The sequence below is a fragment of the Pyrus communis genome, chromosome 5 (genome assembly GCF_041283825.1).
Source record: "Pyrus communis isolate YQ-2024b chromosome 5, ASM4128382v1, whole genome shotgun sequence".
In the NCBI taxonomy this organism is placed as follows: Eukaryota; Viridiplantae; Streptophyta; class Magnoliopsida; order Rosales; family Rosaceae; genus Pyrus; species Pyrus communis.
In genome coordinates, this window is record NC_142569.1 from 18,645,882 (window position 1) to 18,716,761 (window position 70,880).

General features: G+C 35.2%; 2 protein-coding genes, 2 long non-coding RNA genes and 2 pseudogenes across 6 annotated transcripts; 4 read left to right on the forward strand and 2 right to left on the reverse strand.

Annotated features, from left to right (window-relative positions):
* Nucleotides 1-9,986: 9,986 nt before the first annotated feature.
* Nucleotides 9,987-11,153, forward strand: LOC148696928 (beta-glucosidase 13-like). The gene is made up of 5 exons (XM_088693286.1): nt 9,987-10,204; nt 10,341-10,372; nt 10,466-10,568; nt 10,714-10,822; nt 10,939-11,153. The coding sequence occupies exons 1-5, from the start codon at nt 10,027-10,029 to the stop codon at nt 11,108-11,110; spliced, it is 594 nt and encodes a 197-aa protein (XP_088549412.1). The 5' UTR covers nt 9,987-10,026; the 3' UTR covers nt 11,111-11,153.
* A 10,166-nt stretch (nt 11,154-21,319) lies between these two features.
* Nucleotides 21,320-24,719, forward strand: LOC148696929 (beta-glucosidase 12-like; annotated as a pseudogene). The gene is made up of 13 exons (XR_015962149.1): nt 21,320-21,514; nt 21,723-21,792; nt 22,050-22,108; nt 22,258-22,333; nt 22,505-22,582; nt 22,676-22,763; nt 22,845-23,100; nt 23,290-23,405; nt 23,545-23,762; nt 23,899-23,930; nt 24,024-24,126; nt 24,275-24,383; nt 24,500-24,719. The product of XR_015962149.1 is annotated as a beta-glucosidase 12-like (transcript).
* Nucleotides 24,720-30,229: 5,510 nt separating this feature from the next.
* LOC148696930 (uncharacterized) lies at nt 30,230-31,349 on the reverse strand. The gene is made up of 2 exons (XR_015962897.1): nt 31,126-31,349; nt 30,230-30,362 (listed from the first exon to the last, which is right to left on the reverse strand). It is a non-coding gene; the product is annotated as an uncharacterized LOC148696930 (long non-coding RNA).
* Nucleotides 31,350-41,363: 10,014 nt separating this feature from the next.
* Nucleotides 41,364-47,310, forward strand: LOC137726203 (beta-glucosidase 12-like; annotated as a pseudogene). The gene is made up of 14 exons (XR_015962150.1): nt 41,364-41,503; nt 43,837-44,009; nt 44,190-44,259; nt 44,517-44,575; nt 44,725-44,800; nt 44,972-45,049; nt 45,143-45,230; nt 45,312-45,567; nt 45,758-45,879; nt 46,013-46,230; nt 46,367-46,398; nt 46,492-46,594; nt 46,742-46,850; nt 46,967-47,310. The product of XR_015962150.1 is annotated as a beta-glucosidase 12-like (transcript).
* Nucleotides 47,311-52,671: 5,361 nt separating this feature from the next.
* LOC148696931 (uncharacterized) lies at nt 52,672-53,791 on the reverse strand. Its single transcript, XR_015962898.1, has 2 exons — nt 53,568-53,791; nt 52,672-52,804 (listed from the first exon to the last, which is right to left on the reverse strand). It is a non-coding gene; the product is annotated as an uncharacterized LOC148696931 (long non-coding RNA).
* A 12,755-nt stretch (nt 53,792-66,546) lies between these two features.
* Nucleotides 66,547-70,038, forward strand: LOC137726424 (beta-glucosidase 12-like). The gene is made up of 13 exons (XM_068465351.2): nt 66,547-66,735; nt 66,918-66,987; nt 67,245-67,303; nt 67,453-67,528; nt 67,700-67,777; nt 67,871-67,958; nt 68,040-68,295; nt 68,485-68,600; nt 68,740-68,957; nt 69,094-69,125; nt 69,219-69,321; nt 69,470-69,578; nt 69,695-70,038. Exons 1-13 carry the CDS (start codon nt 66,565-66,567, stop codon nt 69,864-69,866), a joined length of 1,548 nt encoding a protein of 515 aa, XP_068321452.2. The 5' UTR covers nt 66,547-66,564; the 3' UTR covers nt 69,867-70,038.
* The last annotated feature ends 842 nt before the right edge of the window (nt 70,039-70,880 follow it).

Consider the following 70,880-nt stretch of genomic DNA (forward strand, 5'->3'; position numbering starts at 1 on the left):
ACCGTTTGATTGATAACTTATTTATGAATGTTTATTAAGAATGCGCGCTTAATTTTCATGCATAAATATGACGCTAGAATATAAGTGAATTTCACCTAATCGTTATGAACTTATATTCACAAGTAGTGGAGGTTGCTTATAAACAATCGCGTTAAACGAATTCTTGGCATAAGTTTCATGCGTATTCCATAGTAACGAATGCCTCGTCAACACTTATAGTTTTCATAATGCTTAATGATCTTTGATTGTATCTTTATTGTGCTTTTCACGTAAAGGACTTTTGGAGAATGTGGTGAATTGCGTTGCGCTAACCCATCCAATTCATTAACTTAAGGAGAACTTGACGGTTAATTTAAGCGGACCTAATTAACCCGGGGCGTTGAGTTTCATAATTTATCGAAAGACCAACTGAGAATCAATCTTGTATGCAAGTGTAACATGTATGGAGATGAACCCCTTAGCTAGCATTCATCCATAAATTTCATATTTACATTCTGTCTAGTTTATTAACTTGTTTCGTTATTTCAATTTTCGTAAAAACCTCAATCCCCCTTTTGCTTTAATGTTCATTTTAGTTAGAATTCAATTTAGTTTGTGTTTTCAAAGCATTTTGAGTTTTTGGTTTGTCTTAGTGTTTTAAACTTTAATTTTGCATTCTTTGAGTCTAGTTTAGTGTTTTAAACTTTATTTTACATTTTTGAGTCAGTTTCCAAGAGATTTGCAATCCCTCCTAATCCCCGGTCCAGAACGATCCCTACTTATACTCATACTACAATTGTCAAAAAGAGGGTTTAATTTGTGCGCATATAATTCTCGCATCAGGTGAGAATAATGACGAGTTGTCGAGGCATATTGTAAGACATGTCGAAGGGAAAAAGTGTATGTTGACACCTATTGTGAAGGCCGTAAGTGCTGTTTTATAATCTACCACATCATAAAAAGAATACTCGTGGCTGAAGCTACGGGCATATTCACGCAATAACTAGTTTGACTTCTGATGAATGGTGTATAAATCTTCAACGGAGTGTAAGTAATCAACCTAGAAGATGTGTTGCACCACAAAAAGTCTCTTAAGCTTAGTGCAAGAATCTATTGTATCAGGTTGAAGACGACAATACTAATTGAGAGCTCCCACAGATAGAATGAAGGGGAAAATGAGACATCATTCTTCATTACTATGCCTCAGTATACCATGGTGGATTCAAAGAGATAGATATGCTCAATTGGATTTTCCCTCCCAATTTACGATAGCAACCCAAGCTAACGTTTTGTTTCTCCTTGTAGAGGAGTGCCAAAGATCCTTCTTGTCAAAGGCCCTGGCCTCGGCTGATTCCAATTAGGTAGTTTGGCATGACATTTGGCCTTTAGTTTGTTCACTTCCTCGAAAAGCTACAAGATAAGGGGTCCTGAGTGTAGTCAGGCACTATTGGAACCCTCCTTTGTAAGTTTCCATCATTTCTTAGAAGTGGAGATGTTTAGTCAAGACTATGTGACATTTTTTTTTTGGATTCACCATACTAGCTTTAAGGAAATTCCTGTTGGAAGTTCTCTGAGTCTCAAACACCTTCTTGTCCCTCTAAATCTTGTCGTTTTATCCTTAGGTTTATAGTTAACCTTGGTTGTGGTAAGTGATTGATTTCTTCGATGACCTTTGAGTCAATGATCCTTGAGTCTATGTGGATAGGTTTTTCTCGATAATGCCTCAAGGGTCTTGATAGTCGCGATAACCAGCTTTTGATCATTCCATTCTTTTTGCAAGAAGATGTCTTCTTCCACTTATCTTGCTTCGGTTTGAAGCTGCTGGTTTAAGAGAAGTCTCTTGTTGATCAATATCTTGGGTTGAATGCTGCTCCTTATTAGGAATGCCCATGTTGAAGACATGTGAAACTTCGCGTTGGTGGGTACCTATGTGTTGATCCACAGTCAAGAGGGCGATGGCTCTTGAGACTGAGTTTGTATAGCCTCATGAAGCATCTCAAAGAGTTTCTCATACTGTTTTTGGAGGATCTCATTCGTTATTGCCATTTTTTTATTTTATTCTGAGTTCTAACCTCTTCGACTTTAGTTTGAAGAATAGGATTGTTCCTTTCCCTCATTCACTGCCCCATGCTAGGCATGCAAGGGGTGTTTTTCTGCATGTTGTGCCTTCCTTCACACCCCATGTTGAAGAGGTATGCCTTATCAAATGAGAGTGTACACACTATAGAAACCAGTTTGACAAAGCTGGTGAGTGTAGGAATCAGTGTCGTTCCCACAAAACAGTGCCAAATGTTGATACACAAATCAGTTAGACTTTGGAACAACCTAAATTGACAAGTTTGTGACCTTCGCAAGGTTGCTACGGTTACCTAGTGAGGATAATATGTAAAAACATAGAGGTAGGGAAGCAAACACAAGATGTACGTCGTTCGATCTAAGTTAGGTTACGTCCACGAAGGTATATGAGTTCTTATTAATAGTGAAGAGTTTACACAATACATAGTTTTAAGCATAATCATTATTAGTGAATTCTAATGACGAGTTTAAGTACAATAATGGCATTAGAAATTAATTGTAGAAGAATGATCTCTTTTTATAGATGAGGAAAGTCTTTGGATCTTGTCCACCATTGATCTGGTACTCTAGGAGCATTATTTTGATGTTGACATGTGTCATTTTGTGATTAGTTTCTTGATTGGAGAGGAACTCATGTGCTTCGGCAAGGGTGCCTCCACATGAACTTTTCAATGGGTCATTGAAGGTACAGAGTTGACCGGTGCTTGGTAGTTTCGAGAGTGACGAAGTATGTGCAAACAACAAATATCAAATTTTCCTAAAGCTCTTAAATCTATATTTTATCTATTTAGACATGATTACTTAGCAAAATCCCCATGTGCTCATTTAGTTTTGTAAATCTCGTTGTTCCCTTCGAATCCATACATTATGAGCCAAAACTGACAAGATCATAGCTACGTAAACTCGAACAATTTAAACAGTCCAAAACATAAACTTTGGGGAAAATGACAATGATAAATAACCTATTAACCTATAAAATAACAATTCTTCAATCATTTTTCTTAATTCAACGTCCTTCCCTTCTTTAATTTTATTGCATCACCTAATTTTAACTTATATTAGTTATAACACAAGAGTGGTCCTTGTGGCTAGTGTTAACTGTAACACGCAACTGTGAAAACATTAAAGCCCCTTCCTCGAGGATGGGGTTATCCTATAAAAAGATCCACTTGTCATATAACTATTGTATTGAAAGATATATCTTTCGATGAAGAGGAAGAAATAGATAAAAGGAAATTCTATAAATTAGAGTTGAGGAATGCTTAAAGGAAGAATATTTTATATTATTAAAAATACAAATATGCTATATTACGTTATACTTAAAAAAAATCAAATGAATTAAAAAAAAAAAATACAAACAGATGTCATGTTTCATGATATATATAGTAGTGGGGGATTATGGGACAAAAATAAATCCATTTGGCATGGAGCTAGAACCTTGTTTCGAGATGTTTTTACTGGTATTGATCTAGACTTAGATGCTCAACTGGAATTTGGAGAATTCCAAAAATTTGGAGATCCAACTACAAGAAGACAAGTAGTCTGATACAATATGCTTTGTTACTTGTTAATTTTCATTTTCATTTTCTTTTTGTGATTTTTAGATGGGGTACTAGATAAATCTTGATTTGAATCACTGCGTTTTCTTTGACTCTTGTTCTTTATTTATCCAGGAGACGATCCCAAATAAACAGGTATGGAAGCTATAATTGTAAACCACGATCGAATCTATGGAAGCATTGGTTTATACATTCCTTTTAGTCTCAACTCTAGGAATAATTTTTTTCGCTATCTTTTTTCGAGAACCGCCTAAAGTTCCACTAAAAAGGTGAAATGATTTGTCATCGTCTCAATTGAAGTACGGATCCTCCCAATATTGGGAGGATCCGTACTTCAACTAGTCCCCTTGTTCCTCGAATGGATCTCTTAGTTGTTGAGAGGGTTGCCCAAAAGTAGTATATAAGGCGTACAATTTTTTGGTTAATAAAGGGATCAAATGGTATAACTCTTTTGTTGGTAGATTGGATGACACACCCCGACTTGGAATGTCCACTAGGACCCCAAATCGAGCTGTGTTGGCCGACACCTGGAAGGTGACGAATCCATAAAATGTGATAGTGTATAAAAAGTGAATAAATTTGAATCTAAAAGTGTCTAAATACTGGAGTGCGCTACGAGTGGGAGCGATCCCATTTCATACGCGATGTCAGAGCATAAGTAAGGTACAGTATGTGGGTAAGAATCATACCCTTAAAAGTAGTCACCAATACTAAGATTAGCTATATATCCTCGTCGATACGAACTCAACAGTTAAAACATGAAGGGGTACAAAACAGAAAGTGTGAGTAAGTAGTAAAACCAAGCTTCCCAAAACTATTACCTTTCTAACAGTAATAACCCCTCACTGTAATTCCCTTCTCGTTTTCTATAGGATAGTACAACATATATACATATATCCAAACCATACTCAGAAATGACCAAAACCACGGTTTGCCATCAACTCCACCATATATTAATAAGTAGGCCAAATGAACTTAATCAATACAAAATGATATATCAGTCAGAGTCATCTAAAATAACATGTACAACTTATCCATATCTCATCAATCATGGTCAGCATATAAGTCAGAGTCACCTATAGACTTATCCATATCTCATCAATCATGGCTAGCATATAAGTCGGAGTCACCTATAGTGACCTGTACGACTTATCCATATCTTATCAATCATGGCTAGCCAATAGCTCAATAAGTATACCTGCACACGAGTCGGAACCACCTAAAGTGATCTGTATGACAGGACTGGGTGTAAATAAATACGCTCAAGTGCTACGATCACGTGAAGACTGTGCGAATAATCGCAGGTCACCTACGAGTCGGAACCACCTAAAGTGGTCTGTACGACAAGATTGTGCACCTACCTTGGATCCTAGGTGAGCGTAAGGTGCGGGAGATGAACATCACGTGAAGGACTGTGCCCTGGCCACGGGCGGGAACACTAACACCGGGGTGCAGGTTTATGAGCTATACTATATCTCAACACAATCGTACTCACTACCATCACTAACATTAACATGTACTCACCTGAAGCTTACCTGGGCGTCTGTGGCGTCATATAGCACTTCAAAGCATTCATAATAGTTAGGCTCAGGTAATATCCATATGAATATGCCATGATGTAATCTATACCCAAACATTTCATGATATTCCCAAAGTATATAATACGGCGTAACATGTATAATCAATAACACCCTACTCCCAAACTATTTACTTTTGAGAGTAATCATCAGTGTTAAGCCCAATTAGACCCTAGTTACATTAACTATTATTACTTACCTTTCCTTACTTCAATTTCTTGATTCTTCACGCATTGATTCATGATCAACATTAATCGCCAAATCATAAAGCTAAATGTCACACTTCCCACTAATGTCCTTCACATTGCTCAATTCACTAAACAAGGCTATTGTCTCAATTATTTAATCTCATTTATTATATGGCTGCATCTAACGTCTTATTAGACTGCCTACGTACCCTAAATAGGGATCAAGCCATTCGTAGTTCGAAATGATTAATTGTAGGTAACAAGCATAGATCACTATAGAAGTGCTTGTGGAACCATCAATTATATGCCTATGAAAGAAAAAGGCCCACTCACCTGGAGTCCACGCTAAGATTATCTTGCACGCACATCGAGACATCACGATCTATTGTCGCCTGTGACCAATTATCAAATCACGTCTCAAAGTTTTTACCGATAGAATACATAATTTACATAAAACATATCCTCAAGGACCTTCAAGAATAATTTGAGACCCATTGACCAAAAGTCAACCGTCGATCTTTGATCGACGGTAGGGTCTACAACCCTGTATAGCTTGATTTGGAAGATCCGCATATCAGATTTCCAATCCGCAACTCCCAACGATCCACAATATGTTTCTAGAATAACATATTAAAATTTCATTACGATCCAACGGTTAGATCTCCGCCATTTGCCCAAAACCAAGTGGACGTGAATATTTATTTTACTAACTTACAAATTCAATTCGGGAAGATCTGTACATTGGATTCCCGATCCATAAATTCCTATGATCTTTAAATATTACGTATTATAATGTATCCAAGTTTGGTGACGATCCAACGGTCGGATCGTCGATTCACATTTTCATCAAGTAACGTATCGTAAGGAATTTAGGTTCAAACGATCAACCTATGTCATTCAAATAAAAAAACTGAATTCAAGACATTCGACATAGCCTAAAAATAGCATTGGCTGCCCACTGGCCACGTGCCGCCGCACGCACCGCCGTGGGTGGCGGTCGGCCGCCCCGACTCGCCGGAAAATCCAACTATTTCCAAAAATTCTCAAACTTCACAGAAATGAAGATCTCAGTGAGTGGAGCAACTTTCATACCTGCCACGAAGTCCAAAAGTGGATGGAAGATGGTCAAATTTTCCCACAAAGCCGGCGGGTGCCTAAAACTTCCCGATGTCGATTCGTCTTCCACAGTGGTCCAACGGGGTCAAGGTTGGTTGGGTTTTTCTCTTGGGATGATGGGCTACAAAGCCCAAGTGGTGGCATCGGCCATCACCTTGCCGATTTGCCGGAAAATAAAAAAGAGTGGCCGGAGCACCGTTGATTTTCGTCGACTTTCGTGGCCTCAAACCGCCACATACCATGGTTAATCAAGGTGGTTCTTGGGTCGGTTTTGTAGAGGGGAATGAGAGCTTCAAGATGGTGGTGGCGGCGTCGAAAAACTCCACCGGAGTTGGCCGGAATGGGCCTTGGAAAATGGGAACTTGTGGTGGGTGCGGGTGGACGGGAAAGCCACTTCCCTTTTTTTTTTTTTTTTTTTTTTCTTTCCTCATTTCTGATTTGGCTTCACCCCACAAAGTGGGGATTTAATTTAATTAACACTAAACCTTGAATAACCAATTTCGAACATTCGTAACTATACCGTTATAATCCGGACTCGCAAACGGTTTTCGCCTATACGTTCGTACCAACAAGTACTACGAGGATATGCTAAAAGAATAAGTCCCACATCTCTCAAGTCGATGGTCAACGGAAGTCAAAGTCCATGCCTCGAGCAATTTCGTAAATTCACGCTTTTAAAATAAAATAAAAACGTAAAATTTGGAATGGGTTGTCACATTGGAGGATTAGAAACATGAATATTGCTTTGCTATTGCTTGTTTTTGCGTTAATTGCTACATCTTTAATCTAACTGATTGGTGTACCTATTGCATTTGCTTCTCTTGAGGGTTGGTCGGGTAACAAAAACGTTCTATTTTCCGGCACATCATTATGGTTTGCATTAGTCTTTCTAGTGGGTCTCCTTAATCTCTCATACCCTGAACCTATTCGTTCTATATCCAAAAATGAAATGACCCCCTTCCCAACTATTCACTTTAACGAAAAACTACATTTTTATACTAAAAAGTCAATCCTGGTACTATCCATTTTACTTTTTATTTTGTCTTTATCGTTAAAAATCAAAGTTTTCAAGCCCTTTTCATTAGTTTTCCTAAAATTGAATATAAGTCCCCAAAATTCAAATAAAGAAAAAAAATTAGAAAAATTAGAGAGGGGGTCAAACTTTTGTGTTTCTGAATTGTAAAAATATATATAAATGAAAAATATTAAATCAAAATAAATAGATGTAAGCTAATAAAAACCAGTCTCTTGAAACAGCTAATCAATTTCTTGTACTACCAAGAAGAAGCCACCCCAATGGTATCCTTTCACAATCTTTAGGAGCGAAATAGCCAATTTGAGAACCTAGCTATTTCGATGCCTTCTTAATTAGTGTGGAAAGACAATTTCACAAAACCATTGGGTTTACGGATTCAATATTAAAACTCTAACAAGAAGAAAAAGATCAAGATTAATTAATTCTTCATCCTTATCGATTATGTACTTACGTAAAGAATTCTGGTCATAAATTTCTGCTTTTTTGTTGGGTCAAATAATTTTCTATTGTTTGAATATGTCTCTGTAGCTAATTGCCCATATTCAACTTCAAAAGTTTTGCCCATCAATAGTTGGACAGGCATAATATAAACATGCAGATAAATGACTCTTTGTTTACGAATCCAGAAAACATTTTCTTTCGCTGGAAAACTCAAGAGTAATTCAAGGATTGATCATTTCAAATTAAGATGAGATCGATCGAACTGTTGTGTACATTATCTTACTTTTCAACTCAAGGAATAATTTTTTTATAAATAATGTAATTTTTGTAGTATAAGTTATTAATTTCTTAATCTTAATTTGAATATCATATATACAAAAAACTATCCAAATTGAAGACTGTTTAGTCATCCAAATGTATCAATAAAATGAATAGTTTGTTATAAATCTTTTATTCAAATAATTCTTTTTGTCTAGATGATGTTCAAATAAAAATTAAGAAACTAAACGATCACAATATAAAATTTGTAGAATATGTGCATTCCTCATAGGTGGAACGCAAGGATTATCCATTCTTTTACGTACGTAGACAACTATTGGGTACATGAAACGTGCTTTCTTTTAAATTACAGACCATGACTCGGACTTTAAACTAGGACTTTCAAAGCCAATTTTGTTCACAAATTTTAACCCTTTACTATTCTCATTCTTGTACTAGCAAGAAGAATGTGTAACTACTATACTTTGAAGGGTGTCCAAACCTTCGAAAAAACCACCCCAATGGAATCCTTTCACACTCTTTAGGAGCAAAATAACCAACTTGAGAACCTAGCTATTTCGATGCCTTCTTAATTAGAGTGGAAAGACAATTTCAAAAAACCACTGGGTTCACCGATTCAATACTAAAACTCTAACAAGAAGAAAAAGATCAAGATTAAATTCTTCATCTTTATCTCTTACGTACTTACGTAAAGAATTCTGGTCATAAATTTCTGTTTTTTTTGTTGGGTCAAGTAATTTTCTACTCCTTGTACAAGTCTCTATTGCTAATCTTCCATATTCAACTTCAAAAGTTATGCCTTCAACATTTGGACATACATCATATAAACATGCAGATAAATGACTCTTTGTTTCCTAATGCAGTTAACATTTTCTTTTGCTGGAAAACTCAAGGGTAACTCAAGGATTGATCATTGCAAATTAAAATGAGATTGATCGTACAGTTGTTTACATTATATTACTTTTCAACTCAAGGAATAATTTGTTTTTATAAATAATGTATTTTCATATATATAGTATAAGTTATTGATTTTTTAATCTTAATTTGAATTTCATATATACAAAAACCTGTTCAAATTGAAGAGTGTGTTGTTATCCAAATATGTCAATAAAATGAATAGTTCATTATAAATCTTTTACTTAGTATCAACACTATCGATTGGGTTCATATATTTAAATGACTAAACGATCTCAAATTCAAATAATTATGTTTGTTTAGATGATCTTCAAATAAAGATTAAGGAACTGAAGGATCACAATATAAAATTTGAAGAGTATGTGCATTCCTCATAGGTGTAACGCAAGGATTATCCATTCTTTTATTGGGTCAGCATATTGGCTCCTAATTGAGAATTCTATATGAATCATTATTATTGAGTTGTAATACAAGAGGGAATACTCTCAGTAGTAAGATAATCTAAAGGTTGTATCTTTTTCTATAACTCCTATTTATTCAACCAAAATTCATATTTTTGGGCAGGCATCTCAGAAAGGCTTGATAGGAATAACATTGGTGACATATTGGTTTGAGCCTGCTTCGGAGTCAAAACAAGATAAAGATGCTGCCTTACGATCTTTGGATTTTATGTTTGGATGGCAAGTGTCTTATTAAATTATATAAAAAGTCAATTACATGTTTGCTTATGACTTGTAACATTGATCCTACCTAGGTAGCAATACTCTTTATATATAACGCTATAATTAGGCTAATATTTGGAAATTTTCATGCTTTGTAGGTTTTTGGACCCGTTAACAAGTGGTGACTATCCACACACCATGCGATCAATTGTTGGAAAAAGATTGCCAAAATTCACAAAAGAACAATCCAAGTTGCTAAACGGATCGTTTGATTTTCTTGGAATAAATTATTATACCGCTAGATATACAACTAGTACACCTAAGAACAATTCACTACAGGCAAGCTTCGTAACAGACCCTCAAGTTGATCGTACAAGTGAGTGCCAAAGGAAACTTACTTTCAATAGCTTAAGTTCTTTGTTCTTCTTGACCTAGTTTGACTTCTTAATTACATTAATTATATTCTCATATTTACACCAATTGTATTCTAATGTTTATAAATATTGTGGCAGCTGAGCTTAATGGAGTACTTATTGGTCCACAGGTATACATCAAATTTATCATTTTGAGCTATTTGCTTTTGGAGGATTAGTTTTTTACCCCAACATTTACGTATTATCTTGAAATGGTGTTGCAGACTGCTTTAGATTGGTTATATGTATATCCAAAAGGAATTCACGATCTTGTGCTCTACACAAAGGAAAAATATAATGATCCACTCATTTATATTACTGAGAATGGTATGTCATACATACTTTTAAGCCTTGATTAAATGCAAAAGTTTCACATATTTATAATGGTGTAAAATGAAACTACATGTTTTTTTTTTATTATTTTTAGAGGAAAAAACTAAATTTAATCTTTTGTGCATTAATATGTACGTAGGTGTATCAGAGTTGAATAATCCAGAACTATCAATTGACGAGGCTCTTCATGATACCAATAGAATTGACTACCACTACCGTCACCTGTGTTACCTTCAAGCGGCGATCAAGTAAGTAGTTATTAACAAATTAATTAAGGCTATATACTGCCTAGCCTTCTTAAGTTATTGTTATTTAATCATTATATTGACCTAATCCTTTTGAACATTTGTGTATTTGTGTGCAGAAATGGTGCGAAAGTGAAGGGATACTTTCCATGGACATTGTTGGATGACTTTGAATGGGATTCTGGATACACCGTCCGATTTGGTTTAAACTACGTGGATTATAATGACGGGCTAAAAAGACACCCAAAACTCTCAGCACATTGGTTCAAAAATTTGCTTAAGAAGAATTGAAGGAATTAAAAGAAATTTATTGTTGATTATAAACATTTAAGTGGGTAATTGTCCTTTTTATGTATTTGTTTTTCAATTCCTTCCACATTTGTATTTCCTTTCAATAATGTAAGTATTATTTGAGATTCTATAATTCAATAAAAAGCTATAAGAGCTGTGAATGCTACAGTAAGGCCTCTCTATACAAAGGAATAACTTATTTATAGTTGTAAACAGTTTTGGTCCTAGTTTGGGTTCAAGAATAAATACCACATTGTAATAAGTTATTATTTTTCTTGGTCCTATTGTAAAGAAACTCGCCTCGACATAGTAGTAATTGTTAATAAGTACAATAATAAGCATGGCCACAAAAAAAAAAAAAAAAAAAGAAAAAAAAAGAAAAGGTTTTAATGGACTAAAACATTTCTATACTATTGTTTGGGATGGCTTTTCTTTTTTATTTTTTACTTTTTATTTTTTTTTATTTTTTATTTTTTTATTTGTGGAGTTGATACCACACCTTGGAGCTTTTGGGTACGTATGTAAAACTTGTTAATATCTTCTTGTTGAAGTCAAAATATTTCTAGCTCTTCAGGATTATCTTCGTCCCCTTCTTGCCTAATTGTATTAGTGATTATTTTTTCAATTAAAGCGTGCTCAACTTTTTGCACAACTTAACACAAATGTTTTCAGTTAGCTAGCTTTGCATATGACCTTGGGTGACATGACAAATTTGATAGAAGAAAAGAAAAAGTATATGCTTGAACTGGTCGAAGATTGGATTGTACGTATTTGTCAAATTTACTTAGAAGAATTAAAGAGTTTTAAAACTTTTGCTATATATTACAAACATCTATTTTTTATTCTTTGTTGAACATAAGGATGCTAATAGATTTTAATATATTCCGCCTGCTTAACACAGTTTTAAAATTCATAGCATCGCGCGGGCTTAATTGCTTGCAAGAAACTATTTACAAATGTTGATGCACAAAATCAGTGAGACTTTGGAATGACGTAAAGTGTCGAGTTTGTAACCATCGCAATGTTGCTCCATCACCTAGTGAGGATAATATGTAAAGAGATGGAGGTAGGGAAGCAACACAAGATGTACGTGGTTCACCTTAAATGGGGCTACATCCACGAGGCTGGAGGAGTCCTCATTAATAGTGAAGATTTTACACAAGACATAAGTTTAAGCATAATCATCATTAGTGAGTTCTAATGACGAGTTTATGCACAATAATGACAATAGGAATTAATTGTTCGAGAACGGTCTCCCTGTATAGTTGATTGGTCTCTTGATTGGAGAAAAACTTATGTGCTTCGGCAAGGGTGCCTCCACATGAACTCTTCAGTGGGTCCTTGAAGGTATGAGGTTGACCGGTGCTTAGTAGTTTCGAGGGTGGTGAACTACGGAACAAACACTGGTCCCCCAAGTTCACGAGTGAGGAAAGCTTCTCGGTTGGAGACTTGCAAAACCCAAATTGGTGAGTACTCATGAAACTTTCGCGTACTAAAGTGTATTAGCATATATTAGGAGTCCACCAAATCTCCTATCGATGAGGATTACTGAAGGAGGTGTCTTATATTTCCCGAGCCAATGAAGAAAATAGACTTTAAAAATTCTTTCCTCTTTTTTTTGGATGTAGCCCAAGTACATATATTTGTTTTTTCTTAAGCCCAAAGTAGCACACAAATGTCCTATTAATTTTCCTTATTAACAATAATATTTGTCAATTGTATCATATGAAAATAAGGGTCTTTCCCGCAGAAGATTGTTTTATCTAACTACTTAAAATGTCACAAAAACTGGGCTGTTGTCCCTACTGGGCAGCCACCAAAAAATAATTATTAGACCGACTTATACTTATCTAAAGTCTATCAAATTTTAGATGAAAATACTAGACACACAGAGCAGAAACAAATTTTTAAGTAGTTCACAAATTAAGAAAAATGAGTTAGGGAAATTGCTATCCACCACCAAATAATCATGCAAACATGCTATGTTTCATTCAAATTCCCTTCAATTTCGGATGAAGATGCTCAAGTTGGCTCAATGTTAGAACTCAACCTATTACTCTTTCTTATGTAGTATGTTGAGAGAATGGCGTTTTCAACTTAACTTAGTCCCTAGCATGCAATCTAGAATGGTGTGTTCATAGATTTAACAAGTAGAAATCATTAAGAACGAAAAGAGTTTGAGTCATCACAAGGCATCGTAAGTACTAGCGTTGTCTTACTTATCCTAGAAATTGATTCACATGTTAATCGCAATTAACAAGTACTACTCTAGAACATATGTAGGTCCTCATTCGATAAGGGCAGGCACACACATATTCATAGCATTAGAATCCTAGATATGCTTACTAAGTATGCATCCGTAGAAAACACATAAAGAATTCATCAATAAGACAAGTAGTGACCCAATTTTCATCCATTCAAAAAAGTAATTCAAACGAAATGTCATAACAAACTTGCAATCATATTCGGGGCTTCAAAATAGCCCCTAACTACTAAAAATTTAGTAACACAATCCTTAAGTTAAAACAAAAGAAGTTTGAGAAAATAGAACCGAAAGAAATCGACTAAGGCTCTCTTCATTCCTTCCTTCCCCAACGCTACTTTTAAACCAATTCTTGTTGCATCATTTTCTTGTCCTTAACTCACCCACTAATTATAGCCATTTAGTGATGACAATAAGTGAGAGGAAATGGTAAAACAATTGTAACTCCTTGGGTAGCCTTTATGCCAATTACTCCCTCTTAATCCTCATCTTTAATTCCATTTCCTGTCAGCTGGTTTGTTCTTGATTGCATCAGTTTTGGCTGCTAGATTTATTGGATTTATTGCTTTCAATGCTTTCTTGTCAGTTACAAACTGCTCAGCCTCTTAGGAACCTTTCAGTGTTAAAACGCCCATAACTTCTTCTAGAATAATGATATTAACAATCCACCAAATGCTCCAGAAAATAGACATCCGTAGCTTTGCAAGCATATAAGGCTCATTCTCTAATTCATTCTAAGCTGTCCGCAACTTGCTTCCAAAGTCAGCTGACCTGCACAGACAGTTTTGACGAATTTGTTACTGAAAATTCCACTTGTGTTATTTTTCTTTTCTTTACTTGACAAATCCTACAAAACACAAAAACAAAGTAAATAACTCAAAAAATATAAGGAACTGACTAAGAAAAGACAAGTGAATTTGATATAAAATATATATAAATATAAGCTTATCAAAGTACATATATTTTTTTTTCTTAAGCCCAATTCCTTCTTTCTTTGTTTGTTGAGAAAAGAAAATCTGATTGAAGTTTTTTCATTTGTGTATATAACTTGAGTGGTTGAAGCTTTTTCCTTTAGACAAATGGCTTGAAGGGTTGATGTTTTTTCCTTTGGGCACATAGCTTGAGTGGCTGAAACTTTTTCCTTTAGACACATAGCTTCAGTGGCTGAAGCTTTTTCTTCTGGGCGCATAGCTTGGCTGAAGTTTTTTCCTTTGGACACGTAGTTTGAGTGGTTGAAGCTTTTTCCTTTGGGCACATAGCTTGAGTGGCTGAAGCCTTTTCCTTTGGATACATACCTTGAGTGGTTGAAGCTTTTCTCCTTTGGACACATAGTTTGATTGGTTGAAGCTTTTTCCCTTAAGCACATAGCTTCAGTGGTTGAAGCTTTTTTTTGTGGACACTTAGGTTGAAAGGTAGAAGTTTTTTCAAGCTTTAACCACTCCATATATTGATTTTGCTTTGCATAGTCTTGATCAAGAGTGTGCGAAGCAATTTTTTGTTGGGTCATTCTCATGTTGTTGATGAGTTAGAGAATTGGCAAAATATGATTTTTTTTTTCTTGGACACTAGTGTGCATTTCCCACCGAAGTTTCCATTTACCATTGTCGGTTCAGTATTGCATTGACTTGTGATCTATGAAATAAACACGTGCTGAAGGCTTCGCCAATTCCAACAAGTGACATGCACTGCACATAAATCAAAAGAAAATGAATGTAGTACACAAGTATATTATAAAGCCAAATAGGTAGACACTTAAATCATAACAGACCATTAGGTTTAATTAAAAATAAGGAATTATAACATGATATTTTCCTCCACCTCATTAATATAACTATAAAAGCACAACACTATGTAATTCCTTTCGTCTAAGTCCAAAATATCACAAGAAAATGTAGCTTTCGCGAGAAAATAAATAGTAAAATATGCGTTCATCATTATGCTATTTCTTAATGCTTCCATCCCTCCTTGGTCGTGATTTCGATCTTCCTCTTCATCATCATCAATATCGCTCTCTTCACTATAGTCTTCGAGGTCATCAAAATGCCTACCATGTTCAGAATGCCTCCTTTTGTAGTTATGAAGAGCCATTGTAGCAATGACAATATTCACTTGCTTATTGAACAGACAATCAAGCATATCCCTCAAAATTGCCCCCCTTTTTTTCATACTCTAAACGTACGATCAATTACGCTTCTAAGAGAAAAATGTCTATGGTTGAATACCTCTTTATGCCCCATTGGTTGGCCACTCCTATAAAAATATGAGAGATGATGTCTTTTACCTTTATACCCCATGGGGTGGTATTAAATTCCGAATCCATCATAAAAATATGAGAGATGATGTCTTTTACCTTTATTGCCATCTAACATACAATATCCAACATAACACCAAAATATCTACTAACGGTCTCAGAAGAGTGTTGAAATTGCTCTTAGATATCCTTTTTTTTTTTTTTTTTCTCCTTCTATACTATGTCCAAACATATGCAAGAACATTCCTAATATCACTTTCTCCTTGAACCTTTCAAACTATAGTTAGCTTGCAATACTTTCATTAACCAAATGTTACCTGTTTGAAAAAAATTCATACATGGATTTTTATGCACATATTTTAGATAATATGCTTCAATGACTCGAGTACAAGCGCATGCTAATATGTCAAACTCTTCCTCATCATTATCTAGAATGTCCATATTCAAGCGCACCTGCAAGTTAACAAATAATATGCTTACTATGATTCTGCAATCTTCCATTTCATTGCCTGCTCAAAATCATATGCTTACTATGATTCTGCAATCTTCCATTTCATGCGACTCATACTATTTTTTTATCTTTTGGTCCAAATAAAAAAACTACTTTTGAAAAGTTCACTATCCACATGCCAATGTAAATTTATGTTGCAGACATGTTTTGGCTGATACCACGTGAAAGAGAGTATCCATGTCTGTGTAAATTTAATTTAACAGCAATCAAATCTTCCAGTATCATCCAAAAACTAATCACCGAACTAAATTACAACTAATCAACTAATTATACGGGAAAAAACGATTCTAACTAAATTAACCAAAGAAATTAATCCACCTCAAGTCCCATAAATTAATTAAAAATAGAATTTAACCAAATTAATCAGCAAATTTCAATCATGTTGGAAAAAAAATCAATTGCAGAAAAATGAAGAAAATGACTTATCGTTGAATCAGTTCAATATTTCAATATTCCAACAATAAATTGTCAAAATAAGCAAATTAGAAATTGAAATGAAAGAAAACTCACCTATTGTTGGTGAAGAGTGCTTGAAACAGAGGAGATGAAGAAGATAGATAGGTCTGTGCTCGAACCAGATGAGAGGGAGAGGAGAGAGCGCGAGAGAAATAGGGAAAGGTGGAAATTGAATGAAGCATAGGAGAAAAGGATAGGATCGTTAGCATAAATGTTTCATTAATTGACAATTTTTACGTGCTTATATGAAAAAGTGCTCTTTTAGAGTCTAACCTGCTTTTGCTTTCTATTGTTTTTGATCCACAATTGAAGAAAAAAAAAACACTTTTTTCTAACCAAACACAATTTATGGTTCCAACTTTTTTTTTAAAAAAAATTAAGCAATCCCAAGCCAGCCTTATGTTTAGAGGACATATAAATTTAGAATTTTGGCATGGAAAAAAAAAACTTAGAATTTGGTACCTTCAGTTCCTAAATTTAGTTTCATGTAAATAGGTGTTATTTTCATATTGCTATAAATGAGAGTTTAAAAATAACAAATTCTGTATTCAATTCTATTGTTCTTTTAGGTTAATCAAACAAGCAAATTCACAAGTTCTAGAAAATAAAATTTTGTCATTTCAATTTCCATCATTTTAAAATTCTTTAGTAATATAAATTATTTTCATCCAAGCAGATTGTTAGGTTTTATTCTTATGCTATGTGTGTACGTCATTTTGTAGTATAACATAAAGAAGATGAATTAATAATCAATAAGAGTATTGTCTCCATTTTTCTAATAATATATGAAGACAACTACAAGTTATTTTAACTTAAGATAGTACAATTCAAAAAGAAAATGGTGCAACCTCCACTTCAAATATCTAGAGTGCACAAAATTTGCCACAAAACAAAACAAAAAAATCCTTCCAATTTTTTCCTCGTGTTGCACAACGCCAAAATATCATGTGCATTCTCCGCACCTCCAATTTTCCATTTGCGAAAAATCTACAAAAAGAAAGTCTTGCTCAATTTTCATATTGTTTGCCTCATTCGTCTTGTGAAAAGACATAAAAATTTGTTATTGATTCCTGCAAACAGAAAGTTAAGCGGGTAAGTATATAATATAATTAGCAGTTATGACATCAAGTAAACATCTATATTTGTTTTTATGTATTTGTAGTTGTCATATATGACATGTCATCTCGACCAAACTTTTTTCCTTTATTATCAAACTTATTTCTTCTCAATTCGCCCTAGTCAGCTACTCCTTTTTTTTCCCTTCTTATCATCTTTTCTTATGTATTGAATAGTCTCATTCTCCTCCTCATCATTTGGTCCAACAATTTTAGATTGTAAACAAACATCTTTCGTGGATTCCTCCATACTTTCTGGTGGTAGTACACTAGATAAAGGTAAGATCCACTTGTCATATAACTATTGTATTGAAAGATATATCTTTCGATGAACTAGAAGAAATAGATAAAAGGAAATCTATAAATTAGAGCTGAGGATGCTTAAAGGAAGAATATCTTATATTATAAAAGAAATACAAATATGCTATATTATGTTATGCTTAAAAAAAAAAAAACAAATGAATTAAAAAAAAAAAAAATACAAACAGATGTCATGTTTCACGATATATATAGTAGTGGGGGATTATGGGACAAAAAATAAATCCATTTGGCATGGAGCTAGAACCTTGTTTCGAGATGTTTTTACTGGTATTGATTCAGATTTAGATGCTCAACTGGAATTTGGAGCATTCCAAAAACTTGGAGATCCAACTACAAGAAGACAAGTAGTCTGATACAATATGCGTTGTTACTTGTTACTTTTCATTTTTATTTTCTTTTTGTGATTTTTAGATGGGGTACCAGATAAATCTTGATTTGAATCACTGCCTTTTCTTTGACTCTTGTTCTTTATTTATCCGGGAGACGATCCCAAATTAACAGGTATGGAAGCTATAATTGTAAACCACGATCGAATCTATGGAAGCATTGGTTTATACATTCCTTTTAGTCTCAACTCTAGGAATAATATTTTTCACTATCTTTTTTCGAGAACTGCCTAATGTTCCAACTAAAAAGGTGAAATGATTTGTTATCATCTCAATTGAAGTACGAATCCTCCCAATATTGGGAGGATCCGTACTTCAACTAGTCCCATTGTTCCTCGAATGGATCTCTTAGTTGTTGAGAGGGTTGCCCAAAAGCAGTATATAAGGTGTACAATTTTTTGGTTTATAAGGGGATCAAATGGTATAATTCTTTTGTTGGTAGATTGGAGGATTAGGAACAGGAATATTGCTTTCCTATTGGTTGTTTTTGCATTAATTGCTACTTCTTTAATCTTACTGATTAGTGTAGATGTTGCATTTGCTTCTACTGAGGGTTGGTCGGGTAACAAAAATGTTCTATTTTCCAGCACATCATTATTGTTTGCATTAGTCTTTTTGGTGGGTATCCTTAATTCTCTCATATCCTGAACCTATTTGTTCTATATCCAAACATGAAATGACCCCCCTCCCAATTCCTTCAGGTTGTGAGACACACTAAAATTCAATATAAGTCCCAAAAAATCAAATAAAGAAACAAATTAGAAAAATTAGAGAGGGGTCAAACTTTTGTGTTTTTGAATTGTAAAAATATATATAAATGAAAAATATTAAATCAAAATAAATAGATGTAAGCTAATAAAAACCAGTCTCTTGAAACAACTAATCAATTTCTTGTCCTACCAAGAAGAAGCCACCCCAATGGTATCCTTTCACAATCTTTAGGAGCGAAATAGCCAATTTGAGAACCTAGCTATTTTGATGCCTTCTTAATTAGCGTGGAAATACAAATTCACAAAACCACTGGGTTTACGGATTCAATATTAAAACTCTAACAAGAAGAAAAAGATCAAGATTAATTAATTCTTCATCCTTATCGATTATGTACTTACGTAAAGAATTTTGGTCATTAATTTCTACTTTTTTGTTAGGTCAAATAATTTTCTACTGTTTCAATAAGTCTCTGTAGCTAATCGCCCATATTCAACTTCAAAAGTTTTGCCCATCAACAGTTGGACAGGAATATTATAAACATGCAGATAAATGACTCTTTGTTTCCGAATCCAGAAAACATTTTCTTTCGCTGGAAAACTCAAGAGTAATTCAAGGATTGATCATTTCAAATTAAGATGAGATCGATCGAACTGTTGTGTACATTATCTTACTTTCCATCTCAAGGAATAATTTTTTTTATAAATAATGTATTTTGTAGTATAAGTTATTAATTTCTTAATCTTAATTTGAATATCATATATACAAAAAACTATTCAAATTGAAGACTGTTTAGTCATCTAAATGTATCAATAAAATGAATAGTTCGTTATAAATCTTTTATTCAAATAATTCTTTTTGTTTAGATGATGTTCAAATAAAAATTAAGAAACTAAACAATCACAATATAAAATTTGTAGAATATGTGCATTCATCATAGGTGGAACGCAAGGATTATCCATTCTTCTACGTACGTAGACAACTATTGGCTACATGAAACGTGCTTTCTTTTAAATTACAGACCATGACTTGCACTTTAAACTAGGACTTTCAAAGCCAATTTTGTTTACAAATTTTAACCCTTTACTATTCTCATTCTTGTACCAGCAAGAAGAATGTGTAACTACTATACTTTGAAGGGTGTCCAAACCTTCGAAAAAACCACCCCAATGGAATCCTTTCACAATCTTTAGGAATAGCCAACTTGAGAACCTAGCTATTTTGATGCCTTCTTAATTAGAGTGGAAAGACAATTTCAAAAAACCACTGGGTTTACCAATTCAATACTAAAACTCTAACAAGAAGAAAAAGATCAAGATTAAATTCTTCATCTTTATCGCTTACTACTTACGTAAAGAATAGTGGTCATAAATTTCTGTTTTTTTGTTGGCTCAAGTAATTTTCTACTGTTTGAACAAGTCTCTATTTCTAATCTTCCATATTCAACTTCAAAAGTTATGCCTTCAACATTGGGACATACATCATATAAACATGCAGATAAATGGCTCTTTGTTTCCTAATGCAGTTAACATTTTCTTTTGCAGGAAAACTCAAGGGTAACTCAAGGATTGATCATTGCAAATTAAAATGAGATTGATCGTACAGTTGTCTACATTATCTTACTTTTCAACTCAAGGAATAATTTGTTTTTATAAATAATGTATTCTCATATATATAGTATAAGTTATTGATTTTTTAATCTTAATTTGAATATCATATATGCAAAAAACTGTTCAAATTGAAGACTGTGTAGTTATCCAAATATATCAATAAAATGAATAGTTCATTATAAATCTTTCACTTAGTATCAACACTATCGATTGGGTTCATATATTTAAATAACTAAACGATCTCAAATTCAAATAATTTTTTTTATTTAGATGATCTTCAAATAAAGATTAAGGAACTGAAGGATCACAATATAAAATTTGAAGAGTATGTGCATTCCTCATAGGTGGAACGCAAGGATTATCCATTCTTTTACGTACGTAAGCAACTTTTGGGTACATGAAACGTGCTTTCTTTTAAACGACAGACCATGACTTGGTCTTTAAACTAGGGCTTTCAAAGTCAATTTTGTTTACAATTTTTAACCCTTTACTTTTCTAATGGGCTAGTACGTAGACACCATATCCCTTCCTCCCTTTCTCTATATAAACCCCATGCAATATTCCAGGAGGAGATAACTTAATTATCTCGATCGATATCAAAACTCCCAAGTTATGGCAATGAAATATTCACGATCTTTGCTCTTTGGTGTGCTGCTACTCATTGGCTTTGCATTGACAAATAGCAAAGCAACTAATACAGATCCACCTGTTCATTGCGAATTTCTCAATCGCAGCAGTTTTGAACCAGGGTTTATATTTGGCACAGGTTCTGCAGCTTACCAGGTCTGTATATATTTGTATTTTACACACACACACACACACACACACACACACACACACACACACATTTATATATTTCTTTTGGGATTATTTACCATATTTTTGGTGTATTTTATACATGCAGTTAGCATCCATGCATGAATTATAATGTTGACATCTTCCTTGCGTGTGTAGTAGTACTCTTACGTATATGCATGTGTGTATATTTCAGTATGAAGGTGCAGTAAAAGAAGATGGAAGAGGGCCAAGCATATGGGATACCTTCACCCACAAACATCCAGGTCTGTGATTTAATCAATTGGTAATATGAAAACTTTAGCTACTTCATTTCAAAAGGAGTATAAATAGCACCTCATTCTTTTCTTCGTGAGGACAAGTAAACTCCAACCTCTCTAATAACCATGCACTTTGTTGGGAGACGAATAGTACGTGGTCATGTGATATGTACAATATATGTATATACTTCATCAGTGCGCACGCATATAAAGTACTTTGCACATGATATGGATTTCACCATTATGTTTTTGAATAACTACAGAAAAAATCGCTGATGGCAGTAACGGAGACGTCGCTATAGATCAATATCACCGCTATAAGGTCTAAAACCTCATAACTTTGTCTCTTGACCCTTTATACTTGAAGGGCACATGTTAACATATTAAATTGGAGCCTTTATAAAAATAAAATAAAAAGGACAATATATAATGAGATCCTCAATATTTAATTTTAAACTTTTGTCATTTTAGGAAGATGTGGGGATTATGAAGGATATGGAGTTGGATGCTTACAGATTATCTATTTCATGGTCCAGATTATTACCAAGTAAGTTGCTCCACATCCTCATATTTGGTTGGGACCAATGTCAATATTGTGCATAAGAATTATTTTTCCTACAAGAAAATTATTCTCTTTATATACTTTTAACTAAAGTAATGTGATCGAGTTATCTACAGGTTAACCCTTTTTTTTTCTTGTTATTTTTTTTCAAATTAGATGGAACATTAAGTGGTGGCGTTAACAGAAAAGGAATTGATTATTACAACAATCTCATCAATGAACTCCTACGCAATGGTTAATCATCCTACCTTAAACAATTATTACATGAATTTTTAGAACATCATTCAATTAGACTTTTAATTTGATTTTACTGATCATGTACTGCAGGTTTAAAGCCGTTTGTAACAATCTTTCATTGGGATGTTCCCCAAGCTTTAGAAGATGAATATGGTGGTTTCTTAAGCCCTCGTATTGTGTAAGTGAACAAAATTTATTTTCTCATTGATAATTTGATAAAATACATACTGATATACGTAACATAAATTTGCATCTACAGCGATCATTTTAAAGACTATGCAGAACTTTGTTATAAGGAATTTGGTGATCGAGTCAAGCATTGGTTCACGGTAAATGAGCCATATACTTTTAGTAGCATGGGTTATGCTGTTGGGACTCTAGCACCGGGACGCTGCTCTTCTTGGCAAAATCTAAACTGCACCGGTGGAGATTCAGCCATTGAACCATACTTGGTGACACACCACATTCTTCTTGCTCATGGAGCAGCTGTAGAATTGTACAAGAATAGATATCAGGTTCAATAACAGTTTCTTTTTTTTTATTTTTTTGGGTCAGCATGTTGGCTCCTAATTGAGAATTCTATAAGAATCATTATTATTGAGTTGTAATACAAGAGGGAATACTCTCAGTAGTAAGATAATCTAAAGGTTGTATCTTTTTCTATAACTCCTATTTATTCAACCAAAATTCATATTTTTGGGCAGGCATCTCAGAAAGGCTTGATAGGAATAACATTGGTGACATACTGGTTTGAGCCTGCTTCGGAGTCAAAGCAAGATAAAGATGCTGCCTTACGATCTTTGGATTTTATGTTTGGATGGCAAGTGTCTTAATAAATTATATATAAACTCAATTACACGTTTACTTATGACTTGTAACATTGATGCAACCTAGCTAGCATTACTATTTATATATAATGCTATAATTAGGCTAATATTTGGAATTTTCATGTTTTGTAGGTTTTTGGACCCGTTAACAAGTGGTGACTATCCACACACCATGCGATCAATTGTTGGAAAAAGATTGCCAAAATTCACAAAAGAACAATCCAAGTTGCTAAACGGATCGTTTGATTTTCTTGGAATAAATTATTATACTGCTAGATACGCAACTAGTACACCGAAGAACAATTCACTACAGGCAAGCTTCGTAACAGACCCTCAAGCTGATCTTACAAGTGAGTGCGAAAGGAAACTTACTTTCAATAGCTTAAGTTCTTTGTTCTTCTTGACCTAGTTTGACTTCTTAATTACATTAATTATATTCTAATATTTACACCAATTGTATTCTAATGTTTGTAAATATTGTGGCAGCTGAGCTTAACGGAGTACTTATTGGTCCACAGGTATACATCAAATTTATCATTTTGAGCTATTTGCATTTGGAGGATTAGTTTTTTACCCCAACATTAACGTATTATCTTGAAATGGTGTTGCAGACTGCTTCAGATTGGTTATATGTATATCCAAAAGGAATTCACGATCTTGTGCTCTACACAAAGGAAAAATATAATGATCCACTCATTTATATTACTGAGAATGGTATGTCATACATACTTTTAAGCGTTGATTAAATGCAAAAGTTTCACATATTTATAATTGTGTAAAATGAAACTACCCATTTTTTTTTTTTTTGTTTTTTTAGAGGAAAAAACTAAATTTAATTTTTTGTGCAATAATATGTTCGTAGGTGTATCAGAGTTGAATAATCCAGAACTATCACTTGACGAGGCTCTTCATGATACCAATAGAATTGACTACCACTACCGTCACCTGTGTTACCTTCAAGCGGCGATCAAGTAAGTAGTTATTAACAAATTAATTAAGGCTATATACTGCCTAGCCTTCTTAAGTTATTGTTATTTAATCATTATATTGACCTAATCCATTTGAACATTTGTGTATTTGTGTGCAGAAATGGTGCGAAAGTGAAGGGATACTTTCCATGGACATTGTTGGATGACTTTGAATGGGATTCTGGATATACCGTCCGATTTGGTTTAAACTACGTGGATTATAATGACGGGCTAAAAAGACACCCAAAACTCTCAGCACATTGGTTCAAAAATTTGCTTAAGAAGAATTGAAGGAATTAAAAGAAATTTATTGTTGATTATAAACATTTAAGTGGATAATTGTCCTTTTTATGTATTTGTATTTCAATTCCTTCCGCAGTTGTATTTCCTTTCAGTAATGTAAGTATTCTTTGAGATTCAATAATTCAATAAAAAGCTAAAAGAGTTGTGAATGCTACAGTAAGACCTCTCTATACAAAGGAATAACTTATTTATAGCCGTAAACAGTTTTGGTCCTAGTTTGGGTTGAGGAATAAATAGCACATTGTAATAAGTTATTATTTTTCTTGGTCCTATTGTAAAGAAACTCGCCTCGACATAGTAGTAATTGTTAATAAGTACAATAATAAACAAGGCCACAAAAAAAATAAAAAATAAAAAAAAAAAAAAAAAAAAAAGGTTTTAGATGGACTAAAACATTTCCAAACTATTGTTTGCGATGGTTTTCTTTTTCTTTTTTTTTTTTTTTTTTTTTTTGGAGTTGATACCACACCTTGGAGCTTTTGGGTACGTATGTAAAACCTTGTTAATATCTTCTTGTTGAAGTCAAAATATTTCTAGCTCCTCAGGATTATCTTCGTCCCCTTCTTGCCTAATTGTATTAGTGATTATTTTTTCAATTAAGGCGTGCTCAACTTTTTGCACAACTTAACACAAATGTTTTCACTTAGGTGGCTTTGCATATGACCTTGGGTGACATGACAAATTTGATAGAAGAAAAGAAAAAGTATACGCTTGAACTGGTCGAAGGTTGGATTGTACGTATTTGTCAAATCATCATTAGTGAGTTCTAATGACGAGTTTATGCACAATAATGACATTAGGAATTAATTGTTCGAGAGCGGTCTCCTTGTATAGTTGATGAGGGTCTTCGGCTCCCATCCACGATTGATGTGGGACTCTAGGAGTTTTATTTTTAGGTTGACGCTTGTCGTGTTGTGATTGGTCTCTTGATTGGAGAAAAACTCATGTGCTTCGGCAAGGGTGCCTCCACATGAAGTCTTCAGTGGGTTCTTGAAGGTATAAGGTTGACCAGTGCTTAGTAGTTTCGAGGGCGGTGAACTACGGAACAAACAGTGGTCCCCCAAGTTCACGAGTGAGGAAAGCTTCTCGGTGGGAGACTTGCAAAACCCAAATTGGTGAGTACTCATGAAACTTTCGAGTACTAAAGTGTATTAGCATATATTAGGAGTCCACCAAATCTCCTATGGATGAGGATTACTGAAGGAGGTGTCTTATATTTCCCGAGCCAATGAAGAAAATAAACTTTAAAAATTCTTTCCTCTTTTTTTGGATGTAGCCCAAGTACATATTTTTTTTTTTTCTTAAGCCCAATTCCTTCTTTCTTTTTTTGTTGAGAAAAGAAAATCTTATTGAAGTTTTTTCATTTGTGTATATAACTTGAGTGGTTGAAGCTTTTTCCTTTGGACAAATGGCTTGAAGGGTTGATGTTTTTTCCTTTGGGCACATAGCTTGAGTGGCTGAAACTTTTTCCTTTAGACACATAGCTTTAGTGGCTAAAGATTTTTCTTCTGGGCGCATAGCTTGGCTGAAGTTTTTTCCTTTGGCCACGTTGTTTGAGTGGTTGAAGCTTTTTCCTTTGGGTGCATAGCTTGAGTGGCTGAAGCTTTTCCCTTTGGATACATACCTTGAGTGGTTGAAACTTTTCTCCTTTGGACACTTAGCTTGAGTGGTTGAAGCTTTTTCCCTTAAGCACATAGCTTCAGTGGTTGAAGCTTTTTTCTGTGGACACTTAGGTTGAAAGATAGAAGTTTCCATTGACCATTATTGGCAAGTAATGTTAAGATATAATACTTGCATGTTGTCATGGTGGCTATATAGGTTATTGAAGTTTGCGACTTGGAAGTTCTTGTAAATGTTGGAGTAGAAAATGCCTGAGGTTTTTAGAAAGCCTATAAATGAGTTTCCTTCAAACCATATCCATGGCAACCCAACTAATTTATTGAAGCTACAATGTTTGACCTCCTTGTCTAGTTGAAGGAGATGTTAATAATGCTTCATACTGCATGGTGCAAATTAAGTCACTGAAGTGTTGAAGCCTATGTGTTGCTTGAAGCCTTCTGGAAGCTATACAAATTGATTGACCTCCTAAATGTGTTATTACCCCTACGCAGTGCCTTTATATATAATAAGAAGGTTGGAAAGAAATCATTCTCCTCCAAGGAATATAAGTCCCAATAGGAAAGAATAACTAGAATAAAATCTAATTTAAGATTTACACAATCACACTTAAATAACAAGTTTATAACACTCCACCTCGAGTGTGTAAATCCTCAAGTAGATTCGGCATCATGTGTTGTTGAGGAAGTCGACTCGTCGTCACTGATTCTAGGAACACGGTAGTCTCAATATGGTAGGAACTTGCATAAGGAAATAAGTCTCAAAAAAAATCCTAAGCCTATGGTAAAAATCCGAGTAAGGACAAAATAGTTAAAGAAAAATTTGTGAGCAATGCAAAGTCAAATGAAATGTCTACAGGACGTCATTAGGGATATAACCAACCCAAGATGAGAGCCTCGTCAAAACCTTGTCAGGTAGCAAAACCCCAGTGAGAAAAATGCTTCTAATCGTAGGGAAAAATAGTACATTAAGATCAAGCAAGTATACTTCAGGATACTCCCCTGAGTTTGACATAATTCCAAAGGGAACTAACAATGTTACAACTCAGAAAGTTTACGCATACCAATCCTTGAACAAGCTTCTGAAACGTCGCCTTCGGTTGTGATTTGGTGAAGAGGTCAACCAAATGGTCTTATGAACGAATTTGCGTGACTTCAACCTTCTGATGCTCTTGTTGGTGATGTGAGAAGAAAGACTTCGATGCAATGTGCTTTGTGTTGTCTCCTTTGTTGTAACCCTTCTTGATCATTCGATGCATGCTGCGTTGTCTTCATAGATCATCGTCGGGAAGTCAACGACGGGGAAAAGATCGCAGGGGCTTCAAATATCACCCACAACCGCTACCATCCAGAAATATTCTTGAGTTGTTCAATGCATGCTGCGTTGTCTTCATAGATCGTGTACGGCGAGAATTTCAGCATTGTTGGGCGAAGTGGCAACTAAGGTCTGTTTAGTTGACCTCTAAGAGATTGCGGTGCCTCTAATGGTAAAGACATAACAATTCCAATCAAAGTTTCATCTCCAAATAGATATCCACCATGGCTGACCAGACTTCTTCTGCAATGGAACAGATTGTGCAACCTAATATCCCAAATTTATGCTTTTGGCAAAGACCCATGAATTTGAAATTGCTTTGTGTATGTGATTCACCATATTTCTGTCCAATTTAACTTCACTAAGGTCTCTCTTATTCTGGTTTCGTATGGAGGCTAACCCTGAAAAATGCAAGAGGAAATATGCAGCTTTCTTTTGTTTTTTTTTTTCGTTTTTTTCTTTTACTTGTCGGTTCAGTATTGCATAGACTTGTGATCTATGAAATAAACACATGCTGAAGGCTTCTCCAATTCCAACAAGTGACAAGCACTGCACATAAATCAAAAGAAAATGAATGTAGGCCACAAGTATATTATACAGCCAAATAAGTAGACACTTAAATCATAACAGACCATTAGGTTTATTTAAAAATAAGGAATTATAACATCATATTTTCCTCCACCTCATTAATATAACTGTAAAAGCACAACACTATGTAATTCCTTTCGTCTAAGTCCAAAATATCACAAGAAAATGTGGCTATCGCGAGAAAATAAATAGTAAAATATGCGTTCATCATTATGCTATTTCTTAATGCTTCCATCCCTCCTTGGTCGTGATTTCGATCTTCCTCTTCATCATCATCAATATCGCTCTCTTCACTATAGTCTTCGGGGTCATCAAAATGCCTATCACGTTCAGAATGCCTCCTTTTGTAGTTATGAAGAGCCATTGTAGCAATGACAATGACAATATTCACTTGCTTATTGAACACACAATCAAGCATATCCCTCAAAATTGCCCACCTTTTTTTTCATACTCTAAACGTACGCTCAATTACGCTTCTAAGAGAAAAATGTCTATGGTTGAATACCTCTTTATGCCCCGTTGGTTGGCCACTCCTATAAAAATATGAGAGATGATGTCTTTTACCTTTATGCCCCATGAGGTGGTATTAAATTCCAAATCCATAAGTTTGATAATATCTATTGCCATCTAACATACAATATCCAACATAACACCAAAATATCTACTAACGATCTCCGAAGAGTGTTGAAATTGCTCTTAGCTATTTTTTTTTTTTTTTCTTCTATACTATGTCCTAACATATGCAAGAACATTCCTAATATCACTTTCTCCTTGAACCTTTCAAACTATAGTTAGCTTGCAATACTTTTATTAACCAAATGTTACCTGTTTGAAAAAAATTCATACATGGAGTTTTATGCACATATTTTAGATAATATGCTTCAATAGCTCGAGTACAAGCACATGCTAATATGTCAAACTCTTCCTCATCATTATCTAGAATGTCCATATTCAAGCGCACCTGCAAGTTAACAAATAATCCTTAACAAAATTCAAGCACCTTGCCAATTAACAGTTGTACCAATATTGAAAACAAAGTATCTAAAAATTAACTCATAATTCAAAATAAGATTCAAGGAAGGTGTCAAACAAATTCTAAGACATAATCCTAAAATCTGACTAAGAGTGTACAAATCCAGAATGTTTTGTAAAACTACAACTCCCTCATTGGTTGATGAACTCATAATTCAGCCAAGTAAGTTGCACACTAGGATCTTTCATGATAGAGAACATCTCTCTCTTCTCTTGATTAAAAAACGAACGAGTTGCAAACAGCCACAACGGGCTAGTACGCTCACAACTGGTAACGGTTCAACAATCTGCACAATTTCAGGAATACTAGTGCCTATGACCAATTGCCTCATAGTGCTCTTACCCTCTACTGCACCAATAAGGCGGTCAATTTGACCATACAATTTTGCAGCACCGCCAACCTTTTTCGTTTTCCTATCAAACTTACTTGTTCTCAATTCACCTTGGTCAGCTCTTTTCTTTTTCCTTTCTTAGCACATTTTCTCATAGATTCGGTAGTGCACTCTCCTCATCATCTGATCCAATAGATTCATTTTGTATATGAACATTTCCTGTTGAGTCATCCCTACTATTTGGTAGTAGTGCACCAAATGAAGGTGCCCAAGCATTTGCACTAGTAGCAACGCTGTTTGAGAGCATCATATCCAACTTTTCCTCGAACTCAGGAGTGATGCCTTTCTGCAATCTTCCATATTCAGGATTTATCTACAAATAAAAAAGAATGTTGTTATTATGTAGTTTATGATTACTATAACTAGAATAACATCATAACTGATACAAAGTGAACATAATTGAATCTTATTATTCCACCGTTCATCAAAGGCATCCACTGTTCCCTTGCTTGGATTCCACTCTAGGCCAGTTTCTTTCCCAATTAGTTTTTTGCACAACTACCAATCCTTTTTTAGTCTATCTCACTTATTTTTCAATTGCGCTTTACTATAAGAATTTCCTGTTTCTTTTCTCAAGTTTTCTATCAAATTTGCCGATCTTTCTTTGTTAAAGTGAGGGCCAAGACGACGTCCGACCTCAACATCCTTGATGCACAACTCACTGAATACGGATATATTATGATCATTGCAGGTACCATGTGGAGCTCTTGCTGAAGTTCCCACCTTTTTTGCCATCCTTATATATATAATATTCAAGGAAAACTAATGAAACGGGTTTGAAAACTTTGAATTTTAATGATAGAGCAAAACAAGACACAAAGTTCAGTGGAGACCACAACAACATCAGAAGCTATATGGTGTATATAGATCTGCAATGGAGACCACAAAAAGTCACGCAATAAAGCAAAAAAAAACACAACATCTTCAAGACTTACATAGCATAATTGTAATTATGAGCTAGAGATAAGGCTTTGAAATGTTCATTGCCTGCTCAAAATCATATGCTTACTATGATTCTGCAATCTTCCATTTCATGCGACTCATACTATTCTTTTATCTTTTGGTCCAAATAAAAAAACTACTTTTGAAAAGCTCACTATCCACATGCCGGTGTAAATTTATGTTGCAGACATGTTTTGGCTGATACCACGTGAAAGAGAGTATCCATGTCTGTGTAAATTTAATTTAACAGCAATCAAATCTTCCAGTATCATCCAAAAACTAATCACCGAACTAAATTACAACTAATCAACTAATTATACGGGAAAAAACGATTCTAACCAAATTAACCAAAGAAATTAATCCACCTCAAGTCCCAGAAATTAATTAAAAATAGAATTTAACCAAATTAATTAGCAAATTTCAATCATTTTGGAACAAAAATCAATTGCAGAAAAATGAAGAAAATGACTTATAGTTGAATCAGTTCAATATTTCAATATTCCAACAATAAATTGTCAAAATAAGCAAATTAGAAATTGAAACGAAAGAAAACTCACCTGTTGTTGGTGAAGAGTGCTTGAACCAGAGGAGATGAAGAGGATAGATGGGTCTGTGCCCGAACCAGATGAGAGGGAGAGGAGAGAGCGCGAGAGAAATAGGGAAAGGTGGAAATTGAACGAAGCATAGGAGAAAAGGATAGTATTGTCAGCATAAATGTTCTTTTAGGTTAATCAAACAAGCAAATTCACAATTTCTAGATAATAAAATTTTGTCATTTCAATTTCCATCATTTTAAAATTCTTTAGTAATATAAATTATTTTCATCCAAACAGATTGTTAGGTTTTATTCTTATGCTATGTGTGTACATCATTTTGTAGTATAACATAAAGAAGATGAATTAATAATCAATAAGAGCATTGTCTCCATTTTTCTAATAATATATGAACACAACTACAAGTTATTTTAACTTAAGATAGTACAATTCAAAAAGAAAATGGTGCAACCTCCACTTCAAATTTCTAGAGTGCACAAAATTTGCCACAAAAACAAAACAAAAAAATCCTTCCAATTTTTTCCTCGTGTTGCACAACGCCAAAATATCATGTGCATTCTCCGCACCTCCAATTTTCCATTTGCGAAAAATCCACAAAAAGAAAGTCTTGCTCAATTTTCATATTGTTTGCCTCATTCGTCTTGTTAAAAGACATTAAAATTTGTTATTGATTCCTGCAAACAGAAAGTTAAGCGGGTAAATATATAATATAATTAGCATTTATGACATCAAGTACACATCTATATTTGTTTTTATGTATTTGTAGTTGTCATATATGACATGTCATCTCGACCAAAGTTTTTTCCTTTATTATCAGACTTATTTCTTCTCAATTCGCCCTAGTTAGCTACTCTCTTTTTACCCTTCTTATCATATTTTCTTCTGTATGGAATAGTCTCATTCTTCTCCTCATCATTTGGTCCAACAGTTTTAGATTGTAAACAAACATCTTCCGTGGATTCCTCCATAATATCTGGTGGTAGTACACTAGACAAAGGTAAGATCCACTTGTCATATAACTATTGTATTGAAAGATATATCTTTCGATGAAGTGGAAGAAATAGATAAAAGGAAATCTATAAATTAGAGCTGAGGATGCTTAAAGGAAGAATATCTTATATTATAAAAAAAAAATACAAATAGTTTGATACAATATGCAAGTAGTTTGATACAATATGCATTGTTACTTGTTACTTTTCATTTTTATTTTCTTTTTGTGATTTTTAGATGGGGTACCAGATAAATCTTGATTTGAATCACTGCCTTTTCTTTGACTCTTGTTCTTTATTTATCCGGGAGACGATCCCAAACAAACAGGTATGGAAGCTATAATTGTAAACCACGATCGAATCTATGGAAGCATTGGTTTATACATTCCTTTTAGTCTCAACTCTAGGAATAATATTTTTCGCTATCTTTTTTTGAGAACTGCCTAATGTTGCAACTAAAAAGGTGAAATGATTTGTTATCATCTCAATTGAAGTACGAATCCTCCCAATATTGGGAGGATCCATACTTCAACTAGTCCCTTTGTTCCTCGAATGGATCTCTTAGTTGTTGAGAGGGTTGCCCAAAAGCAGTATATAAGGTGTACAATTTTTTGGTTGATAAAGGGATTGATGCGAGAATTATACGCACACAAATTAAACCCTCTTTTTGACAATTGTAGTAAGTATGTAAGTAGGGATCGTTCTGGACCGGGGATTAGGAGGGATTGCAAATCTCTTGGAAACTGACTCAAAAACGTAAAATAAAGTTTAAAACACTAAACTAGACTCAAAGAATGCGAAACTAAACGCTTAAAACACTAAAACAAACCAAAAGACTCAAACACTTTAAAAACACAATATAAATTGATTTCTAATTACTATGACTCAATAAAGTAAAGGGAGATTGGTTTTGGATGATTTTGAAATTAAAACAGAAACTTGGAAACTAAACAGATTCTAAAAACTAAAGAACAAGAAGGTAAATGGGGGTTTTGATTTGATTGAGAATTGAAATAACAAAGCAAGTTGTAAAACTAGGCAGTTTCTAAAACGGAATTGAGAAACAAGATGATGGATGGATTAGTTAGAGGTCCATTCTCCACACATGACACATTTATATGAATCGATTCTCCAATTGCTTTTCATTAACTATGATGCTCAACACCCGAAGTTAACCGTGATGCACTAATTAACTCTCAAATTTTCCTTATGTTATTGAATTGGATGATGCATGCGACAATTCAAATCATTCTCCAATGGTTCTCAACATGAATGCATAGGAGAGATACAATGAGAGATCATTATGCTCTATGAAAATTATAAGTGTTGACGAGGCAATTGTAACTATGAATGCATGAAACTCTTGCCAAGAATTCATTTAACGTGATTGTTTATAAGCAACCTCCACTACTCATGTTTATAAACTTGTGACGATTAGGTGAAACTCGTTTATAAACTAGCATCGAGTTTATGCATGAAGATTAAGTATGCATCCCTAATCAACATACAAAAACAAGTTTTTAATAAACATGATAATTGAATTGCAATCACAACTTAACAAATCACAATTGGAAGAAATCAATTCATATTTCAAATATGTCCATGACTTCAAATTCGCCTCTAACTAAGAAGAAATTAGTTCCACATAATTGAACAACAAGTTAAATTAAACATGAAAACAGAAACAAGAGAAGAAAGATGAATTTGATGGAATTGAATGGATGGAAAGCTAGCTAAGGGGTTCATCTCCATACATGTTACACTTGCATAATAAAACGATTTCCAATTGCATTTCAATAAACTATTAATTCTCAACACCCCAAGTTAACCGTGATGCACTAATTAACCTTCAAATCTTCCTAACGTTATTGAATTGGATGATTGCATACGACAACCCAAAACATTCCCCACAAGTCCCCTACATGATTGCATAATAGAGATACAAGCAAGAATCATTACGCTCTATGAAGATTATAAGTGTTGACGAGGCATTCGTTACTATGATTGCATGAAACTTATGCCAAGAATTCGTTTAACGCGATTGTTTATAAGCAACCTCCACTACTTGTGAATATAAGTTCGTAACTATTAGGTGAAACTCACTTATATTCTAGCGTCATATTCATGCATGAAAATTAAGCGTGCACTCTCAATAAACATACATAAATAAGTTATCAATCAAACAGTTAAACAAATTGAATCCACAACTTATGAAACGCAATTAGAAGTAATCAAATCAAAATGCAAGCATAAACATTTATTTCGAATCCCCCCCTAGCCAAGGGGGGTTTAGTTCCTCATGGTACAAAACAAAGAGAATCAAAGAAACACCTAAACATTCCAACAACTCAAACTTGAATTGTATGAATGTTTAGGCACTCTTCTCTTCCATTCCTCATTCGTACAAAACAAAGAGTATTGAATTTAAACTTTGAAATCAAAGAAACACCTAAACATTCCAACAACTCAAACTTGAATTGTATGAACGTTTAGGCCCTCTTTTCTTCCTCTTTGTTGTGGCACAAGGTCTAAGGATAGGTTGTGTGATTGTGTGAAGTGTTTTGGAGGGATGGGAAGGTTGAATTTCTGGTGGTGTGATGGTGTTTGGATTGTAGGGAAGGCACGGCAAGGGTGGTTTGATGGTCTACATTCTGAATATGGAAGAGTGAATGAGAATTGAGGTGTTGTGAATGGAATGATGAATTGTGGCTGCAATGGATGCTTATTTATAGGTAAATAAGAGGAAACATGACAGCTAGGAAGTGGGTGGAAATGTGGCTGCAATGTTAGTGAATGATTATGAGTGAATGCATGTGGATGTGGCTAGGTTGGAAAGCTGGAATTGTGATGGGAAAGCCACGGCAAAGGGAGGAATTTCTGTGGCTGCATGTTTGGGTTTGTTTAAAGGGTGCATGTGGATGAATGTTAGGTTGGAAATGCATGTGGAATGCTGGAATTAAGGTGGGTTATGCATGGTATAGAAGTGTTTGGTGCATGTGGCTGCAATGTTGTTCAATGATGAAAGGCAAAGTGCATGTGCAATGTTGGAGGATGAATGTGTGATGGTGTGATTGAATGATTTAAAGGGGCATGTGGGTGAATTAAAGGATGGAATGCATGTGAATTAGGTTGCAAAGAGAAGGAGAAAAGCTGGAAAATGGAATGGGATACACGGCAAGGTGTGTTTGGTGTTGGAAATGCATGTGTTTGCATGTGAATTAAAACTAGAGTGAATGATGATGAATGCATGTGGATTTAAAGAGGGAGAATTTGGTGTAATGATGAAGTGTGTGTGGATGGTGGTTTTGCATGGCTTTGATGGATTGTTTGATTGGGCTAGAGGTTTTGCATGGCTTTGATGGATTGTTTGATTAGGCTAGAGGTTTTGTATGGCTCAAAGGATTGTTTGATTGGGCTAGAGGTTTTGCATGGCTCAAAGGATTGTTTGATTTGGCTAGGCCCTTTGTTTTATGTCCAAAGTGCATACAAGGCCTTCAAATTCGTCCAACACTTTGGCTCCAAGCATATGCAATCCATTCCAATCTCTAATTTGCTCCAAAAAGCTCCAAAAGCCATCCTTTTGCATACTTTGCCCTTAGAACCTGAAAACACACAAAAGAAGCATAAAGGACTAAAATAACTAAAGAAACATAACTTAAATGCACGAGAACAAGCCATTTAAGTCGCATGAATATGCTCCTATCAAATTCCCCCACACTTAGCTTTTGCTAGTCCTCGAGCAAAACAAAACAAAAGAAACCAAAAACAAAAACGAACAAAACACAACCTACACCTTCCAACAATCGTCTCAGGAATTTCCAATGCACATGACATGTTAAAAATCATTATTCCCACAGATTTTAGCCATCTTTACACTTAAGTACATACTTAATCATAGTCACCACATATTAGTCCACAATTAAGCATTTAAAACCACGTTTTGAATGTAGTAACATGCCTTAGAGAATTTGCTCAATTCCTTACAAGATATGCACTCAATTTTCACTCAAATTTTCTAACTACACACCCTAATCTAGTTACATGTGAGAAGATTGATGTAAACATGAAAACGAACACTCACATATATGTATCATAAAGAGAGCAATTTCTGGAGTTAATAAGCATGTTTAGATATGATCTCATGAATGGAATGCTCCTACTTAGATGCGAGAACCAGTGACACCATAAGCTCATACCAAGTTCAAACTCCACAAATTGAAACACATAACACTCAAGATAGAAGTCAAAGGGTTGTAACGGGGCTAGGGTATTGGCTAACAATGAAAGGATATGGAAAACAAAGGTTCTTAAAGAAATAGTGAGCAAAAAGGGAGAACAAGCTCTTTTTTTCTTTCTTTCTTTCTTTTCTTTTCTGTTTTTCTTTCTCATATGTTTTTCACAATTTTTTTCTTTTCTTTTGACTCTCAAAACATACAAACTTAAGAACAAACTTTCCCTCCCCCACACTCATTTTCTTGCAAAATGTAACTCAAAAGGAATTCAATTAAGTCATGCTCACTATCTTTTAAGAACAAGGGTGTGGATTGTCCTAAACTAGGCTAGGTGAGGATAATGTGGGTAAACAAAGAATATGGGCTAAACAAGGCTCAACGGGGTTAAAACTTACAACATATACGAAATATGGGAAGTAAGGCTATTTGGCTATGGTGGCAACTACACAACTTCATCTTGATATATGTTATGCAATTCAATGTCATGCTTTGAATGAAACGGATATAAGTTCTAGCATTTAGTTCTATCATGATACAATTGCATTCTAAGTAGCAACCAAGCAAGGAATAATGAGATCATGCAACAACTTTAGAAAACAAAGAATCACAGAAAATAACTCTCCAAAGAAGGTAATGGCTCGAGTTTCACAGGGTTGTAGCGTTTGTTTGAGTTCCTTTCTTCAAGCATGTTACAGAAACGAATTTTTCTTTTATGATTGCATGTGAAGTCATACATTATAACCATAACTAAGCATATACCAAGAGTAAATCAAACTTTCATCCATGTTTATAACTTTTTTTAACCGTCATGCAATTACAAACCAAATCCTTATCATTGTGTTGGAAGGTACCCTAAGACACAAACACACAAAAACGACTCAAAACACTCTTTTTAGGCTTTTTAAAACATGTTTTTCAAATTTTTATGTGATTTTCGGAGTTATAAAAACAAAACATACTAAAACACTCTAAAACAACTTAAAAACACCTTACAACAGCAAGGAACAACATTTGAAGTTATGGGTGATAAAATCCCACGAATTTGCATCAAATACTTAGTTACCCCCCCCCCCCCCACACACACACTTAAATCAAACATTGTCCTCAATGTTTTAAGCATAGATTCACACAAAACATAAGTAAACACACAAAAAAAACACTTAAACATACTAAACATGGCAGAATGTAATTAACAAAGAGAAGAGTTTAGGGACGCAAATCTGGTTATGGAGTGTAAATTCCATCTTCTCCTTGGTGATTGCATTGAGGCATTGATCTTTGTGATTCCACAGGCTTACTCTTGAACTGGTTTCCGCCCATCGTTGATTTTCCTTTGTGCTACTCTTGAACTGGGCAGCAGGATTCTTTTGGGTCTCCCCCGAAGGTCTGAGCTTCCTCCTTTTATCTGTTTCTTTGTTCAATCTTTCCAATTCGTATTAAAGAGGGTTAGAGGATAGCTCAACATATGCAGTTGTTGCTTGTCTCCACATGCTTCAATGTATCATTTTCACTTGCCTTACTTGCTCCGTTGAAGATGACTACTCGAGAGCAACGCTAGGTAAGCAACCAGGAATAGATTCCAGGCAGTCGGCTCCAGATCGAAAGACTGACTCCAAGTGCCGGCTGATTGCTTCTTTCACTTTGCCATGCGAGTAAGAACAAGGACAAAGAAAAAGACAGGGAAAGAGCATGATATGAGATACTTTTGCTTTTGACCTTGATGATATGAGATACCTTTGCTTTTGAAGAAGCGGTGAATGAATCAGCACATGATTCAATCTGCCGTTTCCTCCTGGGTCATCTGTACTCCAGGCATCTGGTATCATCTTTGGGGAAGAGGAAAAAATTGAGTATTTCGAAAGGCTTTGCTGGGAGTGCGCCCTCAGAGGTGAGGAAGAGTTGGGCATTTTCTTCAGGTCTGCCTTGCCATAAAAGACGAAGGTCGACATATATAGAGATAATATCAAGTGGTGGTACTGTTCTTTTACCCTTGTCGACAAACGTCTCTTCGATATCTGAACGACGCCTCTTTGATTTCTGAGCAGGCGCCTCTTCGATTTCTGAGCAGGCGCTCCTTCGCTTTCTGAACGACACGTAGTAGTGCGGATGCGGCTCCTTTTGACAAAGCTGCACGCGTTTTCTGAAAAGCAGAGAAAGCGTCGCCGAACTTTGCGCTTGTCGGCTAAAGATGTGTAGTTGCGATGATGGCCTCCACGTGTTTTCTGAAAAGAAGAAATCTTTTGACAAAGTTGAACGCGTCTTCTGAAAAGCCGAGAAAGCGTCGCCTAACTTACGCCAGAAATTCCGGCTTTTTGAATCGGTGGACGCGTCGCCTTGGCTTCTTATAGAGGTATCGATCACCGCCAACATACACACTCTGAAGATTTCCCATTCTTGAACATCGTCTTCGGCCCTTTGAAATTTTAACTCCATCCACCCCTTCTCTTTGAACACTTTTGAAAAATGGCAAACCCATCGAACCTTAGCTTAGAATTGAGTCTCAGCAGTGATACGGGCGCGCCGCGTCAAGGTAACGTATGGCGCCCTTCTTTCTTATCTTCTAACGGTCCTCTTACAGGTGAAGACTCCGTGATGCAGGACGCCACAACAGCTACAATAGTAGCTAGGAACCTCCTTACTCCAAAAGATAGCAGGCTGCTGTCAGGACGGTCCGATGAGTTGGCCGTTCAAGAGTCCCTCGCTCTTAGTGTTCAGTGTGCGAGCTCTGTGTCCAACATGGGCCAACGCCTGCTTGCCCGCTCCCGTCAGGTGGAATCTTTGATGGCAGAGGTGGAAAGTCTTAAGCAAGAGATCCAGCAGCTTAAGTACGAGAATAGAAGTTTGCATGTGCTTGCAAATAACTATTCGTCGGGCATGAAGAGGAAGCTTGATGAGCTGCAAGAATCTGAGGGTCGAATTCAAAGTGACCGTCAAAGGCTTGCGACTTATCTCCAGAGGCACCTTTTTCCTGGGTCATCCAGCGTTTGGCCAAGTATTGAGGCCTGGAATGCTCTAGCTCTGATGCCTCCCGCTCCGATGTCTTCCGCCCCGATGCCTTCCGCTCCGATGCCTTCCGCCCCGATGCCTTCCACTCTGATGCCTTCCGCTCCGATGCCTTCCGCTCCGACGCCTCGTAGTGGGGCTTCACGTAAACAACCTTTGTGAAGCTCCATCTTTCTCCATGTTTAGTATTTTATTTAATATATAAATTTTTTATTTTTTATTTTTTATTTTTTATTTTTTATTTTTTTATTTTTTTATTTTTATTTTTTTTATGAACATGCTTTGTTTTATTCAGTGCATTGGGTTGCCTCCCAAGTAGCGCTTTCTTTTACGTCTTGCAGCCGGACGAAGAACCCAATCACTCCAGGATATATTCACGAATCGGACGAGAACTCCGAGTCATAAACTAGTACCTAGAACAAGAAACAAAACAAGATTAAGAATCTGGAATAAAATAAAAACAAACGAAAATAAAACAATCCAAGGATTAGCAAGTTTGCTAATCCCCGGCAACGGCGCCAAAATTTCGAATCCCCCCTAGCCAAGGGGGGTTTAGTTCTTCATGGTACAAAACAAAGAGAATCAAAGAAACACCTAAACATTCCAACAACTCAAACTTGAATTGTATGAACGTTTAGGCACTCTTCTCTTCCATTCCTCATTCGTACAAAACAAAGAGTATTGAATTTAAACTTTGAAATCAAAGAAACACCTAAACATTCCAACAACTCAAACTTGAATTGTATGAACGTTTAGGCCCTCTTTTCTTCCTCTTTGTTGTGGCACAAGGTCTAAGGATAGGTTGTGTGATTGTGTGAAGTGTTTTGGAGGGATGGGAAGGTTGAATTTCTGGTGGTGTGATGGTGTTTGGATTGTAGGGAAGGCACGGCAAGGGTGGTTTGATGGTCTACATTCTGAATATGGAAGAGTGAATGAGAATTGAGGTGTTGTGAATGGAATGATGAATTGTGGCTGCAATGGATGCTTATTTATAGGTAAATAAGAGGGAACATGACAGCTAGGAAGTGGGTGGAAATGTGGCTGCAATGTTAGTGAATGATTATGAGTGAATGCATGTGGATGTGGCTAGGTTGGAAAGCTGGAATTGTGATGGGAAAGCCACGGCAAAGGGAGGAATTTCTGTGGCTGCATGTTTGGGTTTGTTTAAAGGGTGCATGTGGGTGAATGTTAGGTTGGAAATGCATGTGGAATGCTGGAATTAAGGTGGGTTATGCACGGTATAGAAGTGTTTGGTGCATGTGGCTGCAATGTTGTGCAATGATGAAAGGCAAAGTGCATGTGCAATGTTGGAGGATGAATGTGTGATGGTGTGATTGAATGATTTAAAGGGGCATGTGGGTGAATTAAAGGATGGAATGCATGTGAATTAGGTTGCAAAGAGAAGGAGAAAAGCTGGAAAATGGAATGGGATACACGGCAAGGTGTGTTTGGTGTTGGAAATGCATGTGTTTGCATGTGAATTAAAACTAGAGTGAATGATGATGAATGCATGTGGATTTAAACAGGGAGAATTTGGTGTAATGATGAAGTGTGTGTGGATGGTGGTTTTGCATGGCTTTGATGGATTGTTTGATTGGGCTAGAGGTTTTGCATGGCTTTGATGGATTGTTTGATTGGGCTAGAGGTTTTGTATGGCTCAAATGATTGTTTGATTGGGCTAGAGGTTTTGCATGGCTCAAAGGATTGTTTGATTTGGCTAGGCCCTTTGTTTTATGTCCAAAGTGCATACAAGGCCTTCAAATTCGTCCAACACTTTGGCTCCAAGCATATGCAATCCATTCCAATCTCTAATTTGCTCCAAAAGGCTCCAAAAGCCATCCTTTTGCATACTTTGCCCTTAGAACCTGAAAACACACAAAAGAAGCATAAAGGACTAAAATAACTAAAGAAACATAACGTAAATGCACGAGAACAAGCCATTTAAGTCGCATGAATATGCTCCTATCAGGGATCAATTGGTATAATTCTTTTGTTGGTAGATTGGAGGATTACGAACATGAATATTGCTTCCCTATTGGCTGTTTTTGCATTAATTGCTACTTCTTTAATCATACTGATTAGTGTACATGTTGCATTTGCTTCTCCTGAGGGTTGGTCGGGTAACAAAAATGTTCTATTTTCCGGCTCATCATTATGGTTTGGATTAGTCTTTCTGGTGGGTATCCTTAATTCTCTCATATCCTGAACCTATTTGTTCTATATCCAAAAATGAAATGACCCTCCCTCCCAATTCCATCAGGTTGTGAGACACACAAATATTCAATATAAGTCCCAAAAATTCAAATAAAGAAAAAAATTAGAAAAATTAGAGAGGGGTCAAACTTTTGTGTTTTTGAATTGTAAAAATATATATAAATGAAAAATATTAAATCAAAATAAATAGATGTAAGCTAATAAAAACCAGTCTCTTGAAACACTAATCAATTTCTTGTACTACCAAGAAGAAGCCACCCCAATGGTATCCTTTCACAATCTTTAGGAGCGAAATAGCCAATTTGAGAACCTAGCTATTTCGATGCCTTCTTAATTAGCGTGGAAATACAATTTCACAAAACCATTGGGTTTACTGATTCAATATTAAAACTCTAACAAGCAGAAAAAGATCAAGATTAATTAATTCTTCATCCTTATCGATTCTGTACTTACGTAAAGAATTCTGGTCATAAATTTCTACTTTTTTGTTGGGTCAAATAATTTTCTACTGTTTGAATAAGTCTCTGTAGTTAATCGCCCATATTCAACTTCAAAAGTTTTGCCCATCAACAGTTGGACAGGCATAATATAAACATGCAGATAAATGACTCTTTGTTTCCGAATCCAGAAAACATTTTCTTTCGCTGGAAAACTCAAGAGTATTCAAGGATTGATCATTTCAAATTAAGATGAGATCGATCGAACTGTTGTGTACATTATCTTACTTTTCAACTCAAGGAATAATTTTTTTATAAATAATGTATTTTTGTAGCATAAGTTATTAATTTCTTAATCTTAATTTGAATATCATATATACAAAAAACTATTCCAATTGAAGACTGTTTAGTCATCCAAATGTATCAATAAAATGAATAGTTCGTTATAAATCCTTTATTCAAATAATTCTTTTTGTTTAGATGATGTTCAAATAAAAATTAAGAAACTAAACGATCACAATATAAAATTTGTAGAATGTGTGCATTCCTCATAGGTGGAACGCAAGGATTATCCATTCTTTTACGCACGTAGACAACTATTGGGTACATGAAACGTGCTTTCTTTTAAATTACAGACCATGACTTGGACTTTAAACTAGGACTTTCAAAGCCAATTTTGTTTACAAATTTTAACCCTTTACTATTCTCATTCTTGTACCAGCAAGAAGAATGTGTAACTACTATACTTTGAAGGGTGTCCAAACCTTCGAAAAAACCACCCCAATGGAATCCTTTCACAATCTTTCGGAGCAAAATAGCCAACTTGAGAACCTAGCTATTTCGATGCCTTCTTAATTAGAGTGGAAAGACAATTTCAAAAAACCACTGGGTTTACCAATTCAATACTAAAACTCTAACAAGAAGAAAAAGATCAAGATTAAATTCTTCATCTTTATCGCTTACTACTTACCTAAAGAATTGTGGTCATAAATTTCTGTTTTTTTGTTGGCTCAAGTAATTTTCTACTGTTTGAACAAGTCTCTATTGCTAATCTTCCATATTCAACTTCAAAAGTTATGCCTTCAACATTTGGACATACATCATATAAACATGCAGATAAATGGCTCTTTGTTTCCTAATGCAGTTAACATTTTCTTTTGCCGGAAAACTCAAGGGTAACTCAAGGATTGATCATTGCAAATTAAAATGAGATTGATCGTATAGTTGTCTACATTATCATACTTTTCAACTCAAGGAATAATTTGTTTTTATAAATAATGTATTTTCATATATATAGTATAAGTTATTGATTTTTTAATCTTAATTTGAATATCATATATGCAAAAAACTGTTCAAATTGAAGACTGTGTAGTTATCCAAATATGTCAATAAAATGAATAGTTCATTATAAATCTTTTACTTAGTATCAACACTATCGATTGGGTTCATATATTTAAATGACTAAACGATCTCAAATTCAAATAATTATTTTTGTTTAGATGATCTTCAAATAAAGATTAAGGAACTGAAGGATCACAATATAAAATTTGAAGAGTGTGTGCATTCCTCGTAGGTGGAACGCAAGGATTGTCCATTCTTTTACGTACGTACGCAACTTTTGGGTACATGAAACGTGCTTTCTTTTAAACGACAGACCATGACTTGGTCTTTAAACTAGGGCTTTCAAAGTCAATTTTGTTTACAATTTTTAACCCTTTACTATTCTCATGAGCTAGTACGTAGACACCATATCCCTTCCTCCCTTTCTCTATATAAACCCCATGCAATATTCCAGGAGGAGATAACTTAATTATCTCGATCGATATCAAAACTCCCAAGTTATGGCAATGAAATATTCACGATCTTTGCTCTTTGGTGTGCTGCTACTCATTGGCTTTGCATTGACAAATAGCAAAGCAACTCATACAGATCCACCTGTTCATTGCGAATTTCTCAATCGCAGCAGTTTTGAACCAGGGTTTATATTTGGCACAGGTTCCGCAGCTTACCAGGTCTGTATATATATGTATTTTACACACACACACACATTTATATATTTCTTTCGGGATTATTTACCATATTTTTGGTGTATTTTATACATGCAGTTAGCATCCATGCATGAATTATAATGTTGACATCTTCCTTGCGTGTGTAGTAGTACTCTTACGTATATGCATGTGTGTATATTTCAGTATGAAGGTGCAGTAAAAGAAGATGGAAGAGGCCCAAGCATATGGGATACCTTCACCCACAAACATCCAGGTCTGTGATTTAATCAATTGGTAATATGAAAACTTTAGCTACTTCATTTCAAAAGGAGTATAAATAGCACCTCATTCTTTTCTTCGTGAGGACAAGTAAACTCCAACCTCTCTAATAACCATGCACTTTGTTGGGAGACGAATAGTACGTGGTCATGTGATAAGTACAATATATGTATATACTTCATCAGTGCGCACGCATATAAAGTACTTTGCACATGATATGGATTTCACCATTATGTTTTTGAATAACTACAGAAAAAATCGCTGATGGCAGTAACGGAGACGTCGCTATAGATCAATATCACCGCTATAAGGTCTAAAACCTCATAACTTTGTCTCTTGACCCTTTATACTTGAAGGGCACATGTTAACATATTAAATTGGAGCCTTTATAAAAATAAAATAAAAAGGACAATATATAATGAGATCCTCAATATTTAATTTTAAACTTTTGTCATTTTAGGAAGATGTGGGGATTATGAAGGATATGGAGTTGGATGCTTACAGATTATCTATTTCATGGTCCAGATTATTACCAAGTAAGTTGCTCCACATCCTCATATTTGGTTGGGACCAATGTCAATATTGTGCATAAGAATTATTTTTCCTACAAGAAAATTATTCTCTTTATATACTTTTAACTAAAGTAATGTGATCGAGTTATCTACTGGTTAACCCCTTTTTTTTCTTGTTATTTTTTTTCAAATTAGATGGAACATTAAGTGGTGGCGTTAACAGAAAAGGAATTGATTATTACAACAATCTCATCAATGAACTCCTACGCAATGGTTAATCATCCTACCTTAAACAATTATTACATGAATTTTTAGAACATCATTCAATTAGACTTTTAATTTGATTTTACTGATCATGTACTGCAGGTTTAAAGCCGTTTGTAACAATCTTTCATTGGGATGTTCCCCAAGCTTTAGAAGATGAATATGGTGGTTTCTTAAGCCCTCGTATTGTGTAAGTGAACAAAATTTATTTTCTCATTGATAATTTGATAAAATACATACTGATATACGTAACATAAATTTGCATCTACAGCGATCATTTTAAAGACTATGCAGAACTTTGTTATAAGGAATTTGGTGATCGAGTCAAGCACTGGTTCACGGTAAATGAGCCATATACTTTTAGTAGCATGGGTTATGCTGTTGGGAGTCTAGCACCGGGACGCTGCTCTTCTTGGCAAAATCTAAACTGCACCGGTGGAGATTCAGCCATTGAACCATACTTGGTGACACACCACATTCTTCTTGCTCATGGAGCAGCTGTAGAATTGTACAAGAATAGATATCAGGTTCAATAACAGTTTCTTTTTTTTTTATTTTTTTGGGTCAGCATATTGGCTCCTAATTGAGAATTCTATAAGAATCATTATTATTGAGTTGTAATACAAGAGGGAATACTCTCAGTAGTAAGATAATCTAAAGGTTGTATCTTTTTCTATAACTCCTATTTATTCAACCAAAATTCATATTTTTGGGCAGGCATCTCAGAAAGGCTTGATAGGAATAACATTGGTGACATACTGGTTTGAGCCTGCTTCGGAGTCAAAGCAAGATAAAGATGCTGCCTTACGATCTTTGGATTTTATGTTTGGATGGCAAGTGTCTTAATAAATTATATATAAACTCAATTACACGTTTACTTATGACTTGTAACATTGATGCAACCTAGCTAGCATTACTATTTATATATAATGCTATAATTAGGCTAATATTTGGAATTTTCATGTTTTGTAGGTTTTTGGACCCGTTAACAAGTGGTGACTATCCACACACCATGCGATCAATTGTTGGAAAAAGATTGCCAAGATTCACAAAAGAACAATCCAAGTTGCTAAACGGATCGTTTGATTTTCTTGGAATAAATTATTATACTGCTAGATACGCAACTAGTACACCGAAGAACAATTCACTACAGGCAAGCTTCGTAACAGACCCTCAAGCTGATCTTACAAGTGAGTGCGAAAGGAAACTTACTTTCAATAGCTTAAGTTCTTTGTTCTTCTTGACCTAGTTTGACTTCTTAATTACATTAATTATATTCTAATATTTACACCAATTGTATTCTAATGTTTGTAAATATTGTGGCAGCTGAGCTTAACGGAGTACTTATTGGTCCACAGGTATACATCAAATTTATCATTTTGAGCTATTTGCATTTGGAGGATTTGTTTTTTACCCCAACATTAACGTATTATCTTGAAATGGTGTTGCAGACTGCTTCAGATTGGTTATATGTATATCCAAAAGGAATTCACGATCTTGTGCTCTACACAAAGGAAAAATATAATGATCCACTCATTTATATTACTGAGAATGGTATGTCATACATACTTTTAAGCGTTGATTAAATGCAAAAGTTTCACATATTTATAATGGTGTAAAATGAAACTACCCATTTTTTTTTTTTGTTTTTTTTAGAGGAAAAAACTAAATTTAATTTTTTGTGCAATAATATGTTCGTAGGTGTATCAGAGTTGAATAATCCAGAACTATCACTTGACGAGGCTCTTCATGATACCAATAGAATTGACTACCACTACCGTCACCTGTGTTACCTTCAAGCGGCGATCAAGTAAGTAGTTATTAACAAATTAATTAAGGCTATATACTGCCTAGCCTTCTTAAGTTATTGTTATTTAATCATTATATTGACCTAATCCATTTGAACATTTGTGTATTTGTGTGCAGAAATGGTGCGAAAGTGAAGGGATACTTTCCATGGACATTGTTGGATGACTTTGAATGGGATTCTGGATATACCGTCCGATTTGGTTTAAACTACGTGGATTATAATGACGGGCTAAAAAGACACCCAAAACTCTCAGCACATTGGTTCAAAAATTTGCTTAAGAAGAATTGAAGGAATTAAAAGAAATTTATTGTTGATTATAAACATTTAAGTGGATAATTGTCCTTTTTATGTATTTGTATTTCAATTCCTTCCGCATTTGTATTTCCTTTCAGTAATGTAAGTATTCTTTGAGATTCAATAATTCAATAAAAAGCTAAAAGAGTTGTGAATGCTACAGTAAGACCTCTCTATACAAAGGAATAACTTATTTATAGCCGTAAACAGTTTTGGTCCTAGTTTGGGTTGAGGAATAAATAGCACATTGTAATAAGTTATTATTTTTCTTGGTCCTATTGTAAAGAAACTCGCCTCGACATAGTAGTAATTGTTAATAAGTACAATAATAAACAAGGCCACAAAAAAAAAAAAAATAAAAAATAAAAAAAAATAAAAAAGGTTTTAGATGGACTAAAATATTTCCAAACTATTGTTTGCGATGGTTTTCTTTTTCTTTTTTTTTTTTTTTTTTTTTTTTTTGGAGTTGATACCACACCTTGGAGCTTTTGGGTACGTATGTAAAACCTTGTTAATATCTTCTTGTTGAAGTCAAAATATTTCTAGCTCCTCAGGATTATCTTCGTCCCCTTCTTGCCTAATTGTATTAGTGATTATTTTTTCAATTAAGGCGTGCTCAACTTTTTGCACAACTTAACACAAATGTTTTCACTTAGGTGGCTTTGCATATGACCTTGGGTGACATGACAAATTTGATAGAAGAAAAGAAAAAGTATACGCTTGAACTGGTCGAAGGTTGGATTGTACGTATTTGTCAAATCATCATTAGTGAGTTCTAATGACGAGTTTATGCACAATAATGACATTAGGAATTAATTGATGAGGGTCTTCGGCTCCCATCCACGATTGATGTGGGACTCTAGGAGTTTTATTTTTAGGTTGACGCTTGTCGTGTTGTGATTGGTCTCTTGATTGGAGAAAAACTCATGTGCTTCGGCAAGGGTGCCTCCACATGAAGTCTTCAGTGGGTTCTTGAAGGTATAAGGTTGACCAGTGCTTAGTAGTTTCGAGGGTGGTGAACTACGGAACAAACAGTGGTCCCCCAAGTTCACGAGTGAGGAAAGCTTCTCGGTTGGAGACTTGCAAAACCCAAATTGGTGAGTACTCATGAAACTTTCGAGTACTAAAGTGTATTAGAATATATTAGGAGTCCACCAAATCTCCTATGGATGAGGATTACTGAAGGAGGTGTCTTATATTTCCCGAGCCAATGAAGAAAATAGACTTTAAAAATTCTTTCCTTTTTTTTGGATGTAGCCCAAGTACATATTTTTTTTTTCTTAAGCCCAATTCCTTCTTTCTTTTTTTGTTGAGAAAAGAAAATCTTATTGAAGTTTTTTCATTTGTGTATATAACTTGAGTGGTTGAAGCTTTTTCCTTTGGACAAATGGCTTGAAGGGTTGATGTTTTTTCCTTTGGGCACATAGCTTGAGTGGCTGAAACTTTTTCCTTTAGACACATAGCTTTAGTGGCTAAAGATTTTTCTTCTGGGCGCATAGCTTGGCTGAAGTTTTTTCCTTTGGCCACGTTGTTTGAGTGGTTGAAGCTTTTTCCTTTGGGTGCATAGCTTGAGTGGCTGAAGCTTTTCCCTTTGGATACATACCTTGAGTGGTTGAAACTTTTCTCCTTTGGACACTTAGCTTGAGTGGTTGAAGCTTTTTCCCTTAAGCACATAGCTTCAGTGGTTGAAGCTTTTTTCTGTGGACACTTAGGTTGAAAGATAGAAGTTTCCATTTACCATTGTTGGCAAGTAATGTTAAGATATAATACTTGCATGTTGTCATGGTGGCTATATAGGTTATTGAAGTTTGCGACTTGGAAGTTCTTGTAAATGTTGGAGTAGAAAATGCCTGAGGTTTTTAGAAAACCTATAAATGAGTTTCCTTCAAACCATATCCATGGCAACCCAACTAATTTATTGAAGCTACAATGTTTGACCTCCTTGTCTAGTTGAAGGAGATGTTAATAATGCTTCATACTGCATGGTGCAAATTAAGCCACTGAAGAGTTGAAGCCTATGTGTTGCTTGAAGCTTTCTGGAAGCTATACAAATTGATTGACCTCCTAAATGTGTTATTACCCCTACACAGTGCCTTTATATATAATAAGAAGGTTGGAAAGAAATCATTCTCCTCCAAGGAATATAAGTCCCAATAGGAAAGAATAACTAGAATAAAATCTAATTTAAGATTTACACAATCACACTTAAATAACAAGTTTATAACACTCCACCTCGAGTGTGTAAATCCTCAAGTAGATTCGGCATCATGTGTTGTTGAGGAAGTCGACTCGTCGTCACTGATTCTAGGAACACGGTAGTCTCAATATGGTAGGAACTTGCATAAGGAAATAAGTCTCAAAAAAAATCCTAAGCCTATGGTAAAAATCCGAGTAAGGACAAAATAGTTAAAGAAAAATTTGTGAGCAATGCAAAGTCAAATGAAATGTCTACAGGACGTCATTAGGGATATAACCAACCCAAGATGAGAGCCTCGTCAAAACCTTGTCAGGTAGCAAAACCCCAGTGAGAAAAATGCTTCTAATCGTAGGGAAAAATAGTACATTAAGATCAAGCAAGTATACTTCAGGATACTCCCCTGAGTTTGACATAATTCCAAAGGGAACTAACAATGTTACAACTCAGAAAGTTTACGCATACCAATCCTTGAACAAGCTTCTGAAACGTCGCCTTCGGTTGTGATTTGGTGAAGAGGTCAACCAAATGGTCTTATGAACGAATTTGCGTGACTTCAACCTTCTGATGCTCTTGTTGGTGATGTGAGAAGAAAGACTTCGATGCAATGTGCTTTGTGTTGTCTCCTTTGTTGTAACCCTTCTTGAGCATTCGATGCATACTGCGTTGTCTTCATAGATCATCGTCGGGAAGTCAACGACGGGGAAAAGATCGCAGGGGCTTCAAATATCACCCACAACCGCTACCATCCAGAAATATTCTTGAGTTGTTCAATGCATGCTGCGTTGTCTTCATAGATCGTGTACGGCGAGAATTTCAGCATTGTTGGGCGAAGTGGCAACTAAGGTCTGTTTAGTTGACCTCTAAGAGATTGCGGTGCCTCTAATGGTAAAGACATAACAATTCCAATCAAAGTTTCATCTCCAAATAGATATCCACCATGGCTGACCAGACTTCTTCTGCAATGGAACAGATTGTGCAACCTAATATCCCAAATTTATGCTTTTGGCAAAGACCCATGAATTTGAAATTGCTTTGTGTACGTGATTCACCATATTTCTGTCCAATTTAACTTCACTAAGGTCTCTCTTATTCTGGTTTCGTATGGAGGCTAACCCTGAAAAATGCAGGAGGAAATATGCAGCTTTCTTTTGTTTTTTTTTTCGTTTTTTTCTTTTACTTGTCGGTTCAGTATTGCATAGACTTGTGATCTATGAAATAAACACATGCTGAAGGCTTCTCCAATTCCAACAAGTGACAAGCACTGCACATAAATCAAAAGAAAATGAATGTAGGCCACAAGTATATTATACAGCCAAATAAGTAGACACTTAAATCATAACAGACCATTAGGTTTATTTAAAAATAAGGAATTATAACATCATATTTTCCTCCACCTCATTAATATAACTGTAAAAGCACAACACTATGTAATTCCTTTCGTCTAAGTCCAAAATATCACAAGAAAATGTGGCTATCGCGAGAAAATAAATAGTAAAATATGCGTTCATCATTATGCTATTTCTTAATGCTTCCATCCCTCCTTGGTCGTGATTTCGATCTTCCTCTTCATCATCATCAATATCGCTCTCTTCACTATAGTCTTCGGGGTCATCAAAATGCCTATCACGTTCAGAATGCCTCCTTTTGTAGTTATGAAGAGCCATTGTAGCAATGACAATATTCACTTGCTTATTGAACACACAATCAAGCATATCCCTCAAAATTGCCCACCTTTTTTTTCATACTCTAAACGTACGCTCAATTACGCTTCTAAGAGAAAAATGTCTATGGTTGAATACCTCTTTATGCCCCGTTGGTTGGCCACTCCTATAAAAATATGAGAGATGATGTCTTTTACCTTTATGCCCCATGAGGTGGTATTAAATTCCAAATCCATAAGTTTGATAATATCTATTGCCATCTAACATACAATATCCAACATAACACCAAAATATCTACTAACGATCTCCGAAGAGTGTTGAAATTGCTCTTAGCTATTCTTTTTTTTTTTTTTTTTTTTTCTTCTATACTATGTCCTAACATATGCAAGAACATTCCTAATATCACTTTCTCCTTGAACCTTTCAAACTATAGTTAGCTTGCAATACTTTTATTAACCAAATGTTACCTGTTTGAAAAAAATTCATACATGGAGTTTTATGCACATATTTTAGATAATATGCTTCAATAGCTCGAGTACAAGCACATGCTAATATGTCAAACTCTTCCTCATCATTATCTAGAATGTCCATATTCAAGCGCACCTGCAAGTTAACAAATAATCCTTAACAAAATTCAAGCACCTTGCCAATTAACAGTTGTACCAATATTGAAAACAAAGTATCTAAAAATTAACTCATAATTCAAAATAAGATTCAAGGAAGGTGTCAAACAAATTCTAAGACATAATCCTAAAATCTGACTAAGAGTGTACAAATCCAGAATGTTTTGTAAAACTACAACTCCCTCATTGGTTGATGAACTCATAATTCAGCCAAGTAAGTTGCACACTAGGATCTTTCATGATAGAGAACATCTCTCTCTTCTCTTGATTAAAAAACGAACGAGTTGCAAACAGCCACAACGGGCTAGTACGCTCACAACTGGTAACGGTTCAACAATCTGCACAATTTCAGGAATACTAGTGCCTATGACCAATTGCCTCATAGTGCTCTTACCCTCTACTGCACCAATAAGGCGGTCAATTTGACCATACAATTTTGCAGCACCGCCAACCTTTTTCCTTTTCCTATCAAACTTACTTGTTCTCAATTCACCTTGGTCAGCTCTTTTCTTTTTCCTTTCTTAGCACATTTTCTCATAGATTCGGTAGTGCACTCTCCTCATCATCTGATCCAATAGATTCATTTTGTATATGAACATTTCCTGTTGAGTCATCCCTACTATTTGGTAGTAGTGCACCAAATGAAGGTGCCCAAGCATTTGCACTAGTAGCAACGCTGTTTGAGAGCATCATATCCAACTTTTCCTCGAACTCAGGAGTGATGCCTTTCTGCAATCTTCCATATTCAGGATTTATCTACAAATAAAAAAGAATGTTGTTATTATGTAGTTTATGATTACTATAACTAGAATAACATCATAACTGATACAAAGTGAACATAATTGAATCTTATTATTCCACCGTTCATCAAAGGCATCCACTGTTCCCTTGCTTGGATTCCACTCTAGGCCAGTTTCTTTCCCAATTAGTTTTTTGCACAACTACCAATCCTTTTTTAGTCTATCTCACTTATTTTTCAATTGCGCTTTACTATAAGAATTTCCTGTTTCTTTTCTCAAGTTTTCTATCAAATTTGCCGATCTTTCTTTGTTAAAGTGAGGGCCAAGACGACGTCCGACCTCAACATCCTTGATGCACAACTCACTGAATACGGATATATTATGATCATTGCAGGTACCATGTGGAGCTCTTGCTGAAGTTCCCACCTTTTTTGCCATCCTTATATATATAATATTCAAGGAAAACTAATGAAACGGGTTTGAAAACTTTGAATTTTAATGATAGAGCAAAACAAGACACAAAGTTCAGTGGAGACCACAACAACATCAGAAGCTATATGGTGTATATAGATCTGCAATGGAGACCACAAAAAGTCACGCAATAAAGCAAAAAAAAACACAACATCTTCAAGACTTACATAGCATAATTGTAATTATGAGCTAGAGATAAGGCTTTGAAATGTTCATTGCCTGCTCAAAATCATATGCTTACTATGATTCTGCAATCTTCCATTTCATGCGACTCATACTATTCTTTTATCTTTTGGTCCAAATAAAAAAACTACTTTTGAAAAGCTCACTATCCACATGCCGGTGTAAATTTATGTTGCAGACATGTTTTGGCTGATACCACGTGAAAGAGAGTATCCATGTCTGTGTAAATTTAATTTAACAGCAATCAAATCTTCCAGTATCATCCAAAAACTAATCACCGAACTAAATTACAACTAATCAACTAATTATACGGGAAAAAACGATTCTAACCAAATTAACCAAAGAAATTAATCCACCTCAAGTCCCAGAAATTAATTAAAAATAGAATTTAACCAAATTAATTAGCAAATTTCAATCATTTTGGAACAAAAATCAATTGCAGAAAAATGAAGAAAATGACTTATAGTTGAATCAGTTCAATATTTCAATATTCCAACAATAAATTGTCAAAATAAGCAAATTAGAAATTGAAACGAAAGAAAACTCACCTGTTGTTGGTGAAGAGTGCTTGAACCAGAGGAGATGAAGAGGATAGATGGGTCTGTGCCCGAACCAGATGAGAGGGAGAGGAGAGAGCGCGAGAGAAATAGGGAAAGGTGGAAATTGAACGAAGCATAGGAGAAAAGGATAGTATTGTCAGCATAAATGTTCTTTTAGGTTAATCAAACAAGCAAATTCACAATTTCTAGATAATAAAATTTTGTCATTTCAATTTCCATCATTTTAAAATTCTTTAGTAATATAAATTATTTTCATCCAAACAGATTGTTAGGTTTTATTCTTATGCTATGTGTGTACATCATTTTGTAGTATAACATAAAGAAGATGAATTAATAATCAATAAGAGCATTGTCTCCATTTTTCTAATAATATATGAACACAACTACAAGTTATTTTAACTTAAGATAGTACAATTCAAAAAGAAAATGGTGCAACCTCCACTTCAAATTTCTAGAGTGCACAAAATTTGCCACAAAAACAAAACAAAAAAATCCTTCCAATTTTTTCCTCGTGTTGCACAACGCCAAAATATCATGTGCATTCTCCGCACCTCCAATTTTCAATTTGCGAAAAATCCACAAAAAGAAAGTCTTGCTCAATTTTCAGATTGTTTGCCTCATTCGTCTTGTTAAAAGGCATTAAAATTTGTTATTGATTCCTGCAAACAGAAAGTTAAGCGGGTAAATATATAATATAATTAGCATTTATGACATCAAGTACACATCTATATTTGTTTTTATGTATTTGTAGTTGTCATATATGACATGTCATCTCGACCAAACTTTTTTCCTTTATTATCAGACTTATTTCTTCTCAATTCGCCCTAGTTAGCTACTCTCTTTTTACCCTTCTTATCATATTTTCTTCTGTATGGAATAGTCTCATTCTTCTCCTCATCATTTGGTCCAACAGTTTTAGATTGTAAACAAACATCTTCCGTGGATTCCTCCATAATATCTGGTGGTAGTACACTAGACAAAGGTAAGATCCACTTGTCATATAACTATTGTATTGAAAGATATATCTTTCGATGAAGTGGAAGAAATAGATAAAAGGAAATCTATAAATTAGAGCTGAGGATGCTTAAAGGAAGAATATCTTATATTATAAAAAAAAAATACAAATATGCTATATTATGTTATGCCTAAAAAAAAAAAAAAAAAACGAATGACTTAAAAAAAAAAAAAAAAATACAAACAGATGACATGTTTCACGATATATATAGTAGTGGGGGATTATGGGACAAAAAATAAATCCATTTGGCATGGAGCTAGAACCTTGTTTCGAGATGTTTTTGCTGGTATTGATCCAGATTTAGATGCTCAACTACAATTTGGCGCATTCCAAAAACTTGGAGATCCAACTACAAGAAGACAAGTAGTCTGATACAATATGCATTGTTACTTGTTACTTTTCATTTTTATTTTCTTTTTGTGATTTTTAGATGGGGTACCAGATAAATCTTGATTTGAATCACTGCCTTTTCTTTGACTCTTGTTCTTTATTTATCCGGGAGACGATCCCAAACAAACAGGTATGGAAGCTATAATTGTAAACCACGATCGAATCTATGGAAGCATTGGTTTATACTTTCCTTTTAGTCTCAAGTCTAGGAATAATATTTTTCGCTATCTTTTTTTGAGAACTGCCTAATGTTACAACTAAAAAGGTGAAATGATTTGTTATCATCTCAATTGAAGTACGAATCCTCCCAATATTGGGAGGATCCATACTTCAACTAGTCCCTTTGTTCCTCGAATGGATCTCTTAGTTGTTGAGAGGGTTGCCCAAAAGCAGTATATAAGGTGTACAATTTTTTGGTTGATAAAGGGATTGATGCGAGAATTATACGCACACAAATTAAACCCTCTTTTTGACAATTGTAGTAAGTATGTAAGTAGGGATCGTTGTGGACCGGGGATTAGGAGGGATTGCAAATCTCTTGGAAACTGACTCAAAAACGTAAAATAAAGTTTAAAACACTAAACTAGACTCAAAGAATGCGAAATTAAACGCTTAAAACACTAAAACAAACCAAAAGACTCAAACACTTTAAAAACACAATATAAATTGATTTCTAATTACTATGACTCAATAAAGTAAAGGGAGATTGGTTTTGGATGATTTTGAAATTAAAACAGAAACTTGGAAACTAAACAGATTCTAAAAACTAAAGAACAAGAAGGTAAATGGGGGTTTTGATTTGATTGAGAATTGAAATAACAAAGCAAGTTGTAAAACTAGGCAGTTTCTAAAACGGAATTGAGAAACAAGATGATGGATGGATTAGTTAGAGGTCCATTCTCCACACATGACACATTTATATGAATCGATTCTCCAATTGCTTTTCATTAACTATGATGCTCAACACCCCAAGTTAACCGTGATGCACTAATTAACTCTCAAATTTTCCTTATGTTATTGAATTGGATGATGCATGCGACAATTCAAATCATTCTCCAATGGTTCTCAACATGAATGCATAGGAGAGATACAATGAGAGATCATTATGCTCTATGAAAATTATAAGTGTTGACGAGGCAATTGTAACTATGAATGCATGAAACTCTTGCCAAGAATTCATTTAACGCGATTGTTTATAAGCAACCTCCACTACTCATGTTTATAAACTTGTGACGATTAGGTGAAACTCGTTTATAAACTAGCATCGAGTTTATGCATGAAGATTAAGTATGCATCCCTAATCAACATACAAAAACAAGTTTTTAATAAACATGATAATTGAATTGCAATCACAACTTAACAAATCACAATTGGAAGAAAGCAATTCATATTTCAAATATGTCCATGGCTTCAAATTCGCCTCTAACTAAGAAGAAATTAGTTCCACATGTTTAACATAATTGAACAACAAGTTAAATTAAACATGAAAACAGAAACAAGAGAAGAAAGATGAATTTGATGGAATTGAATGGATGGAAAGCTAGCTAAGGGGTTCATCTCCATACATGTTACACTTGCATAATAAAACGATTTCCAATTGCATTTCAATAAACTATTAATTCTCAACACCCCAAGTTAACCGTGATGCACTAATTAACCTTCAAATCTTCCTAACGTTATTGAATTGGATGATTGCATACGACAACCCAAAACATTCCCCACAAGTCCCCTACATGATTGCATAATAGAGATACAAGCAAGAATCATTACGCTCTATGAAGATTATAAGTGTTGACGAGGCATTCGTTACTATGATTGCATGAAACTTATGCCAAGAATTCGTTTAACGCGATTGTTTATAAGCAACCTCCACTACTTGTGAATATAAGTTCGTAACTATTAGGTGAAACTCACTTATATTCTAGCGTCATATTCATGCATGAAAATTAAGCGTGCACTCTCAATAAACATACATAAATAAGTTATCAATCAAACAGTTAAACAAATTGAATCCACAACTTATGAAACGCAATTAGAAGTAATCAAATCAAAATGCAAGCATAAACATTTATTTCGAATCCCCCCCCTAGCCAAGGGGGGTTTAGTTCCTCATGGTACAAAACAAAGAGAATCAAAGAAACACCTAAACATTCCAACAACTCAAACTTGAATTGTATGAACGTTTAGGCACTCTTCTCTTCCATTCCTCATTCGTACAAAACAAAGAGTATTGAATTTAAACTTTGAAATCAAAGAAACACCTAAACATTCCAACAACTCAAACTTGAATTGTATGAACGTTTAGGCCCTCTTTTCTTCCTCTTTGTTGTGGCACAAGGTCTAAGGATAGGTTGTGTGATTGTGTGAAGTGTTTTGGAGGGATGGGAAGGTTGAATTTCTGGTGGTGTGATGGTGTTTGGATTGTAGGGAAGGCACGGCAAGGGTGGTTTGATGGTCTACATTCTGAATATGGAAGAGTGGATGAGAATTGAGGTGTTGTGAATGGAATGATGAATTGTGGCTGCAATGGATGCTTATTTATAGGTAAATAAGAGGGAACATGACAGCTAGGAAGTGGGTGGAAATGTGGCTGCAATGTTAGTGAATGATTATGAGTGAATGCATGTGGATGTGGCTAGGTTGGAAAGCTGGAATTGTGATGGGAAAGCCACGGCAAAGGGAGGAATTTCTGTGGCTGCATGTTTGGGTTTGTTTAAAGGGTGCATGTGGATGAATGTTAGGTTGGAAATGCATGTGGAATGCTGGAATTAAGGTGGGTTATGCACGGTATAGAAGTGTTTGGTGCATGTGGCTGCAATGTTGTGCAATGATGAAAGGCAAAGTGCATGTGCAATGTTGGAGGATGAATGTGTGATGGTGTGATTGAATGATTTAAAGGGGCATGTGGGTGAATTAAAGGATGGAATGCATGTGAATTAGGTTGCAAAGAGAAGGAGAAAAGCTGGAAAATGGAATGGGATACACGGCAAGGTGTGTTTGGTGTTGGAAATGCATGTGCTTGCATGTGAATTAAAACTAGAGTGAATGATGATGAATGCATGTGGATTTAAAGAGGGAGAATTTGGTGTAATGATGAAGTGTGTGTGGATGGTGGTTTTGCATGGCTTTGATGGATTGTTTGATTGGGCTAGAGGTTTTGCATGGCTTTGATGGATTGTTTGATTGGGCTAGAGGTTTTGTATGGCTCAAAGGATTGTTTGATTGGGCTAGAGGTTTTGCATGGCTCAAAGGATTGTTTGATTTGGCTAGGCCCTTTGTTTTATGTCCAAAGTGCATACAAGGCCTTCAAATTCGTCCAACACTTTGGCTCCAAGCATATGCAATCCATTCCAATCTCTAATTTGCTCCAAAAGCCATCCTTTTGCATACTTTGCCCTTAGAACCTGAAAACACACAAAAGAAGCATAAAGGACTAAAATAACTAAAGAAACATAACTTAAATGCACGAGAACAAGCCATTTAAGTCGCATGAATATGCTCCTATCAAATTCCCCCACACTTAGCTTTTGCTAGTCCTCGAGCAAAACAAAACAAAAGAAACCAAAAACAAAAACGAACAAAACACAACCTACACCTTCCAACAATCGTCTCAGGAATTTCTAATGCACATGACATGTTAAAAATCATTATTCCCATAGATTTTAGCCATCTTTACACTTAAGTACATACTTAATCATAGTCACCACATATTAGTCCACAATTAAGCATTGAAAACCACGTTTTGAATGTAGTAACATGCCTTAGAGAATTTGCTCAATTCCTTACAAGATATGCACTCAATTTTCACTCAGATTTTCTAACTACACACCCTAATCTAGTTACATGTGAGAAGATTGATGTAAACCTGAAAACGAACACTCACATATATGTATCATAAAGAGAGCAATTTCTGGAGTTAATAAGCATGTTTAGATATGATCTCATGAATGGAATGCTCCTACTTAGATGCGAGAACCAGTGACACCATAAGCTCATACCAAGTTCAAACTCCACAAATTGAAACACATAACACTCAAGATAGAAGTCAAAGGGTTGTAACGGGGCTAGGGTATTGGCTAACAATGAAAGGATATGGAAAACAAAGGTTCTTAAAGAAATAGTGAGCAAAGCACTTGAATCATCTTAGAATTCACTTTTGAATGAAAACTCAACTTTTGAACAAAAAGGGAGAACAAGCTCTTTTTTTCTTTCTTTCTTTCTTTTCTTTTCTGTTTTTCTTTCTCATATGTTTTTCACAATTTTTTTCTTTTCTTTTGACTCTCAAAACATACAAACTTAAGAACAAACTTTCCCTCCCCCACACTCATTTTCTTGCAAAATGTAACTCAAAAGGAATTCAATTAAGTCATGCTCACTATCTTTTAAGAACAAGGGTGTGGATTGTCCTAAACTAGGCTAGGTGAGGATAATGTGGGTAAACAAAGAATATGGGCTAAACAAGGCTCAACGGGGTTAAAACTTACAACATATACGAAATATGGGAAGTAAGGCTATTTGGCTATGGTGGCAACTACACAACTTCATCTTGATATATGTTATGCAATTCAATGTCATGCTTTGAATGAAACGGATATAAGTTCTAGCATTTAGTTCTATCATGATACAATTGCATTCTAAGTAGCAACCAAGCAAGGAATAATGAGATCATGCAACAACTTTAGAAAACAAAGAATCACAGAAAATAACTCTCCAAAGAAGGTAATGGCTCGAGTTTCACAGGGTTGTAGCGTTTGTTTGAGTTCCTTCCTTCAAGCATGTTACAGAAACGAATTTTTCTTTTATGATTGCATGTGAAGTCATACATTATAACCATAACTAAGCATATACCAAGAGTAAATCAAACTTTCATCCATGTTTATAACTCTTTTTAACCGTCATGCAATTACAAACCAAATCCTTATCATTGTGTTGGAAGGTACCCTAAGACACAAACACACAAAAACGACTCAAAACACTCTTTTTAGGCTTTTTAAAACATGTTTTTCAAATTTTTATGTGATTTTCGGAGTTATAAAAACAAAACATACTAAAACACTCTAAAACAACTTAAAAACACCTTACAACAGCAAGGAACAACATTTGAAGTTATGGGTGATAAAATCCCACGAATTTGCATCAAATACTTAGTTACCCCCCCCCCCCCCACACTTAAATCAAACATTGTCCTCAATGTTTTAAGCATAGATTCACACAAAACATAAGTAAACACACAAAAAAAACACTTAAACATACTAAACATGGCAGAATGTAATTAACAAAGAAAAGAGTTTAGGGACGCAAATCTGGTTATGGAGTGTAAATTCCATCTTCTCCTTGGTGATTGCATTGAGGCATTGATCTTTGTGATTCCACAGGCTTACTTTTGAACTGGTTTCCGCCCATCGTTGATTTTCCTTTGTGCTACTCTTGAACTGGGCAGCAGGATTCTTTTGGGTCTCCCCCGAAGGTCTGAGCTTCCTCCTTTTATCTGTTTCTTTGTTCAATCTTTCCAATTCGTATTGAAGAGGGTTAGAGGATAGCTCAGCATATGCAGTTGTTGCTTGTCTCCACATGCTTCAATGTATCATTTTCACTTGCCTTACTTGCTCCGTTGAAGATGACTACTCGAGAGCAACGCTAGGTAAGCAACCAGGAATAGATTCCAGGCAGTCGGCTCCAGATCGAAAGACTGACTCCAAGTGCCGGCTGATTGCTTCTTTCACTTTGCCATGCGAGTAAGAACAAGGACAAAGAAAAAGACAGGGAAAGAGCATGATATGAGATACTTTTGTTTTTGACCTTGATGATATGAGATACCTTTGCTTTTGAAGAAGCGGTGAATGAATCAGCACATGCTTCAATCTGCCGTTTCCTCCTGGGTCATCTGTACTCCAGGCATCTGGTATCATCTTTGGGGAAAAGGAAAAAATTGAGTATTTCGAAAGGCTTTGCTGGGAGTGCGCCCTCAGAGGTGAGGAAGAGTTGGGCATTTTCTTCAGGTCTGCCTTGCCATAAAAGACGAAGGTCGACATATATAGAGATAATATCAAGTGGTGGTACTGTTCTTTTACCCTTGTCGACAAACGTCTCTTCGATATCTGAACGACGCCTCTTTGATTTCTGAGCAGGCGCCTCTTCGATTTCTGAGCAGGCGCTCCTTCGCTTTCTGAACGACACGTAGTAGTGCGGATGCGGCTCCTTTTGACAAAGCTGCACGCGTTTTCTGAAAAGCAGAGAAAGCGTTGCCGAACTTTGCGCTTGTCGGCTAAAGATGTGTAGTTGCGATGATGGCCTCCACGTGTTTTCTGAAAAGAAGAAATCTTTTGACAAAGTTGAACGCGTCTTCTGAAAAGCCGAGAAAGCGTCGCCTAACTTACGCCGGAAATTCCGGCTTTTTGAATCGGTGGACGCATCGCCTTGGCTTCTTATAGAGGTATCGATCACCGCCAACATACACACTCTGAAGATTTCCCATTCTTGAACATCGTCTCCGGCCCTTTGAAATTTTAACTCCATCCACCCCTTCTCTTTGAACACTTTTGAAAAATGGCAAACCCATCGAACCTTAGCTTAGAATTGAGTCTCAGCAGTGATACGGGCGCGCCGCGTCAAGGTAACGTATGGCGCCCTTCTTTCTTATCTTCTAACGGTCCTCTTACAGGTGAAGACTCCGTGATGCAGGACGCCACAACAGCTACAATAGTAGCTAGGAACCTCCTCACTCCAAAAGATAGCAGGCTACTGTCAGGACGGTCCGATGAGTTGGCCGTTCAAGAGTCCCTCGCTCTTAGTGTTCAGTGTGCGAGCTCTGTGTCCAACATGGGCCAACGCCTGCTTGCCCGCTCCCGTCAGGTGGAATCTTTGATGGCAGAGGTGGAAAGTCTTAAGCAAGAGATCCAGCAGCTTAAGTACGAGAATAGAAGTTTGCATGTGCTTGCAAATAACTATTCGTCGGGCATGAAGAGGAAGCTTGATGAGCTGCAAGAATCTGAGGGTCGAATTCAAAGTGACCGTCAAAGGCTTGCGGCTTATCTCCAGAGGCACCTTTTTCCTGGGTCATCCAGCGTTTGGCCAAGTATTGAGGCCTGGAATGCTCTAGCTCTGATGCCTCCCGCTCCGATGTCTTCCGCCCCGATGCCTTCCGCTCCGATGCCTTCCGCCCCGATGCCTTCCGCTCCGATGCCTTCCGCTCCGACGCCTCGTAGTGGGGCTTCACGTAAACAACCTTTGTGAAGCTCCATCTTTCTCCATGTTTAGTATTTTATTTAATATATAAATTTTTTATTTTTTATTTTTTTATTTATTTATTTTTTTATTTATTTATTTATTTTTATTTATTTATTTTTTTATTTTTTTTATGAACATGCTTTGTTTTATTCAGTGCATTGGGTTGCCTCCCAAGTAGCGCTTTCTTTTACGTCTTGCAGCCGGACGAAGAACCCAATCACTCCAGGATATGTTCACGAATCGGACGAGAACTCCGAGTCATAAACTAGTACCTAGAACAAGAAACAAAACAAGATTAAGAATCTGGAATAAAATAAAAACAAACGAAAATAAAACAATCCAAGGGATTAGCAAGTTTGCTAATCCCCGGCAACGGCGCCAAAATTTCGAATCCCCCCCTAGCCAATGGGGGTTTAGTTCCTCATGGTACAAAACAAAGAGAATCAAAGAAACACCTAAACATTCCAACAACTCAAACTTGAATTGTATGAACGTTTAGGCACTCTTCTCTTCCATTCCTCATTCGTACAAAACAAAGAGTATTGAATTTAAACTTTGAAATCAAAGAAACACCTAAACATTCCAACAACTCAAACTTGAATTGTATGAACGTTTAGGCCCTCTCTTCTTCCTCTTTGTTGTGGCACAAGGTCTAAGGATAGGTTGTGTGATTGTGTGAAGTGTTTTGGAGGGATGGGAAGGTTGAATTTCTGGTGGTGTGATGGTGTTTGGATTGTAGGGAAGGCACGGCAAGGGTGGTTTGATGGTCTACATTCTGAATATGGAAGAGTGAATGAGAATTGAGGTGTTGTGAATGGAATGATGAATTGTGGCTGCAATGGATGCTTATTTATAGGTAAATAAGAGGGAACATGACAGCTAGGAAGTGGGTGGAAATGTGGCTGCAATGTTAGTGAATGATTATGAGTGAATGCATGTGGATGTGGCTAGGTTGGAAAGCTGGAATTGTGATGGGAAAGCCACAGCAAAGGGAGGAATTTATGTGGCTGCATGTTTGGGTTTGTTTAAAGGGTGCATGTGGGTGAATGTTAGGTTGGAAATGCATGTGGAATGCTGGAATTAAGGTGGGTTATGCACGGTATAGAAATGTTTGGTGCATGTGGCTGCAATGTTGTGCAATGATGAAAGGCAAAGTGCATGTGCAATGTTGGAGGATGAATGTGTGATGGTGTGATTGAATGATTTAAAGGGGCATGTGGGTGAATTAAAGGATGGAATGCATGTGAATTAGGTTGCAAAGAGAAGGAGAAAAGCTGGAAAATGGAATGGGATACACAGCAAGGTGTGTTTGGTGTTGGAAATGCATGTGTTTGCATGTGAATTAAAACTAGAGTGAATGATGATGAATGCATGTGGATTTAAAGAGGGAGAATTTGGTGTAATGATGAAGTGTGTGTGGATGGTGGTTTTGCATGGCTTTGATGGATTGTTTGATTGGGCTAGAGGTTTTGCATGGCTTTGATGGATTGTTTGATTGGGCTAGAGGTTTTGTATGGCTCAAAGGATTGTTTGATTGGGCTAGAGGTTTTGCATGGCTCAAAGGATTGTTTGATTTGGCTAGGCCCTTTGTTTTATGTCCAAAGTGCATACAAGGCCTTCAAATTCGTCCAACACTTTGGCTCCAAGCATATGCAATCCATTCCAATCTCTAATTTGCTCCAAAAGGCTCCAAAAGCCATCCTTTTGCATACTTTGCCCTTAGAACCTGAAAACACACAAAAGAAGCATAAAGGACTAAAATAACTAAAGAAACATAACGTAAATGCACGAGAACAAGCCATTTAAGTCGCATGAATATGCTCCTATCAGGGATCAATTGGTATAATTCTTTTGTTGGTAGATTGGAGGATTACGAACATGAATATTGCTTCCCTATTGGCTGTTTTTGCATTAATTGCTACTTCTTTAATCATACTGATTAGTGTACATGTTGCATTTGCTTCTCCTGAGGGTTGGTCGGGTAACAAAAATGTTCTATTTTCCGGCTCATCATTATGGTTTGGATTAGTCTTTCTGGTGGGTATCCTTAATTCTCTCATATCCTGAACCTATTTGTTCTATATCCAAAAATGAAATGACCCTCCCTCCCAATTCCATCAGGTTGTGAGACACACAAATATTCAATATAAGTCCCAAAAATTCAAATAAAGAAAAAAATTAGAAAAATTAGAGAGGGGTCAAACTTTTGTGTTTTTGAATTGTAAAAATATATATAAATGAAAAATATTAAATCAAAATAAATAGATGTAAGCTAATAAAAACCAGTCTCTTGAAACACTAATCAATTTCTTGTACTACCAAGAAGAAGCCACCCCAATGGTATCCTTTCACAATCTTTAGGAGCGAAATAGCCAATTTGAGAACCTAGCTATTTCGATGCCTTCTTAATTAGCGTGGAAATACAATTTCACAAAACCATTGGGTTTACTGATTCAATATTAAAACTCTAACAAGCAGAAAAAGATCAAGATTAATTAATTCTTCATCCTTATCGATTCTGTACTTACGTAAAGAATTCTGGTCATAAATTTCTACTTTTTTGTTGGGTCAAATAATTTTCTACTGTTTGAATAAGTCTCTGTAGTTAATCGCCCATATTCAACTTCAAAAGTTTTGCCCATCAACAGTTGGACAGGCATAATATAAACATGCAGATAAATGACTCTTTGTTTCCGAATCCAGAAAACATTTTCTTTCGCTGGAAAACTCAAGAGTATTCAAGGATTGATCATTTCAAATTAAGATGAGATCGATCGAACTGTTGTGTACATTATCTTACTTTTCAACTCAAGGAATAATTTTTTTATAAATAATGTATTTTTGTAGCATAAGTTATTAATTTCTTAATCTTAATTTGAATATCATATATACAAAAAACTATTCCAATTGAAGACTGTTTAGTCATCCAAATGTATCAATAAAATGAATAGTTCGTTATAAATCTTTTATTCAAATAATTCTTTTTGTTTAGATGATGTTCAAATAAAAATTAAGAAACTAAACGATCACAATATAAAATTTGTAGAATGTGTGCATTCCTCATAGGTGGAACGCAAGGATTATCCATTCTTTTACGCACGTAGACAACTATTGGGTACATGAAACGTGCTTTCTTTTAAATTACAGACCATGACTTGGACTTTAAACTAGGACTTTCAAAGCCAATTTTGTTTACAAATTTTAACCCTTTACTATTCTCATTCTTGTACCAGCAAGAAGAATGTGTAACTACTATACTTTGAAGGGTGTCCAAACCTTCGAAAAAACCACCCCAATGGAATCCTTTCACAATCTTTCGGAGCAAAATAGCCAACTTGAGAACCTAGCTATTTCGATGCCTTCTTAATTAGAGTGGAAAGACAATTTCAAAAAACCACTGGGTTTACCAATTCAATACTAAAACTCTAACAAGAAGAAAAAGATCAAGATTAAATTCTTCATCTTTATCGCTTACTACTTACCTAAAGAATTGTGGTCATAAATTTCTGTTTTTTTGTTGGCTCAAGTAATTTTCTACTGTTTGAACAAGTCTCTATTGCTAATCTTCCATATTCAACTTCAAAAGTTATGCCTTCAACATTTGGACATACATCATATAAACATGCAGATAAATGGCTCTTTGTTTCCTAATGCAGTTAACATTTTCTTTTGCCGGAAAACTCAAGGGTAACTCAAGGATTGATCATTGCAAATTAAAATGAGATTGATCGTATAGTTGTCTACATTATCTTACTTTTCAACTCAAGGAATAATTTGTTTTTATAAATAATGTATTTTCATATATATAGTATAAGTTATTGATTTTTTAATCTTAATTTGAATATCATATATGCAAAAAACTGTTCAAATTGAAGACTGTGTAGTTATCCAAATATGTCAATAAAATGAATAGTTCATTATAAATCTTTTACTTAGTATCAACACTATCGATTGGGTTCATATATTTAAATGACTAAACGATCTCAAATTCAAATAATTATTTTTGTTTAGATGATCTTCAAATAAAGATTAAGGAATTGAAGGATCACAATATAAAATTTGAAGAGTGTGTGCATTCCTCGTAGGTGGAACGCAAGGATTGTCCATTCTTTTACGTACGTACGCAACTTTTGGGTACATGAAACGTGCTTTCTTTTAAACGACAGACCATGACTTGGTCTTTAAACTAGGGCTTTCAAAGTCAATTTTGTTTACAATTTTTAACCCTTTACTATTCTCATGAGCTAGTACGTAGACACCATATCCCTTCCTCCCTTTCTCTATATAAACCCCATGCAATATTCCAGGAGGAGATAACTTAATTATCTCGATCGATATCAAAACTCCCAAGTTATGGCAATGAAATATTCACGATCTTTGCTCTTTGGTGTGCTGCTACTCATTGGCTTTGCATTGACAAATAGCAAAGCAACTCATACAGATCCACCTGTTCATTGCGAATTTCTCAATCGCAGCAGTTTTGAACCAGGGTTTATATTTGGCACAGGTTCCGCAGCTTACCAGGTCTGTATATATATGTATTTTACACACACACACACACATTTATATATTTCTTTCGGGATTATTTACCATATTTTTGGTGTATTTTATACATGCAGTTAGCATCCATGCATGAATTATAATGTTGACATCTTCCTTGCGTGTGTAGTAGTACTCTTACGTATATGCATGTGTGTATATTTCAGTATGAAGGTGCAGTAAAAGAAGATGGAAGAGGCCCAAGCATATGGGATACCTTCACCCACAAACATCCAGGTCTGTGATTTAATCAATTGGTAATATGAAAACTTTAGCTACTTCATTTCAAAAGGAGTATAAATAGCACCTCATTCTTTTCTTCGTGAGGACAAGTAAACTCCAACCTCTCTAATAACCATGCACTTTGTTGGGAGACGAATAGTACGTGGTCATGTGATATGTACAATATATGTATATACTTCATCAGTGCGCACGCATATAAAGTACTTTGCACATGATATGGATTTCACCATTATGTTTTTGAATAACTACAGAAAAAATCGCTGATGGCAGTAACGGAGACGTCGCTATAGATCAATATCACCGCTATAAGGTCTAAAACCTCATAACTTTGTCTCTTGACCCTTTATACTTGAAGGGCACATGTTAACATATTAAATTGGAGCCTTTATAAAAATAAAATAAAAAGGACAATATATAATGAGATCCTCAATATTTAATTTTAAACTTTTGTCATTTTAGGAAGATGTGGGGATTATGAAGGATATGGAGTTGGATGCTTACAGATTATCTATTTCATGGTCCAGATTATTACCAAGTAAGTTGCTCCACATCCTCATATTTGGTTGGGACCAATGTCAATATTGTGCATAAGAATTATTTTTCCTACAAGAAAATTATTCTCTTTATATACTTTTAACTAAAGTAATGTGATCGAGTTATCTACTGGTTAACCCCTTTTTTTTCTTGTTATTTTTTTTCAAATTAGATGGAACATTAAGTGGTGGCGTTAACAGAAAAGGAATTGATTATTACAACAATCTCATCAATGAACTCCTACGCAATGGTTAATCATCCTACCTTAAACAATTATTACATGAATTTTTAGAACATCATTCAATTAGACTTTTAATTTGATTTTACTGATCATGTACTGCAGGTTTAAAGCCGTTTGTAACAATCTTTCATTGGGATGTTCCCCAAGCTTTAGAAGATGAATATGGTGGTTTCTTAAGCCCTCGTATTGTGTAAGTGAACAAAATTTATTTTCTCATTGATAATTTGATAAAATACATACTGATATACGTAACATAAATTTGCATCTACAGCGATCATTTTAAAGACTATGCAGAACTTTGTTATAAGGAATTTGGTGATCGAGTCAAGCACTGGTTCACGGTAAATGAGCCATATACTTTTAGTAGCATGGGTTATGCTGTTGGGACTCTAGCACCGGGACGCTGCTCTTCTTGGCAAAATCTAAACTGCACCGGTGGAGATTCAGCCATTGAACCATACTTGGTGACACACCACATTCTTCTTGCTCATGGAGCAGCTGTAGAATTGTACAAGAATAGATATCAGGTTCAATAACAGTTTCTTTTTTTTTATTTTTTTGGGTCAGCATATTGGCTCCTAATTGAGAATTCTATAAGAATCATTATTATTGAGTTGTAATACAAGAGGGAATACTCTCAGTAGTAAGATAATCTAAAGGTTGTATCTTTTTCTATAACTCCTATTTATTCAACCAAAATTCATATTTTTGGGCAGGCATCTCAGAAAGGCTTGATAGGAATAACATTGGTGACATACTGGTTTGAGCCTGCTTCGGAGTCAAAGCAAGATAAAGATGCTGCCTTACGATCTTTGGATTTTATGTTTGGATGGCAAGTGTCTTAATAAATTATATATAAACTCAATTACACGTTTACTTATGACTTGTAACATTGATGCAACCTAGCTAGCATTACTATTTATATATAATGCTATAATTAGGCTAATATTTGGAATTTTCATGTTTTGTAGGTTTTTGGACCCGTTAACAAGTGGTGACTATCCACACACCATGCGATCAATTGTTGGAAAAAGATTGCCAAAATTCACAAAAGAACAATCCAAGTTGCTAAACGGATCGTTTGATTTTCTTGGAATAAATTATTATACTGCTAGATACGCAACTAGTACACCGAAGAACAATTCACTACAGGCAAGCTTCGTAACAGACCCTCAAGCTGATCTTACAAGTGAGTGCGAAAGGAAACTTACTTTCAATAGCTTAAGTTCTTTGTTCTTCTTGACCTAGTTTGACTTCTTAATTACATTAATTATATTCTAATATTTACACCAATTGTATTCTAATGTTTGTAAATATTGTGGCAGCTGAGCTTAATGGAGTACTTATTGGTCCACAGGTATACATCAAATTTATCATTTTGAGCTATTTGCATTTGGAGGATTAGTTTTTTACCCCAACATTAACGTATTATCTTGAAATGGTGTTGCAGACTGCTTCAGATTGGTTATATGTATATCCAAAAGGAATTCACGATCTTGTGCTCTACACAAAGGAAAAATATAATGATCCACTCATTTATATTACTGAGAATGGTATGTCATACATACTTTTAAGCGTTGATTAAATGCAAAAGTTTCACATATTTATAATGGTGTAAAATGAAACTACCCATTTTTTTTTTTTTGTTTTTTTTAGAGGAAAAAACTAAATTTAATTTTTTGTGCAATAATATGTTCGTAGGTGTATCAGAGTTGAATAATCCAGAACTATCACTTGACGAGGCTCTTCATGATACCAATAGAATTGACTACCACTACCGTCACCTGTGTTACCTTCAAGCGGCGATCAAGTAAGTAGTTATTAACAAATTAATTAAGGCTATATACTGCCTAGCCTTCTTAAGTTATTGTTATTTAATCATTATATTGACCTAATCCATTTGAACATTTGTGTATTTGTGTGCAGAAATGGTGCGAAAGTGAAGGGATACTTTCCATGGACATTGTTGGATGACTTTGAATGGGATTCTGGATATACCGTCCGATTTGGTTTAAACTACGTGGATTATAATGACGGGCTAAAAAGACACCCAAAACTCTCAGCACATTGGTTCAAAAATTTGCTTAAGAAGAATTGAAGGAATTAAAAGAAATTTATTGTTGATTATAAACATTTAAGTGGATAATTGTCCTTTTTATGTATTTGTATTTCAATTCCTTCCGCATTTGTATTTCCTTTCAGTAATGTAAGTATTCTTTGAGATTCAATAATTCAATAAAAAGCTAAAAGAGTTGTGAATGCTACAGTAAGACCTCTCTATACAAAGGAATAACTTATTTATAGCCGTAAACAGTTTTGGTCCTAGTTTGGGTTGAGGAATAAATAGCACATTGTAATAAGTTATTATTTTTCTTGGTCCTATTGTAAAGAAACTCGCCTCGACATAGTAGTAATTGTTAATAAGTACAATAATAAACAAGGCCACAAAAAATAAAAAAAATAAAAAAATAAAAAAAAATAAAAAAGGTTTTAGATGGACTAAAATATTTCCAAACTATTGTTTGCGATGGTTTTCTTTTTCTTTTTTTTTTTTTTTTTTTTTTTTTTTGGAGTTGATACCACACCTTGGAGCTTTTGGGTACGTATGTAAAACCTTGTTAATATCTTCTTGTTGAAGTCAAAATATTTCTAGCTCCTCAGGATTATCTTCGTCCCCTTCTTGCCTAATTGTATTAGTGATTATTTTTTCAATTAAGGCGTGCTCAACTTTTTGCACAACTTAACACAAATGTTTTAACTTAGGTGGCTTTGCATATGACCTTGGGTGACATGACAAATTTGATAGAAGAAAAGAAAAAGTATACGCTTGAACTGGTCGAAGGTTGGATTGTACGTATTTGTCAAATCATCATTAGTGAGTTCTAATGACGAGTTTATGCACAATAATGACATTAGGAATTAATTGTTCGAGAGCGGTCTCCTTGTATAGTTGATGAGGGTCTTCGGCTCCCATCCACGATTGATGTGGGACTCTAGGAGTTTTATTTTTAGGTTGACGCTTGTCGTGTTGTGATTGGTCTCTTGATTGGAGAAAAACTCATGTGCTTCGGCAAGGGTGCCTCCACATGAAGTCTTCAGTGGGTTCTTGAAG

Coding starts and splice junctions, on each gene's coding strand:
- LOC137726424 (XM_068465351.2), top strand. CDS start 66,565: ATGGCAATGAAATATTCACGATCTTTGCTCTTTGGTGTGCTGCTACTC. Junction 67,529..67,699: donor ATGGTCCAGATTATTACCAA/GTAAGTTGCTCC, acceptor TTTTCAAATTAG/ATGGAACATTAAGTGGTGGC. Junction 67,778..67,870: donor CAATGAACTCCTACGCAATG/GTTAATCATCCT, acceptor CATGTACTGCAG/GTTTAAAGCCGTTTGTAACA.
- LOC148696928 (XM_088693286.1), top strand. CDS start 10,027: ATGCGATCAATTGTTGGAAAAAGATTGCCAAAATTCACAAAAGAACAA. Junction 10,373..10,465: donor GAGTACTTATTGGTCCACAG/GTATACATCAAA, acceptor ATGGTGTTGCAG/ACTGCTTTAGATTGGTTATA. Junction 10,823..10,938: donor TACCTTCAAGCGGCGATCAA/GTAAGTAGTTAT, acceptor ATTTGTGTGCAG/AAATGGTGCGAAAGTGAAGG.